The sequence below is a fragment of the Stegodyphus dumicola genome, chromosome 8 (genome assembly GCF_044657685.1).
Source record: "Stegodyphus dumicola isolate Sdum_Otavi_A_Nest chromosome 8, ASM4465768v1".
Taxonomy (NCBI): domain Eukaryota; kingdom Metazoa; phylum Arthropoda; class Arachnida; order Araneae; family Eresidae; genus Stegodyphus; species Stegodyphus dumicola.
Window position 1 is genome coordinate 30,147,967 of NC_140775.1, and position 72,089 is coordinate 30,220,055.

The 72,089-nt window shown below is 35.6% G+C and overlaps 2 protein-coding genes across 2 annotated transcripts in view; both read right to left on the minus strand.

Annotated features, from left to right (window-relative positions):
* Positions 1-10,927: 10,927 nt before the first annotated feature.
* Positions 10,928-19,627, minus strand: LOC118187525 (uncharacterized). Its single transcript, XM_035357766.2, has 3 exons — positions 19,319-19,627; positions 14,720-14,775; positions 10,928-11,230 (listed from the first exon to the last, which is right to left on the minus strand). Exons 1-3 carry the CDS (start codon positions 19,593-19,595, stop codon positions 11,096-11,098), a joined length of 468 nt encoding a protein of 155 aa, XP_035213657.1. The 5' UTR covers positions 19,596-19,627; the 3' UTR covers positions 10,928-11,095.
* Positions 19,628-58,333: 38,706 nt separating this feature from the next.
* The window catches only part of LOC118187523 (uncharacterized), a 19,113-nt gene continuing 5,357 nt past the window's right edge, over positions 58,334-72,089 (minus strand). The window contains exons 2-3 of the mRNA XM_035357764.2: positions 69,999-70,054; positions 58,334-58,661 (exon numbers count right to left, since the gene is read on the minus strand). Of these exons, the coding sequence (XP_035213655.2) occupies positions 58,506-58,661; positions 69,999-70,054 (212 nt within the window). The 3' untranslated portion in view covers positions 58,334-58,505. The remainder of the gene's footprint in view (positions 58,662-69,998; positions 70,055-72,089) is intronic.

A 72,089-nucleotide genomic window follows, 5' to 3' on the forward strand; every position in this document is an offset into this window, starting at 1 on the left:
GCAATGCAATTTTGAATTCCTGTAATACTAGCCAGTTAAACACGAATAATTAATTAGCATTAATAAGAAAATGATTGCATGTTTTACCAATCTAACTTTCTTACTATTTTACTTGAAGCCTATCTTAATACGTTCAACCGTAATCTTACGTGTCTGTTAGTTTTTGTCAGTGAGGTTTATATAAGGGCCAAGTTGGTTAGTTATTTCTGTGCAGCTTCGACTAAATTTTAGTTAGAATTATTTTAATTTCTTATTTTCTATCTTAAGTTAAAGGCCCAAGTGTGGCACATTTATCTCAAATACTTCTACTTTTATCAAACCAGATACAAATGCCACGCTATTATAAAAAAACTTTATCAATGTTTATATTAAAAAAGGTTAATTTATATAATTTTCGTGTTAATAAGTAGCTTTCGGATTAAACATTATGTGACAAGTTTAACAAGCGTTTTTGTAATGAAGTTTTATAATAGTTATCAATGAATATTAAATTTTAGAGATTTTGGCATATGCCAAGGCCAGGAAGTTGAGGTCCAAGGCGTCCAAGGCGTTGAGGTCCAAGGCGAATTCGGGACGTCCAAGGCGTCCCGAATTCCTGGGCCGCATTCTTCCTTTGCATGCCTGTGCAGCCTCAACCCACGGAAGCCGTATTCCGGTTTATTATAATCTGATCACGTAGTCTTCTTAACTACTTCATACTATGCAATGTGTGATAGATACACCAGTACTATGTACTCAACACTATATACCATGAAATGAATTCATAAACCGTGTGCGGCACAGGTTCAGTATAGCCCACCCAGAATTTTAACCAAAAAATATCGCCAAGATATGATGTGGTAACCCATACTATTAGCCAAACGCAATGTAAACAAGAGGATGGAGTTACGGTTACAGCTAATATATTAGTCAGTTACATTTATTCAATTTCAGTACAAATTACCAAGATATCCATTTACTCATAGTTAAACGCACGTGCCAATGTTTTCTTACTTTTCCGGCATAGCTTCTCTGAAAATTTATCTCGTGCTGCATTGCACGAGGAAATACAACATTTTTAAATTAGTATTGTACTAAAATTAACTATCTACACAAAATTCGTAACACTATTTTCGGCGAATGTATTCGCTCAGATATTCGTATTTCGTATGTATTCGTACGTATTCGCTCAGATATTCTGGAGAGTACTATTTTGGAGATCAGATTTTTGCATTTAGTTATGGATTGCTCTAAACCTGCTGTTAGTGATGTTGTAATTAAATATCGAGAGATTTTAAAGGAAAATTTAAGGTGGGAGTTTCCAAACAAGCGTAAAAGTTTGGGAAAACCATACAATTCAAATAGATATTTTATGTATGAATTGACAAGAGAGTATGAACGTTTTAGAGGATTTTCGGTGGATTGTGGATTATTGAAGAATAAAACTTATTGTGAAAAATGTAAGATACCATGCAAAGGTATCTTACATTTGAGAAAGCCAAGCAAAGGTGAAATTTTTCGGCATTGTTTTTAAAATTACATCTTTTAACCTTAATAATTTTCATTAATCATTCCTTAATATTTCTTTCTTTTAAAATCGTGTATAATAGTCGTAAATTTATTTCTATTATCCACGATTTCTGGTGAAATCAAGATGGCCGCCTTTTTTGAAACACGGAGTTTCGTCGAAAATCTGGGTAGCAACCATTTTTCAAAACAACGCATTTCATGTGCTTTGGCGCTGAAACAAATTCGCCAAACTTTAAAGGTGGGCTATACTGAAGCTGTTCCCCGTGTGCTGAAATATGAACTGCACTATGAATGAACTTATAAACTGCGAACCGTGTAACAAAATACCAAACAAACAACAAACTACGTACCATAATCACTCCCCCTACCAACAAAGCTCCAAACTGAAACACAAAAGAAATATGCATATACATATGTAAATAACTTATTGTATTTGTTCATGCAACTGCAAAGTACCCGTGTAAAGCATATCTTATGTCAATATTGTCTGTAAAGCAAATTATGCACTATTAACTAATATGAATGCTGTAATGTAAACAAATGTCTGAGCATGGCATTAGCATGCTCCGTGAGGTCGCACTTCCATAGATGGTTAGTGCAGTGGGGTAATACCAGTTTTGCCCATGGCGATGTTTTAATACCCCCTGTACTTCTTTCTGTCTGTCTGTGACTTCAGAGATCTTCTTTATAAAACTCAAAATTCCATCGTTCCATTGCCCTTCCATGCTTGTCAAGTAGATATGTTGGATACTTCAGTCAAAATTTGTGAGCGAACACAATTTCACTGCTTTTTATCTGGCTTTTACTTCCTACTGTGCAGATGCAGGAGATATACTGTAGAACACGACTTGCATATTTGTTGCACTTTCATTTACATATATATTCTAGTATGAATTTACATACCATACAAATTTCACTCCAGTTAGATATATTCTTCATATTCTTGCAATTTTAATAACATTGCATTTTAAAGATTTTAAAGATTTAAGCAAACGCTGTTGCGTGCGTACGAGTTCGTTATGAATTGAATGCACAAGTCCGATGAAAAATGAACAAAAATTTATTATTATCACAACATACAAAACAAAATACTTAAATTTTCCTCAGATATTCGTAAAGTATTACAATATCTCACAGTAGTTATCTTTTAACCACTCAAACGTTCAACAGAACTTAATTAAAAACAGCTAAAGAAAGCTAATCCTCGAATTCGCTACAGTCAACAAGAGCATTTTTCTAAAAAAACTCTTAAAACAACAGTTCACTAAATAACGAATTGAGAATTTTTCATGCCGCTTATATAAGTTTTTTAAATGCTCGAGAATTTTCTGGTATTTTCTCGAAATCAAAAAGAGATATTTATTTATTAAATGTTAAATGTACGCGCTCTTGTACTGTATTTTTAATATTTCGGCTTAGCTTTCTTTTAATATTCGTCACGCGCTGTACTGAACGGGAAACGAAACAATTTTATTTATAATTCTACGAACATTAACTATTTAAATACCAAATCCGTAACGATATTCTTGCACTTTTAATAACAAGCGATGCATTTTAAAGAACAATCAGATTTTTAATAACAAGCGGTATTCACACAGATTATGAAATTAAGGCGTTCTATATGAAAGAATATGTCTCACGTAATTTCATCTTCTATCCTCAGAAATATTAACTCACTGAATTACATACATTCGTTATAACTATCGATTTGTCATCCTTTCATTTTACATAGAATTTATGCGCCATGTTAAAAGAGAAAAAAAGGATCAAATTGCAATTAACATAAATTAGCTCATGTACAGTATAGGTATACATTTACATAGAATTTAGGTGCTCTGTTAGAAATGAAATAAAAGGATTAAATTTCAAGTAATATAAATTAGCTTCAGCAGCTTATATACAGTTGTAGGCAAGAAATTGTATTACGTGACATTTTAAAATCTTCTCAATTTATTTTAATTTGCACTGCTTTCATTTCAGCCAAGAATTTCTTCTTTCCGATTTAGATGCATAGTATCTTGTAACGCAGGATAAAGCCAAACAAGTTAAGACTGTTTTCTCCGGTTCGGCATATTTTGGGCAACTCTGTGTATAATAATCAAATTAAATTGAATCTTCACTATGAAATTAGCTCCATTTCTGCTCTATGTTGTTAAGGAATATTCTTTGATATCGCCAAGAGATGGCGTTAGGAGTCCATCTATTGGCTTACTTAACCTTTCCCCTTCTGAACACGTGACTTGAAAAAAAAATATTCTTCTTCTTGAAGGTAGAATTTCGATGCACTACGCAATAGAATTCGATTTAGATTTTAGCTGGAACTATTCAGTTCTTGCCTTTTGAGCATTAAATATTCGATTCAGGCATTTTAGCCTACATTGTATATATGTAAATATTAAGTTTAATTAAAATTTAGGGAAAACCCTCCAGGCCATGCATCTCATTTTTGGATTATGAGTGATTCGACTTTGATCTAGAACATTTCGTTACATAATGGTGCATCGGCTCCAGAAAAGAATCTGATTAATTTGAAAATTTGTGTTTTTCGCCTTTTGGATTAGCTTTGTAAGCGAAGTCTTCTCACGGTAAGTCTCCTTTGATAATTTATTAAAATGGAACAGAAGACACTAATTAAGAATCGAGCACATATACGTGCTTCTGTAACTCAAATTATTAAAAATGTAGATGAGTATTTAAAAGAAGAAAATCAAGAAGAGTTAGAAAATTGTTTGGAATTGTTAAATAGTAAAGAAACGGAATTACATGATTTAAATGAAAAAATACAAAATTTGATTAAAGATGAATCAAAATTAGATTCAGATATTAACACTTCTATGGAATATAACGATAAAATAATAATTGCGAAGTCTAAAATCAACCGTTATTTAAGGAAATGCAATACTCAAAATATCAACACGAATTTAAATAATTCATCTACAGAAGTTGAAACCAAAAGACAGATTGAAGGCAATGTGAAATTGCCCAAACTCTCAATTCACAAATTTTCCGGAGACTATAACGATTGGATGAATTTTTGGAATTCATTCAAGGTCACTATTCATGGCAATGTTACACTTGCGAAGATCGAAAAATTTAATTATTTGAGAACTTATTTATGTGGAAATGCAGCATCAGCCATAGAAGGTCTCTCAATCTCAGAGGCTAATTATGACTCTGCTATAGACATTCTTAAAAATAGATTCGGTCAAAGTGATCTTATTATCAATACACACATTTCTAATCTCTTAAATTTAAATCCCGTTCAAAGTTCAAGTGAAGTGACAAAATTACGAAAACTTTATGATACAATGAACGTTCAAGTCAGAAGCCTTTTAGCATTCGGTGTGAAACCAGAAACATATTCCAATTTTGATGAAAATTGTCCCGAACGATATAACTTTAGAATTTCATCGTACAAATACTGAAAATCCTTCAACCTATGATTTAAACAAATTTCCAGACTTTCTCCGATTAGAAATAGAATCGCGAGAAAAGATTAATTCGTTATCCTTTCCACACAAGTCAAAACCGGAAATGAAAGGTATTAACAGATATCCACCGACGCCGAAACATAAACAAACTGTCACCACACATGAATTTATGGCAGCCGCGTCATCAAATGGAAACTGCATTTTTTGTTTTCAAAACCATGACTCAGAGTCCTGTTTATGCCTTACAGTTAATGAGAAGAGAGATATTTTGAAAAAACAAGCGCGTTGTTTTCTTTGTCTGGCCCCTAAACACAAAATCTCACAGTGCCGGCAACGCCAAACTAAAGTTCATAAAATTTGCAAAGGTAAACATTCGGAAGCCATATGTTTTAAATCCAGTTCGATAGTTAAAAATACACCAAGTGATTTAAAGGATAATATATCAATTTCGAAAAATGATACACAAACTAAGGAACAGAAAGAAGAAATTATTTCGGCTGTTTCACATAATGCAAATAACACAATTCTTTTACAGACTTGCACGATAAAAGTTAAAACAGCTAAGGAAAAGGTGTTTGCCAGACTTCTCTTAGATAGTGGAAGTATGAAAATTTTTTGTGCTCGCGAGTTAGCGGACAGATTAAACCTCGAAGTCATAAGAAAAGAAAAATTGACTGTCTACACTTTTGGGAATACTTCTCCCATCCAAAAAAATTATGACGTAGTTAAATTAACTTTAGAACATAGAAGTTCTCCCAATTCTAGAATAGAAGTTGAATTATTAGTAACTGATCATATATCAGGTACAGATATTCCTCCTCCTAAATCAGAAGAAATTAAGCAAAACAGACAATTAAAAAATTTGCTGCTCGCAGATTTTCCCGACTGTAAAAAACCCATTGCCATTCTAATTGGTGCAGATTATTATTACAACATAGTAATGGGACACGTTAAATGCTTAAGCAAAAATCTTGTTGCAGTGGAAACTATTTTCGGCTGGTGCCTACATGGACGAAAAGGTGATGAGGATGTCTCTTTAGCTTTCAATGTAGTTGTAGGGGAAGATTTGATTTCCAAACAAATAACAAAATTTTGGGACTTGGAAAACTCAGGACTTATTGATAAGAGGGAAAACTTCGATTCAACTGAAAATGAAGTCGTCGAATATTTCGAATCAAATATAACACATGAAAATTCTCGCTATAAAGTTAGATTGCCTTGGAAACATGACACATCAAATCTAAATAATAATAGGGAAATCGCCGAACAAAGATTTCATCGACTTAGAAAACGATTTAAAAAAGATCCTAATCTATTTTCCGAATACAGGAACGTATTAAGAGATCAGTTAAAACAAAATATTATCGAACCAGTTTCAGAAATTTCAAATGAAGAGGATGTCGTGTTTTACTTGCCACATAGGGAAGTTATACGCGAGGATTGAGCTACAAGTAAATTACGTATTGTTTATGATGCATCATCGCATGCCCCAGGATCCATTTCTTTAAATGACTGTCTACATGTTGGGCCAAATTTATACCCTGACATATTCGAAATATTGTTAAGATTTCGGTATAATCTAATAGCCTTCACCGCAGATATAAAACAAGCCTTTTTACAGATTCTCATACATGAAAAAGATCGAGACGCAACCAGGTTTCTGTTTTCAAATTTCCCTAATGATGAAACCATTTCTCCTGACATATATAGGTTCACTAGAGTTTTATTCGGAATAAATAGTAGTCCATTTCTATTAGCCGCTACCATTAAACATCATCTGAAAAAATATAATAAAATTTATCCTACAACGGTTAACTTTTTGAATGAGAACGTATATGTAGATGATGTGATTGGAAGCCAACCAACGATCAATGAAGCTACTAGTCTAGAATCGGTCCAAATATTTAAGGAAGCAAGCATGCAGCTTCACAAATGGCATAGTAACTCGAGACAATTACATGAATTGTGGGTAAAAAAGGGTATCGTTCCAGATGAAAATCCTGAAAATTTTAATAAAGAAAATTTCCCATTTAAAGTCTTAGGTATGGCATGGGATAATACAAAGGACTTGCTGTATTTTGATGTTCAGAACTTATTGTCTTTCACATCTAAACCAATAGAAACAAAACGATTTCTTCTACAAGTGTTGGGTCGGATATTCGATCCGATTGGAATTTTAGAACCTTTCACTGTTAGAATAAAGTGCTTAATACAGAAGATTTGGTTGTCACAAATAGATTGGGATGAACCGTTACCTGAAGATTTGTCCTCTGAATGGAGAAAGTGGTGTGAAGAGCTACCTCAAATGGCTGAATTCTCCATCTCTCGTTACCTTTTCATGCACTCGAACATTAATGTCGAAAATCTCGAACTACATTGCTTTTCAGATGCAAGTGTCAAAGCCTATGGTACAGTCGCATATTTACGTTTCACGACAGAAAATAAAGAAATCAAAACGGCCTTTGTCTCTTCTAAAAATAGGGTAGCCCCACTAAAACCCCTTACTTTACCGAGGTTAGAATTAGTGGGGCATTGTTATCAGTTACGTTAGTCAGCAATATTCTGAAAGCACTGAAATTGAGGATTCCGTGCTATTTTTGGACAGACTCAACAATTACTTATTTTTGGATCCAGAAACAACCTGAAGCCTTCAAACCCTTTGTCAGGAATCGTGTCGAAGAAATACAAAAATTGAGTTCACCTCAAAATTGGCATTATTGCCCAGGTGTCGACAACCCTGCAGATCTCGTATCTCGGGGAACGAAGATTTCCAAGTTAATAAATGAGACCATTTGGACGCAAGGTCCCCAATGGCTTCAACTCCCTCACGAACTTTGGCCAAGATTAGATATTAAAGAAACAATAGATGAAAACAAGCTGGAATACCGAAAGGGATCCGGTGATATACATCAACTTGAATGTACAATCGAAAAAAGTGCAGATGATCTTTTCGACATATCAAAATATAGCAAATTAGAGAAGGTGTTAAGAGTCACTGCTTGAACAACACGTTTCATTAGAAAATTAAGAAAAAACTAGCGACATTCAAGGAACTCTCACAGCTGAAGAGTTACAAGAAGCAGAAAATTTCTGGATAAGAGCAGAGCAAAAGAAGTTTTTTGCCGAAGAATATAAATCCCTCAAAGAAGGTAATTCAGTTGGAAAAAATTCTCCTTTGTATAATTTTCTTCCTTACATTGATGAAAAGGAAATCATGAGGTTGAGAGGAAGACTGGAATTTTCTGACTTCTCACTAGATAATAAACATCTAATAATCTTACCTAAAAATTCTCGACTAACGATTCTGATTGTATGCAAAGAACATGAGAAGATAATGCATGGAGGAATTGCTGCAACTTTAGCTAAAGTCATTTCACGCTTCTGGATTCCTAAAGGACGACAGTTAGTCAAAAAAGCATTAAAAGGTTGTATAATTTGCCAAAAATATTTAGCTAAACTAGCAGACCAGATGACAGCACCCTTACCAAAGGATAGAATCCAAGAATCGCCTCCATTTGCAGTCTGTGGAATTGATTTCGCCGGACCAGTTTACGTAAAGACATTCGAAAATCCTATATTGTTTTGTTCGTTTGTGCAGTAACCCGAGTTGTACACTTAGAACTTGTATCAGATATGTCAACAGAATCCTTTTTACTTGCATTTTGCAGATTTTTGAGCAGAAGAGGAAACTGCGTAATCATATACTCTGACAACGCCAAGACCTTTAAGAGGACAAAGAAAGGACTTGAGAATTTTTCAAAAGTTTTAAAAGATGACGAATTCAAGAATTTCATTGCCAAAGAAAGAATCCATTGGAAATTTATAATCGAACGAGCCCCATGGTGGGGAGGGTTTTATGAGAGACTTGTTAGATCTGTTAAAGAATGTTTAAGAAAAATCGTAGGAAAAGCATTGTTGACTTTCGAAGAAATGTCTACACTACTTGCCGAAGTGGAGTCAGTTCTTAATTCACGACCTCTAAGTTACGTTTACAACGACAATGACGAGCCGCAACCATTGACTCCAATGCACTTCTTAAACATTGGACAAACTGATTTGAAGTATCCTTTGACCTTTGCTAGAATCATCGGTAGCGAAACGACAAGAGAAACGCTGTTAAAAAGAAAGCGTTATCAAGAATTGCTGTTAAAACAGTTGTGGTGGAAATGGAAGCAACAATATTTATTAGATCTTAGAACTGCCCATTTCTTGAAGAATCCGCAACTTCAACCAGAACTAAAAGTAGGAGATGTTGTTTTAGTCGAAGGAGATAATAAAAACAAACTCTTATGGAAACTTGGTAGAATCATAAAAATTATTCCTGGACGTGATGGTAAAGTCCGATCATTCGAATTAAAAACTGGTAATGGGATTTTAAAACGTACTGTTCAACATCTATATCCTCTTGAACTTTAGATATTTTGAACTTTAACGATTTAGTTATTTTTTTTTCTTTTTTGTCTATTAATGATTAAATTGAATATCGTTAGTTAAGTTTGTTCAGTTAAGTGGAAAATATTTTAAAATTTAGTTCATTTATTAGTTGTAACATTTATTATTTGATACCTGTATTGGAATTTAAGTGTTTGACTAATTAGTATTTTTTAATATTTTTATAGAATAGTGATTTATGTACTTGATTGTATGTATAACTGAGTTAGATGAACTCTTGTCAGAGTTCAGGTGGGGAGTGTGTTAAGGAATATTCTTTGATATCGCCAAGAGATGGCGTTAGGAGTCCATCTATTGGCTTACTTAACCTTTCCTCTTCTGAACACGTGACTTGAAAAAAATATTCTTCTTCTTGAAGGTAGAATTTCGATGCACTACGCAATAGAATTCGATTTAGATTTTAGCTGGAACTATTCAGTTCTTTCCTTTTGAGCATTAAATATTCGATTCAGGCATTTTAGCCTACATTGTATATATGTAAATATTAAGTTTAATTAAAATTTATGGAAAACCCTCCAGGCCATGCATCTCATTTTTGGATTATGAGTGATTCGACTTTGATCTAGAACATTTCGTTACAATGTAGCTTAGTACTAGCTTAGAGCCTTTACTTTAAATATTAATTTCAAGGTTATTTTCCGTCACCCCCTTTTACTCATAACAACGGGAACAACCGCCGCGGAAAAAAGATCGATTCGCTTAATTTTTTTCCCCCTTCACTTCCGTTTATAATATTTCGATTCTGTACTAAATCAAAATTACGAAGTATAACTTTTTATTATCCGTATGACTTAGATGCTCTTTCGTGTAATGATATGTAAATTACAAATTTGCATATTTTGATTAATATATTACTAATCCGTTTAATTAATTTTGGCGGGAATAACAATGCTAATTATTAAAATATAACTTTAAGCAATGATATTCTGTTTTCGAAGAAGATCAGACTAAAAGTGAATTATTTTTCCAAATTTTAATAATCATATTTGAAGCATAGGGGTTGTCTCAACCAAATCAGCTTTCAACTGCACGTGAAGAAATTTCACAACGAGCACTAATGAAGTTTGACTTGAACTACAGCTTCAAATGAAATGGAGAAATGAAATCCTGTGCGGCAATGACGACACGTGTTACGATCGCAAAATAGGGCGCCTGCCAACGATCTTAAAGGTCCTATTTTAAAGTACTATCACATCAGTATTTGTTTTGAAGATTTCTGTGCTCCAGCTTCCTGGACCTACACATTATGATCTATCGTGTGAACTGGCTTTTATTCCTACGCTTGGAAACGAGTTTCATTACTTTACTCTATAAAATGACGTGTGAATGTGCTAAAGTTCTTCTTCCAGTTTCAAAGTACGTAATGAGATTTAATAAATATTAATTTTTTAAAAAATATTTGATATCATTTTTATAGAAGCAAATGGATAAAAATATGAGACACACACACAAAAAAGTGGACTGCATTTACTTCTGAACATCTGTAATTGTATTGCTGTGTATTGTGTACATAAAATAATTTGAAGAAATACTAGTTTGTAAAAGTTTGCAGCGTTTAATAAAAGTAAGTTATTATTTAATTATATACAAGCATTTTAAAACTATCTTCAGTGCGTTACACAACATGCTACACATTATACTTTCTGCTTTCAATTCACGTATTACGCGTTATTTATCTCAAATTAAGGATTCCTAGAAGTCGTCTATTCATACGTTGTTGCTTCATTTATCGCTGGACATTCTGCGTTCATGAACATGCTCATTTCCTGCATGCATTCTACTGCTAGCTCCTCTTGTACGTTGCAACGGGCTTTCATCATATCATTCCATCTGCAAACCTAAACCAGAACAAATAAAAAAAGTAACAAAATTTAACAAAAAAATTCTCCAAAAAGAAAATCTGAAGAGATTCCAAAAGAAAATCTGAAAGGTTTCAGATTTTAAATTATGTCCAAAGGGGCACTTTTTTAACATTTTGTGTGTTACCGTTATTTATTATATATCATGCTCTTTGCACTTAAAGCATAAAATTCAGTTCAAGAGCAATATCACAAAATAATTTTAAAATGAGCATATCTTTAGAATTTCCGATACACAGTCTCGGGCGCTGGAGATAAAAAATTTTTTTTTTTTTTTTCCTGTACAATGTTACCAATGCTCGCTTTGAAATCATTAAGTTTGTTAATGGAAAATTAGTTAAAGTTTTACAAAATATGAAATCGGTAATAAAATAAATTCCAAATTTCAAATTTGGGCTTCCAGTTGCCCATATTCGCAGAAGGATTACGTTATTCAAAATTGGATGGCTCTAGGTACCGTTGTTTTATCATAATGCGAGAAACATACATACATTTATGCAGATGCTTCATTACTTAATTTCTTTAAATTTAATGCAGGGCGATAATATTTGAGGGCAACAATTTGAAAAGTGAAGCAACGCAAATTGCCAAAACGAAATTCATACTCCCTCTGGACAAATTGCCCCTCTGGACTGAAAAGGAATATTCCGTTGTATTTAGGCATAAACTTCAGTGAAAAGGCTCATCACACATTTTGTTAAAGAGTGTCTCAAATTGGGCTGTATCTACTCCTTGGGCGGATATTGCCCACTTTAAATTTTACAGAGCAAAGACATCAAGGGTTATAAAAGGAAGTTTTTAGGTTTAGAAAGGAAAAAAGATTTATTAGAATAAGATTTATTGTAATAAATATTGTTACTTTTCTTACTATAAGATTAGATATAATTCATGCAACCTCTTCAACATATTACCTAAAGGTAGCATCGTGCTTTGCTTTCTTCTCCTATATAGCATACAAATTTAAAGACAAGAGATCTTAATAATGTATTATAACTTCTGACAAAAGTTTTAAAAAATTAAAAAGAAATTGTTAAGTTATTAAACGTCATGATTTCATACTTCTGTTGAAACACTTTAATTTCATAAGCTATTAGCTTTTGATTAAGATTATCTGTTCTGCAAATAAATGTTAGAATAGTCTTCTTTCTATTGTGATACTAATAATAATGCTATTGTTACATTATGTCTGCACAATTTTAATCACAAAGAAGTTAATACTTATGTTAATTTTTTTTGTATTGGTAATATTTTGCAAATAAATAAAAAAAATTAAATCTGTCACAACATGCTACACATTATAATAATTTATAAATAGATAATAAATAATTTATAAATAGATTAATTCACACAAAACGTGTATGCACATAAGATAAAGAATATGTAAAATATAATCTTAACTTTCCTGTAATAACGCTATAAGTCTATTATTTAATTTGGCTATTTCCATTTCTATCCTAAAAATATCTGAAGTGGACAATACATGATTTTCTTGTACTATTAATTACACAAAGTCTTATTAATATTAAGCTTTTTATTTAATTTAAATTTAAACGAAACATACCGCCTGTGCTTGCCAACCAAACTCCGCCTCTTGCGGCTATTTAAAATAACATAAGTTGAATTTACAATCTGAAAGTATCGTAGCGGGGCACTATATAAATTTAGCCTGATTAATCTGACTCAAAACGTTAACCGCGCGTTTTAACGTCGGCCAGCAAAATGGCTAATGCTGAAAGTTGCTCAAAACTAGGCGGTAAATAAATAACTGCAATGGCAACTGTCACAAGCTTTGTATGTATAATTTTCAAAATCCTCTTCTCAAATTCTCTGCAATCTTATACTAGTGAGGGCTAAAGGAAAAGAGAAGTTATGGTAAAGGTTAAAATCCTAAAATTTAAACATAAAATCATAAAGCTTAAACATAATCCTAAAATCTACACATAATAATTTAATCTTTTTTGCGTAACATCTGTACATACGGACGTAATAAAGGATTTTTATTTCCCAAAATGGATTTTGAAGTGAATTAAGTGAATTCAGAAGAGAGTTTATCATGGCATCTGTACGTACGGACGTACGTATGTATGTCTGTATCTCGCCTAATTCGAAAACGAGTAGCCTCGAAACGTTGAAATTTTGTGCATGGGACTGCTATAACATGCAGTTGTGCGCCTTCCGTTTTGGTTGCAATCCGGTCGTACCAAACGTATATATGTATACATATATACTCACTCTGCTACCCGGCTCGGGGAGCTCAGTTTTTTTTTTATATGTTGGTGAAATGTGGATTTCTTGCCTTAAAAGTGATTGAATTACTTTTTCTTATGTTCCGGATAACGTTTGTATGCCTTTAGTTAATCTACATGCAAGAATTGCAGAATTATCAACAATTTAAAAGTTATTTCAGTGCTACTAAGCCTAATGTAGCCGCCATTTGTGTACATTTGAAACTCTTTAATAGAATAATAAATTAAGTCAGTTTCCGCACCTTCAGTGTTTTTTGCCGATTGAGACGAAAAACAAACTTTCAGTTTTGTGCACCGAAAAATCTGTCTTCGAGCCCGCTGGTCGGATTGCTTGCTTTGGCTTAGAAAATCTAATTTTAATTGTAAAAATTGTTTTTTAAAACTGTTTTAACTGTATTTATTGTTTTATGTTTTTTCTGTACTTTAAAATTTTTAATGCAGATGTTTTCAGTTTTTATGGTTTTTTTGCTTTGCCGCGAAGTGAGAACTGAATTAATTGAATGAGAAGTATATCTCTAATGAAATTCGAGGAAAAAAGATTAAATGAAATGCAGCAAAGAATGTAAATAATTTAATAGGCCGTACAAGAAAGTCATGTGGTGGCCACATCAGATTTTTTTTGTTTGTGCTTGAGGCTACTTTTTCCTTATTTACTGAGCTTTTATTCTGTTATTGTTTGAAAGTATATTTTATCGATTCAATAATCATATTACCTTTTTAGTATAAATATTTATTCAAATTCTATGATTCATTTATCATAAGAGCATCACACATTAGTTAACCTTTTATTACATCTCTTAGCCATGAATTATACGGCAACCTTCAGAAAAGCTAAGTGTAGTTTGTTACATTTCTTCATTTCATTTATTTGATATTTTATAAGCAATTAAATAAAATATTTGTATTGTAAAATTTAATTCACCATTTCAGAGGCTTTTATTTTTTATTCCTTTTACTTTGCACTAGAAGCAAGATTGTTTACCAAAATGTTTTAATTACTTTAATTATTAGCTTATGATTTTGTTGAATTTTTCTTTTGAGATTGAAATTTTGTCTAATGAAGGACAAATATGACAGTCGAACTAAGCAATAATATGGAAGAATGTTAAAATTTAGATTGTTTATAAAATATCGCAATCATAAACCAACAGGTATAAAAATTTATTTTATACTGGCGTACTCGTTTTTGTATACGAGGGGAAAAAACTGCAAAATTTCTTACTTCGTGATCTTCATCGGGACAGTTTTCTGGACCTCCTTCTCCCCTCTCGTGCATAGCTATCAATGAAAAGTATACTATTAAATTATCTTTATTTTTGCAGAAAAAAACTTCAAATTATCTTTTAAATTACTTTCTATTAAGCTAATTCCTTATGACTTATGAATTTTGAAATTATAAATGGTGCAACAATGTATATAAAATGGCTAATGATACAGGATTTTTCCATTTTTAAAATGAATCGATTAGTTGAGGTAATTCATTGAATATTTTGATTTTTAAATTTTTAAATTTCATAAAACTTTCTCTTAATCCTATAAGCCTTTCACTGAAATTTTATTAAAGTGCATCAGTTCACTACTCAGAAGTGCATTAAATTACGACACTTTCAGTCAGAGTTATTCTATTGAAACATTACACAATTTTTTAAATGATATAAAATTTAATAAATTATACATCATTTTAAAAATAATTTCGTATGGAATTCATAATTTATTTTTCTTTTAAAATGACAACATTATTTCAGTAACAAAGAAAGACTTATAAAATGTACAATTAGGTAACTAATGAGAATTTGAAACTGCTTTCTCAAGCCATTATAGCACTTTCTGATGTCTATATTTTGTTTATAATGTAATTATTATTATTTGCTTTAAATTTTTCCTGAATTGAAAACTCTACAGTGCAAACTCATTTCCTTTTACTTTATCGTTCAAATCATGTTTTACGCAAACAACGTAATTATGGATGCTAAAATTATTGCACTGCATGAATGAAGAATCCTTCATTCATGCAGTGCAATGTTTAATTGATTTGTTTTAAATGTTTAATCGTGTTTAATTGATTATATTGCTGTTGAATTAATATAAATTCTGGCACTCATAATTCGACAACTAGTGAATGTATTCATAACATCACTTTAATCAGAAATCTGGAAAATCGCCACGAAAAGAGAAAGCCAATGAATCTAGAAACAAAAGAAGCAACTACGCTACTACGTATTTAACATTTTTAGGTAGCCTGTAAATCAGACGCTCAATAAAAATGTTTTAGAGCTCATAAACCTGTAAAAAAAACCTTTTATTAATAAAAGACAGGGGCTTAAACGGCCATCCTGCAAGATGGACTATGGATTAATGACGCAAGGTTATCTGTATTGACGAAACAAAATTTTGACATTCAATGAAAAAGATGCTGACATATTGACGGTTTTAAACTATGTTGCATTACATCATCTGCAAAATTTTCTACTGTAGTTATTATACTTTATTTTATTTCACGTAGTGTGGGTCGACATCATATTGCAGAAGCAAAACTTAATGCAGCCTAATATATTTCAAGTGCTGGAAAAAGAATTACTTCTTTTAACTTGTGGGGTTTATTTAATTTATTTAACAGTTATTTTACTTTCAATCAGCTTTCCTGTCGAAATTGCTTTCAATTCAAACTTTCTTTCTAAAATGCAAATTGACTAAGGCTTGTATTCAAATGAAGTAGAAAGAAGTTAGTATTTAAGGAAAGGTTTTACAAGGTGAAATCAAAGCATATTATGCCAACTTGAAGGCCACGTTGATATCTTTGATTCTCTAGTGATAAGATTTCTGTGGCTTTGAATCATTCTTGTCATTAAGCTTGTTTCCGCCCACTTTTGAGGCCACCTTGCGCGATAGTTAAACTTTGAAGCCGTTAGCCGTACTTAACTTGATTAATTTTAAAGTTTTTCTTTACCTTTTGAGTTAAGCCAAAATTTTGGTTTTTGTAACCAAGAGTTAGTGCCGACAGTTAAAACTTTATTTGAGGTAATAAAAAGTTCTCTACACCCTTCTCCGGACTTAAAAGGTTTGGTGATTATTCATCTGTTAATCTTCAACGTCGAGTGCATTTTATGATAGCCAAGAAAGTATGACGTTACACTGTCCTCCGAATATTAAATAGAACTATATCACAGGAAACTGAAAGAATGTATATTCAAGGCTAGGACTTTAAAATGTTATTTTCTTCAATATATTGAATGAACTTAGCTCTAAAAAAAAAAAAAAAAAAACCTTGTAAATTCAATATATACTATATTGCAACAGGTGTTCGAAGTAGCTCCACACTAGTAATCGAAGTGCGATGTTCTGAATTTGTAAACATGTTACATAAATATAAATTCATATGATTTATTTATAATTTAATTGCAAATAAAAACAGTTAATACTAAAGCAGTTTTTTATTGTTACGCTTCAGATAAAAAAAAAGATATATTCTCATAGGAACAAAATTGTTTTTGGAAAAGAAATTTAAAGAATTAAAAATTAGCATTAATACACGCTCCGAAAAATTTCAGCTATAACATTTTCCCGTTTAAATTAAATTTCGATTTAATTGAACGTGAAATTAATGTATATGAAAATTTTATGTAAAATGCACGATTAAAGCTCTTTGATTGGAGAGAAATAATGCAATCTGTGCTAAGTACGTGTGTTGTGACTTATCTCATTAATATGAAAGTAACATCAGAACAAGCCCACGAAATTCATTGTGGCAACGGGTGCAAGATTGCGCTTGTCACTGGCAACGGCTTGAGCACCACGCGGGTGACAGTACCATTTTGTTCAGTTCTGCCCCCCAATTTTTGATGGAGTGGGTCGGATCTGGGTCACCCACTCGTCTTCCCCTACCATCAACCTCTCGACAGGACTTTCGGCTCTCCGAATATTTGTAGTGATCCCATGCCGCACAGACCCTCGGTACGGCAGTCAGAGTCACTAACCACTATACCGTTTGGGTGGCGATAAATGTGTAACACAGGGTGTTAGATATATGTTTTAGTAATTAGAATATTACAGTATTCGTTAAATTTATAGCTGGATATATTATAAATTCATTTCTTTTAATTTACGTCAGTTGATTGTGAAATACAAAACTTTAAATTCCAAAGACATGATTTATTGTTTATGAAATTGCTCAGTTTGCTAAACTGCAATAGATTGATAAATTTAAAAAATAAATCAAACCTTGTATTTGGGTTTCTTCTGAAAAGCTATGAGTACCGCTGCGAGGAAACTAAACTAAATGATTTATGTTATGAGTGGCAACACTACTTATCAAAACGCCTCGGTATTAAATGCCTAGTATAAGGCAACAATCTTGGAGTTGCTCATCTAATGATGTACTTTATGACAAAACTAAAATAAATATTTAAATTTTTCAGAACTGAGTTCATTGCTTAAGCATTTTCAAAATAATTACAGATTAGTAAATTTTGAAATCTAAACTATAGGTCTTATGTTTTGTTGAACGACATTACATTGAGAACTGAACAATTTCAATATTACAGGAGAACTAAATTGATCAAATGTTTTGCATAACGGCAATACTCGACAATCTGCTTAGATCATAGAATAACATAACATAATGGTTTAAAAATTTTGAGACTAAGGCCAAAAGATTATAGATTAAAAGATAATAAAGTTGATGCTTATTATGGCATAAAAATTCATAATGTATTATTAGTTTTCATAGGGCAGTTTTGTAATATTTTTAATGGCAAATTTTGCTTATTATTTGCGAAAGACCTTTCCTGAATTGCCTGTGTGTTTCCTTTCGAAAGGTAATAAATGTAACCAGTTTATCTTTATAACCGATAAGCCTTCGTGAAAATCAAATTTCATGCTTAAAGAAAAAGGAATTTTAAATTAACGAATTTTTTTAAATTAAAGAATAAATTATCATCAAAAAGTTAAACATTTCTAACTAAATTAATAACTAATATTCTTTAATTTTGTTTTATAATTATTTTCGCGCAAAAATGTCTTCATTTTATCTGAAAAGAAACTCATATGATTATTTAAACACGGAACATGAAAACGTTCAAAGAATTGTTAGCTACTGAACAAGCATTAAATGTTTCTCATTCTCTCTTCATTTTAAATTTTTGAATGAGAATTTCTTAAAATTATGTTTTTCTTAGTTTTCGGTCGCAATTGGCTAATTTTAATCACGAACAAGCTTAAATCGGCAAATTTAAAATTTTGTAAAATTTTAAAACTTTATAGCGCATAAATTAGTAATTATTTTAGATATAGATTTAGTAAGATAAAAAATATAGATGTTAAAATATTACATATAGATATTATATATTATAATACATACATAAACATTTAAAATGTTTCAAACGTTACTTCTTTCGATAGTATGTTCCTTTTCAGAACCTCGATTTATGAAATAATTTTGAAATAAACTTTACTTTTAAAGTAAAAGAAGACTATAAATGAATAAATGAAAAATATTAAGTGAAAAACTTAATTTCCCAAGGCAGTGTATTGACTAGAAAATCAATAATTGTAATGAAATTAAAGACATCAACTTAATCTTAATTTTCCGACTAGAGAGAATTTCCGACTAGAGAGGCAGTGTATTGACTAGAAAATCAATAATTGTAATGAAATTAAAGACATCAACTTAATCTTAATTTTCCGACTAGAGAGAATTTTAAAAGAAATCAGATGACTTATTTCTTCGCCGTAAGAATAACCTAAATTATATCATTTCTTAAAATAATGTTAAGCTTTATAATTCAATAAATTCAAATTTTTATAATTCATGAAACATTCTTACCATGCATTTCCTCTCGCATAGCTCTACTAAAGTTTTTGCATGCCGGGGGCATGAGACATTCTCCTGGTCCTCCTGGTCCTCCTGGCCCACCTGGTCCTTCTGGTCCACCAGGGGGACCTTCAGGTCCACAGGGTCCACCATGACCACCTCCTGGTGGGCCACCTCGTGGAGGGCCTCGTGGTGGTGGTCCACGATGTCCAGGAGGAGGCCCATGCCGTCTTTGAGACACTGCCATGCTGAAGAGGCATCCAAACAACAGAAATCTTAAGGACATCATAATGAAACGTAACTGTAAACGAAATGAAAGAGTCTTCAGTGTACCATGACTTTTATATGTTTTCACTATGTGCTATGATTAAACATTTAACAATACATGAGCAATAATTTAAAAAAAATCTAATAGTTTTGCTTTGTTATGAACATGAACTTCCTTTTATAAAGGTATGCTAACTATATGTCATGCATCTTGACAATGGCAGTTTTCTCCTTAATACACAAAAAACTTTGTGCCGTGATTTAAAATTTGTTCAGCTGTTCCTAATGAGAATACCGTATTAAGGAAAATCATGCTGCCGCTTTATGCGTTTTGCGCTTTTTTCTTTTATGAAATATATGGCAAAATAGGAAATACAATTTTGATAACTGTTTTCTCATATTTTCCATATTTGCTAGTATTGGTGAATAGAAGATTTAGAGTAATGGAGAATAGAACTGGTCTAAGATCTTATGTTGAATAATTCGGATCTTGCATTATCTTATCATTTCCTCATCAGTTAGTGTTGCTAATGAAGTGATTAAATTTAGGCTGGAATCATGAATTATATTAATATTAGGTAAGACAATTTGGGATATCTAAAGTATCTATCTAAAGTATGTATCTTTAAATAATAAAATGTTATCTATCTTTCTCTCTCTCTCTCTCTCTATATATATATATATATCAAGCAAGGTAGTAATTACAATACTGAATGACCAATTTGGTCTAGAAAACATCTTGCGCAATATGCTGCAAAATAAGTAAATTAGAAATTGTAGTAACCTCGCCTAAAAGTTACTAGGAGCTGTTGCTCCAAAAAGTTCAACACGTTTTAAAAAAATTAATACATATGAAAATCAAACCATTTAACATGTAAAACATTAAAAAACAAAATCAGATAAAAAAAAGTAAGCGAAAAATGGTAAATTAGCCTAACTCGACTTCCAAACTGGCTTTTTAAGGGAAATTTTATTTGTTTGAACGTCGAATCAAGCTAACCCCATTACGCGTTTCGCCGAAACAGACAATTGAAACTTTTTCGCTACAAAATTTTTTAATTTAGACAAAGTGTCTTGGAAAATTTTTTAATAGTCTAAATTCTCTGTTCCAATTTCCCGACGCGTCCGCACAAAATGACACATTAAGGTGTTAAAATATGTAAAAACTATTCCGATACATCTTAAATCTAGACTAAAATAAAAATAAATATCTAAATCAAAATAAAAATGAAAACAAAAATAAATAGCGGTCTGCTATTAGTCCTAGATATACAAAAACATACGGGCTGTGCCTGCAAGCTTAAAGATTTATAATTTTATATATTTTAGAAATCTGTAATGAAAATCTGTAATTAAAATAAAATTAAAAGAAAATTAAGATGAAAACCAACAAAGTGGGTCTTGCTAAAACCAAGAAAAAGTTGTAACAAAAGAAACAAAAAACTGACCTGTGGCGATGCAGATCGTTAAATATATATATATATATATATATATATATATATATAATATAAATATAATAACAGTTACAATTATAATATGTATAATTTATATATTTAAATTTGTTAACGTGACGTTATTTAAATAAGTAATTGTAACATAAAAATATTTATGCAAAAACAATTTTAATGAAAATTGTTATTTCAGATCCGATTTCAAGATCCGGCAAACTGTAGGTATGATTTTTTTAAATCCATAACTTGAACACGCCGTAATTTACTTAGACTGGCTTCCGCAAAGGTATCTTTCATTCTCTTGCATAGAAAAATAGTTTTCCATATTAAGCTGTGTTCTATTGAATCAACACACGCCATAGATAACACAACATTCCAATAGGAATCTGATTTTAAAACGAACTGGCAACCACGTTTAAAATGTTACCACTGTCACTAATTTTCTGTTTAGTATACTCTGACAATTAATCACGGCTAAATGCATCCTTCAAGAGAGTAAATTTGGGGAAAAAATTATCTTCTCAGTTCGAGCTCATTTCTGCTTGAACGGATATATTAACAAAGATAACTGCCATTTTTGATATAAAAATAATCAAAACAAAATCCACGAGAAGCCCTTGCATTCGCAAAAGGTAGCTTTCGTCGGATATCTCGGTTTTTCTTTCAGTCAATTGATTAAAAAATTAGATTTTAAAATTTATTTTCTTAAACTTTAATTATGTATTTTTTATTTGTGTTTATGTGTAACATTCCTAGAAATATCTTATAAGTTGATCACGTGACCTTTCATTTTTTGCAATTGTCAGCTCAAATAATTAATTTTTACTTCCTTATACAAAGTAAAGGTAGAACTGCAATCGCGAAAAATTTCGGATCATATTTCAACGGAAATATTCTTTTTGACCATTCCCTAATCCATATGGATGATTTTTTCCCTGTCGTCAGAAAAAAAAAAAAAGACTGTTTGCAAAACAAATTTTAAAATAGATACAAAATGGATTTTTCGTGACGTCTGTACTTACGTACGTATGTATGCATGTACGTATGTGTATGTATCTCGCAGAACACAGAAAATTCGGTTCAAATTTCGTATATGGGACTGCTATAACACCTAGTGGTATACCTCCTTCTTCATTGCAATCGGCAATATTAAGCGTATATATATGCGTTATTAAAAATAAATAGATATACACGTTTGGTACTACCTATATAGATAGATAGATACTATATACTATGGGAGTTAGCGTCTTTCGTTAGCGCTGTAGGTCGACAATTTGTCGCTCCGTCTTCCAAGTCCTTTTCAGCGGATTACTTCAGTCCACACTGCCAAAAGTAACATCAACGGAAGTGCATTACGTAAGGAACATAACAATACCAAATTTTTGATGCTGTGATCATTAGTTCCTGTTTAATTAATTTTTTCAAATATTCGTAATATCTACCATTCACCGCGGACTTTCATCAGAGCTTAGAAGCCCTTGCTTTCTCGACGTCTAAGTGTCTTACATCAATATACGCACGACATCCTGAGGAATAATTTGGTGCAAGTTTCAAGTGAATCGGTCGATTAGTTAATTAATTACGAGCAAAAGTATGGTTTGCAAACGTTGCAAGCACACTGAATCGTGAGTCATCGCATACCTCAGCGACCGTTGACGACGATTAACAAAAGAAAGCTCCCCTTCCCCAGAGCAACAAAGGAAACTGAGAGTTTTTACTTATCTTCATAACCCTGCTAATTACAATCGTATCTTAATAGTACCAGGACGGAAGTTATTTTCATCGCCTGAATGACACAAGATTCTAAATTTCAAGTTAATTGGACAATTAGTTGAATTTTTACAACTTTTCGCCTAATTTTCGGACTTAGCGACTGTTAACCAAAGAAAGTTGCCTCCCTCGGCAATACAAGGTACTTGAAGATTTTAATTAATTCAATTACTCAACTAATTAGCATCGTACCTTCACAGAGCCATGTCTAAAGTCGATCTCATCGTTTGCGCGACACAAGTTAAAAAAAAAAATTTTAAGAAAATCGGTCATTTATATAGTTTTTTTTTTTTTTAAACTATTTTTAACGAATTTGTGCACTTCAACTAAGTGCCTCATTAATTAGTGCCTGGAGTTTTCTTCGGGTTTTAGTGTTGGGCTTGTGTTGTGCCAGTGTTTCAGCTTTGTGCGATCAACAACAACGCTAATTGGATTCCAATACACAGTGTGTTTCTTCAGCTTACTTGTGTGTTTCCAACTTCTTGTGTGTTCCTTACTGTATTACCATTATACTTAGAAGCACAAAAGAACAGATGAAGTTTTGTGGCCAAGGTATGCGACTATTTACATACATTTAATTACGCTGTCAGCTAGTTTTAATTATCTCAATTTTACCCAGAATCTTGAAATTTCTTCTCAAATTGCCTTAATAGTGATTATGCTTACTTTCATTCAAATTTTAAATCTATGTGTTTATATTACACCTAAGTATTTTTGACAATATAGTTCTTTTGCTGACAACTTTAATTGGTTTATTAGGACACAACTCATCTATCCAGTATTATTAGCTTTATTTCATTACCTTACCATTTATTAAATCATTATAAGAATTTTTTTTATGTAATAATTAGCTTTGTAACTTTTCAGTATAGCAAATTGAATTCCCATAAGCTAGTTCTTGCATAGTTGAAATTACGATCTGACTGGTCCTTGTGTAATTAGCGTTAAGTTTTGCAATTTAGTCTTTTGTATAGCCTACCTGTTTCTGCATAAATAGTGTTTATTTTGATCGGATTACCGGTACAAACGCCATTTTCAAGGATTATGCATACAAATGTAATGTCTAAACCATTGCATTAATTGGCTAACTAATTGTACGAAAATGTGTGTCCTCAATATCAAAGGCCAGGATTTACTGAAACCATTAGCAATTATAATAGTAAGCAATACTTCCTAATTGACTGTATTCTGGTTAATCTCACCATATCTGATTCTTATATATGAATTAATCCATTCCTTGTCCTTCATATTTGATTTATACCGTATCCAGATTATTATTGATTGTTCTTATCGTTATATGATTGATTTAATCTGTATAGCTACATTTAATTGATTGCCCGCAATTTATTGTTCTTCCCTGTATTCCTGTTTCATACCATTCAAACACCCGCAATCGATGAGCACACAACTTACCACATACATTAATCATCTGTAAATCTTTAGTGACTGTCAACTAGTGACTCTGTGACTTAGTGACTTCCAACTATATAACAACTCCTCAGTGTCTGCCATCGTCTCTGTGACTTTGCGAATTAGTGACTACCAACTATATAGCACTTCAACTGGGACTCTTCAGCAAATGCGCGTGCAATAGTGCGTGCGAAACTCTAGTGACTCGACCTCTCAAGCAATTTCCTAGTGTGCTTACCACATTTAGGGACTCTAAGCTTGGTCCTTGCAGCGCACAGTGCAACGGTGCTCCTTCACAAAATGCCAAATACAGATACCTCATACTACGTCAGCAAACTCAATTTGGACGCAATCCTAGACTCCACCTCTCTCTCTCACGAAGATAAAATTTATGCCCTGCACGAGGAGTGCCTCGAAATCTGTACATCTAAACGAACCGGCCGGCACTTACTGCCAACCAACTTAAGAGAAACTTTAGTGCGGTTCCTGCAAGCGCTCAAGACCTTAGCCCTAAGCGGCCCCAATCTAAAGACAACAAAAGATTGCGCGACCAACATGGACCACGTCCCTTCTCCACCAAGGAATACTACGGACTTTGAATTGGCTAGCACCAACCATAACAGCAGGCTCCAACCAGCCTGTCACCCAACCTACGCTCAGGCTCTGACCCACGCATTTCAACCCCCGCCTACTCTGCTCATCTACCCACAAGAACAAGCCACGAGCAATACACTACGACATAAACTCGCAGAAGAATTTCCCCTTTCGCAGATTGGCATCAAGGTGCGCAAGATCCGGCATATACAGAACGGAGGTATCGCTGTTGAGTGTGCCACCCAAGCAGACCTCTCCAAACTCTCCACCACGCTTCAAAGCGACAAAGGCAAACAGCTCGTCTCAACAAAGTTTCCTGTCACAAGATCCCCGCGCATAGCCATACACAATATCCCAACCTCCCTGCAGAAGGAAGAACTCGCGAACATCATAGAATTGGAATTCAGCCTCAACAAAACAGCGTTCAGACTATTACACCATCTTAAAGACAAGAATAATAATGTCAAGTGGATCGCCGAATGCCAACCACCTGCCTTCAGACAAATTATGCAAACTGGCCGCATCTACATCGGATGGCATGCGCACAGGATCACAGAATATTTCAGTACCAAACGCTGTTACAGATGTCAAGAGTTTGGCCACCTACAATTCCCAACGCTACGTACGTCTACTACACCGATGGATCCAAGATTGAAGACGGAGTTGGTAGCGCGTACATTTGCTACCACCAAAATGATGAACATACCAGTTGGAAGGCAGCACTGCGGCACTTCAATAGTGTGTTCCAGGCAGAAGCCTTGGCCATCCTCAACGCCACCAACGGCATACTAAGTAACGGCTACCAGCAAGCATGCATCTGTACAGACAGCCAATCTTCACTCCTGGCGATTCAAAACTTAAGCCACACCTCCCCAATTATCTCCGAAATCCAAAAGCTACTCTCTGTAAACCACCAGCAACGCATTCACCTCACCTGGGTCAAGGCGCATGCTGGTCTAGTTGGAAACGAGGCAGCAGACACCCTAGCCAAAGAAGCCGCCATCAGTTCTGAAGTTCAGCAAATCCGTATCCGTGCACCACCATCGCATCTAAAGAGGCTTCTCAAAGAAGACCTACTCAAAATATGGCAAGAGGAATGGAACGCATGTGACACAGGACGACGGACCTACAATCTCCTACCCAAAGTCTCTCTATCACGCCTCATAGCTATACCCCAACTCACCCGGTTCATAACGGGACATGGCCCCTATCCAGCGTATTATTATAGGCACAACATATCCACTACAGATTCTTGCGTGTGCGGCCAACTTGGATCACCAGACCACTATATCTACTCTTGCCCACTCACAGCAGACAATTACATTAAGCATCCCACTCCTCCTACAGACGCCTTTCAACGGTTCATTATTAAAAACAAACCTGCAATCAATAAAATCTGTAAGGTCATTGACCAGCTCGCCGCTATGGGCCAAGATATACGCGACGCTGCATAATCCCACAACGTCCGCCACTAACAGAAGTCAACATGAACATCACCCTGTGCTGCTAACATGTCACCGCGCTCGGCATGCTCATATACTCAGCAACTTATGCGCTCCACAAACATATATTAGCCGGACCTCTACGTGTCCCCCATATCAATGTCCAGCAATCACATGTTATTCCCATCTTATGGCCCCTCGTCTGTAAACACACCCCCCACAATGTACAGTATATGTGATCAATTAGGCCAAATATGTATCTGACATGTGGTATATGTGTATTATTATTTTTTAAGTGTGTTTTATTTGTCATAAGCCTTCAGTGTTATTCAAGTGTATCCCTCTCCCCCCTTTTTCCTCTGCGTGTGTGTTTTCTGTACATTTTCATGTTTTTGTGTTTTCATACATTTAGTACCTAGCTCTGAGCCCCTCACCTGTAAATCCGTCCCACAAGTCTCATACCTGTAATTATGTAATTAGTCAAGCAATGTTAATAAGTCGCCCCTGTTTGACCATGTAAACTCCTGTACCCTTAATAAGCTCCCGGTGGGGACTCTTGAGGCCACAGGGAGTTGTTGCCATTAGATAGTGGAAGGCGAGGGACACATGCCTGTTTATCTCTGGTAGCCACCAGGCGTCCCCGTCTTCCGTCACCTACCTACCTACTATATACTATGCACCCACCCCTTACCCGGCTTAAAACCCTTCCCCCGGCATCTATTTTCTCATTCGTTGATCGTAGTCATCTACTTCAAATTACAGAAGTGTTTTAAATTTTGAAAATATTCATGTTTTGGCAATGTCAAATTTTAAAAATATTTATTTTGAATAAATAACGAAATCTAACTGCATATATACGTGCAGATAGTCTAACAAGTTTTAATATCAGTTTATTGTTGTTCTAATTAGAATATTTTTAAAATTTATCATTGTAATGCGGAAATCTCTAAAGTTGCTTCGATTGCACGTTACACACGTTACATATCTACTTAAGTTAGTAATAGTTTTAAATGCCTATAATTAATTACGCCATGCAAGAAAATCATGTGATATTCACATCAAATTTCTTAAAATTAGGATAAAAGCAATTTTAGAATAGCGTAAAAACCAGTTTTGCCTGATATGCATTTGTCATCGCCGCCTGGTATTGCTCAGTACAATTGTTTGTTTCTAATCTGGGAAATACTGGTCACTTTTCGAAGAAGTCACTAGAAAAGGGTTCATTATATAATAAATATTTAATTTCAAATGACGTGGCTATAATATCCAATTTATTTAGATTTTAAAAATTTAATATAACTTTTACCGAAACCTTTTTAGTTCAAAGGAGCTTTGTCCCTGAAGTCCAAAGGAACTTTATTTTCATTTTGCGATTTTTTGTCGGAACCCTATAAAGGTTTTCAAATCACTTTTCAAATCGTGTCCACCAAATACTATCGACCTGTATTATATTTGAAGAAATTAAGTAATGAAGAATCTGCATAAATGTATATATGTTTCTCGCATTGTGATAAACCAACGGTACTAGAGCTATTCAATTTCGAATGACGTAATCCTACTGCGAATATGCACATCTGAAAGCCCAAATTTGAAATTTGTTTTATTGGCGATTTCATATTTTGTAAAACTTTAACGAATATTTGATAAACAAACTCAACGATTTAAAAGCGAGCAATGGCAATTCCTCTGTCTGTGATCACACTGTGTGAAACACCAAAGCCACAAATCCAATTTGCCTAAAATCCTTTTGTGATTGTTTCTGTGGTAATATTTTCAATTAGTGTAATTTCCATCCAGCAAGTAAAACTATCAGGGTCAATGTTCCTTCTTACCTTCTTCGGGAACATACAAGGACCTGACTCGGAACAGAGAGCTTACTAAAGCTATGTTCACTAATTGTGGTAAGTAGACAGGATACAGACGAAGGGTATACAAAACCCTTTATTTTTCTCTATATACAATAACTTCCGTACTTCGGAATACACCGACCCGCTACTCGGGGTCTAACGAAAAAGTATAAAAATAAAACTAAACTCTAATTTAACTTTAGAATAATAAACGTGGAAGATTGGCCTTATATTAACAGGAAGGCGTATGTAGTACAGATAACTGAGAACACTACAATACGTTTAAACTTATCAAGAGGATTAAAACCTCTGGCCTGGAAGGCAAACAGCAACTGCGTAACTTCTAAGGTAAGCGGCCTGCTTCGAACTCACTGCTTCCTCTCTCTCGCTTGGCAAAAGGCCACAACTTAAATACTTGGCGTTCGCAAGACAAACTTTGCATAAAAACTTAACGCTTATAATTCTGGCCGGAAGTAGAAAATAAGAAGTGATAGTAAAGATTTAAAATAAAATAAACGTTAGTAAAACTTAAGATCCTTACATACTTCCCGCCAGAGTTCATTAGTTTGAAACTGAGGTCTAAAACGACCTTGTTGAAAACTTTTAACTCTAGAATCTAATGCGAGGCCAATCTTTTACAAACATACTTCGCTAGAAATTTAAAAGAAAGAATTTTTTTTTTTTTTTTTTTTTTTTTTACAATAGCAGCTCCCAGGATATACAACAATTTTTTTTCATCTGTACTGCATCTAAACAGGAGCTTTTATTCAATTCTGGTTCCGGAAAACTAGTTTAATGAAATGTTACACAATGAAATGGCAAGTAACATATACAATTATACTTCTCTTAACATTCTTATTTCATTCATGACTATTTTAATTATCTCTCCCCGTGCTCTCTGACATGTGTTGTAAAAGAACACCAAACACGAATGTGTTTCTGTCTACGTGTTCCACACTTCCTCCTACAATCAAAACATTAACGTGTTAAAATTCAACATAACAAGACCTTTTAACACACCCTAATTTCAACTCTAAACCCTGAGGTACTATTCTGAAAGTGTCTAACTCTAAAGTGTAGCGTCAGAGAGCCTAACTACATCATTCAACCTTTAACACATATTCATCATGGTTTAATCTGTTTACAGTCACACGAATAAAAAAAAATTTTAACATTACTTTCACTTTTACCATATCACGGTATTTCTTAACATTTAAAATAACAGTTCACATTGTATATAAGAACATATTAACATGCCGTTAATTTTACACATTTGAAAACATATATTAGTAGTACATTGTTAACTTCTATTCTTTTCAAAGCAAGTGCCAATTCGTTCTACATTGAAATAATACACTTCAAAAAAGTCTTTCAGACTAAAACTTCTTTCTTGCTAGAATGTTATAAATAAAATTTATACAATAACTTTTTACAATATTTAAGTTTTTACACAACGCTATTATACATCAACTTTTAATTTTACGCGCGAGTAATTGAAAAACATAATACCAAAATCGGTAAGAACTCATTTCTCGCCCTTTTGGCGATAAAGGTAGACCTCGCATGAGGTAAAACTTCTTGAATTCTGCCACTTGCAGTAAGAATGAAAGATTAACTTAAGTTTGCAAAGTAACATAAAATTTTACTTATCTTTGTGATATTCGGACATCCTTTTATGGGCCCAGTCTTTAAAGGTATTGCAGATAGTAGTTTGATTTATCCTCCTTCTTGTACGGGCTCGCCCTTCAGTGCTTTCCTCTGGAAGCTTCCTTTTTTCACCAGTTCGGCCACCCTTGAATACCTTCTTTTTCTCCTCTGCTTGTGGTCTTGGCCGTTTGATGGCAGCTGGTCTTGGCGAAACCGGGAAACTTCTGTCGTGTTCCTGCTTGGACCTCGTTGTTGGCCGTTCAAATTTTCCTTGTAACTTTTCCTCCGCCGCTGATGGCGCTTCCGCAGTTCGGCTGCATTTACTGCGGAGAGTCCTGTCGGATGAGTCGATCTTCCGTTTTAGAGCCGGGTTATAGTTGCCGTCATTTCTCCTGGTTCTCTTCACATACGTCGTCCTTCTCCCTTCTTCATTCTGGAGGTGATCGTGAACTCTCTTTTCTGGACAGTGGAACGGCTTCTTTTTCTTGCTACCTTCAATTTTTCCGCGGGGCAATTTTCTTTTCACTTACTCCTGCCTCTTATTGGCTTGCCCTTGTACTTGTCGTTTTTCCACCTCTGGAGCTTGTGCCTGCGGTGTCTGCCGTGCCGGATCCTGCAAAAGATCTGAAAATATTTGCATTTTATTACGATCGAAGTAGGGCTTGATTTGACCAATGTTTGCGGAACAGGTTTCACCATTTCTGGCTTTTAACACTACTACAGCGTGAGTTATTTTTTCTATAACATATGGTCCTTCAAATCGTGGAAAAAATTTGGCAGTTTTATCTTCTGGTGCTGAAGAAAGTTAATGCTTAATTTTTAAAACTTCATCCCCTACTTTATAAGTTACTCCCCGTCGTTTCAAATCATAATAGAGCTTCTGTTTTCTTTGTGCTACTTCCGTATTCTTTTTTGCTTCTTTTATTAGTTTTTCTATATCACCCATTTTAAATTCTGGGGCTCTTTGTTGCACATAAAATAATTTATCTAACGGCGTTATAATCTTTCTGCCTAAAAATAACTCAGCAGGAGTTTTGCCCGTTGTATTATGTTTTGCGATCCTAAGGGCGAAAGCAAATTCATTGACATAGTTATCCCAGCTTTTACGAAAATTTTTAACATAACTACGGATAATTTTCACTATATTTCTATTGACCCGTTCCGCTATATTTGATTGCGGCCGATACCGGACCATTTTTAAATGAAGTATGCCCAGTTTTTGGCACATGTCTTCAAATATATTACTTACAAAATGAGGACCATTATCCGATATAACTTTTAGGGGCGCCCCGTATTTTAAAATATTTATTTAAAATAGAATCAGTAACTAATTTCGCGGAGGCTCGTTTTAAGGGAACGATTTCGGTCCATTTACTAAAATGATCAACCATAACAAGGAGATAGCGACTTTTATTTAACTGACTTTTTGGGAAAGGGCCCAATAAATCGATGCCAATTATTTCATTTGGAAATTCGGATTTAATACTATTTAGAAACCCGGCCGGGCGGAAATTAATATAATTAACTGCTTGACATGTTGGGCAGGACTGGACATACGCCCTTGTTAACTTTTGCAGTTCAGGAAAGTAGACTGCCTCGCGTACGCGTTGGATAGTTTTTCGAATACCAGCATGAGAAGCTAAAGCGCTGTCATGGAGCTCCTGCAGGATATTTAATCTAAGACTAGCTGGGATAACAGGTCGAAATTCGTTGTTGGAATTCGTAGTTTTTGTATAAAATAATAGACCATCTATTAGTTCGTAATGGGCCGCCCTATTTCTTATCGCCACAATATCTTGGTGGCTAAAATTTTCAGGATCGTTCAAATACTCATAAATGCTTCCAAACTCAGGATCCTTACCCAGTTCAGTTATTACAGTTTCTCGGGAATTTATTGTACATGCTGTGAGCATTGCCAACTTTACGGTATTCCCTTGTTCATCTATTTTAATTCTTGATAGGGCATCTGCTACGATATTTTCCTTACCGGGGGTATGCTTGATTACCAGATTATATTCTTCCAGCTTGAGAGCCCATCTTATTAACCTTGGGGATAAATTTTTCCCTGAGTACAATCTAGTTACCGCCGCATGATCAGAGTACACTGTTATCGGCGCCTTTCCAAAATAGACTGGGAACTTTTGCACTGCTAACAGAACTGCAAGTGCCTCTCTCTGGGTCGCGGAATAGTTTCTTTGTGTTTCATTTAAAGTTCGGCTAAAAAATGCCACGGGCTGCTGATTTTGCGAAAGTACCGCTCCTACCGCATAATCCGAAGCATCCGCTGAAATTTCTAAATTCTCATCCTTTTCAGGAAATTTCAACACAGGGGCTTGCGTTAATGCTTGTTTTAATTTTTCGAAAGCACTATTGGCTTCGGCCGTCCACGAGAATCTTGCCTTTTTCCTTTTTACTTTTAACAATGGCTCAGCAATAGCTGCAAATTCTTTTATAAAGGACCTATAATATGAACAAAGTCCTAGAAAAGAAGAGAGCTTCTTTGCCGTGTTTGGAGTCGGATACTTTTGTACAGCGATTATTTTTGATTCATCTGCCTCGATCCCTTTTTGAGATATTTTGTAACCTAAATATTTTAATTCAGGAGCTGCAAATTTGCACTTTTCGACATTAACTTTTAGACCGGCCTCATTTTATAAAGAAAACACCTGTCTTAAATCCTGTACATGTTGGTCGAGATTATCACTAGTAATAATGATATCGTCTAAATAGATAAATGTGGACTTTCCAAGAAGAGGTCTTTACACAATGTCCATGCATCGCTGAAATGTTGCCGGGGCCCCTGAAAGGCCAAACGGCATACGCAAAAATGCATAAGTGCCAGACTTGGTTATAAAAGCAGTCTTAGGCACGTCCTCAGGCCTCACCCCTATTTGAAAATAACCAGTCGTTAAGTCTAAAGTCGTCGTAAATTTGTTTGATTTTATGTTCCTTAGAATTTCTTCTATAATCGGTAACGGATATACCGGATATTTAGTTATGGAGTTTAATTTACGGTAATCAATAGCGAATCTCCATCTTTTTGGATGCGTCAAAGGATAGTCATTATTTTTCTTACATAAAACCACCGGGCTAGCATAACTACTTGAGATGGGCGTTATGATCTTTTTACGTAGCATATCGGTAATATGCCATTCTATAATTTTTTCCTTATTCTTATCATACCGGTATGGTTTTTGACGAACTGGCATTACATCTCCGGTGTCAATACTATTGTTAGTAACCTGAGTAAATCCTGGAATATCACTAAATAACGAAGCAAATTCACTTACCACTTGTCGGATTCTTCGTTGCTCGTCATTAGGCAGGTGGTCAAGTTTTAACATCGGCGGTTGAGCGTTTTCTGCACGAACTGGTTTCATTGTCAACTTAAGGGACGCTTCATTAAAATCCAGCGTAGCTTGTGCTTCTGAAAGAAAATCTATTCCTAAAATAATATGTGCTTGCAGATTCTTTACTTTAAAAAACATCACCTTTACTTGTTCGTCCTTGATACGGATATACAAAGGTACTTTACCTACGCACTTACATTTTTCTCCTTGCGCCGCTAACACTGTGGTATTATCCGCATTATATATGCGGTATTTGCGAAAATACTTCCTAAAAAACTCTTCTGCCACACAGGAACACTGCGCGCCGGTATCCAGGAGTGCGGTGGCTGGGATATTATTCACCAACACTTCAATCTTCGGAAGAGTCAAATTTTTCACCATTACTGTATTTAACTTGTAGGAAGAGGGGTTTTCGTGGCCTTCGGATTTCCGCACCCTCTCGTCAGCAGAAATCCGTTTTAGTTTAAATTATTTTTCCTTTCCGTGCTTTCCTTCTTTTTCCACTGGCCTTGAGACTTATTTCCTGGGTTGCTATTGAACTGTCGACGTTCGCCGGCTGTTTTTGAATGCTCAGGTTTCCTTGCCCACTGATTCGCTTTGCTTCCGTAGCCGTGTGCTTGAGTTCTGTAGTCTTGGCGCACCAAATTGGTTTCGCTGTTGATATTGGCGTCTTCTTTCGACGTCCGCCGTTCTTCTACTTTCAAACTGGATTGCTAGCTCAAATAACTTTTCTAGTCTAGTCGGATTTCTTAATTCAATAAAGTCTTGCACTTGGGGCAGTAACCTCGGCAAAATCACTTGAATTATTTCAGGATCCGGACGGTTTCCATACAAGAGCTTGAAAACGTGAATTTTTCTTAAAATAAAGCTCGAGAGGTTTTCGATTCTTTGTTGATATATACTGAAAAGTTCCGTTTCTAATTTCGCACGATCGCTTACAACAGGGAAGGCTTTTAGTAGGGCAGTCTTGAAATTTTCGTAAGTATAGGTGAGACTTCCTGCTTGACCCAAGAGACTTCTGCCTATACATTTGAACCAGTTAAGCGCTTGGCCCCTCAAAGCGCTGGTAGCTAAGGTAACGTTTTGAAACTCATGCACGGGGTAGAGCATGAAGTGGTCATCCAATTTTTCCAAAAAACTGGTTACCGGTGAGTTTCCCTTAAATGTTGCTTCTGGTTTCTTCGAAGCGCGCATGGTCTGGATGATGTAACCAAATCCTTCCAGGGCGGCAGCTGGCATTTCTGGATTCTGAGCCGTTTCTGCAGGCAGCACAGGTTCTTCTTGAAACTCGGCCATGGTTATTCTTCTTCGTTGGGCGCCACTATCAGGGTCAATGTTCCTTCTTACCTTCTTCGGGAACATACAAGGACCTGACTCGGAACAGAGAGCTTACTAAAGCTATGTTCACTAATTGTGGTAAGTAGACAGGATACAGACGAAGGGTATACAAAACCCTTTATTTTTCTCTATATACAATAACTTCCGTACTTCGGAATACACCGACCCGCTACTCGGGGTCTAACGAAAGAGTATAAAAATAAAACTAAACTCTAATTTAACTTTAGAATAATAAACGTGGAAGATTGGCCTTATATTAACAGGAAGGCGTTTGTAGTACAGATAACTGAGAACACTACAATATGTTTAAACTTATCAAGAGGATTAAAACCTCTGGCGTGGAAGGCAAACAGCAACTGCGTAACTTCTAAGGTAAGCGGCCTGCTTCGAACTCACTGCTTCCTCTCTCTCGCTTGGCAAAAGGCCACAACTTAAATACTTGGCGTTCGCCAGACAAACTTTGCATAAAAATCTTAACGCTTATAATTCTGGCCGGAAGTAGAAAATAAGAAGTGATAGTAAAGATTTAAAATAAAATAAACGTTAGTAAAACTTAAGATCCTTACAAAACTATCAGGTTCAATGTTCCGTCTTACTTTCTTTAGGAACATGCAAGGACCTGACTCGGAACAGAGAGCTTACTAAAGCTATGTTCAATAACTGTGGGAAGTAGACAGGATACAGAAGAAGGGTATACAAAACCCTTTATTTTTCTCTCTTTACAATAATTTCCGTACTTCGGAATACAAAGACCCACTACTTGTGGTCTAAACGTAAGAATATATAAAATATAACTAAACTCTTAACTTTGAAATAATAAACGTGGAAGATTGGCCTTAAATTAACAGGAAGCCGTATGTAGTACAGAGAACTGTTAACACTACAATACGTTTAAAAATTATCAAGAGGATTAAACCTCTGGCCTGGAAGGCAACCAGCAACTGAGTAAAACTTCTAAGGTAAGCGGCCTGCTTCGATTAACTACTTCCTCTCTCTCTCGCTTGGCAAAAAGCCACAACTTAAGTACTTGGCGTTCGCCAGACAAATTTTGCATAAATAAGTTAACGCTTATAATTCTGGCCGGAAGTAGAAAATAAGAAGTGATAGTAAAGATTTAAAATAAAATAAACTTTAGTAAAACTTAAGATCCTTACATACTTCCCGCCAGAGTTAATTAGTTTGAAACTGAGGTCTAAAACGACCTTGTTGAAAATTTTTAGCTCTAGAATCTAACGCGAGGCCAATCTTTTACAAACATTTCTGACTAGAAACTAGAAATTTAAAAAAAAGAAATTTGTTTTTACAATAGCAGCTCCAAGGACACGCAATTTTTCATCTGTACTGCATCTAAACAGGAGCTTTTATTCAAATCTGGTTCCTTCCAGAGATCTGGAAGGAAAACTAGTTTAATGAAATGTTACACAATGAAATGGCAAGTAACATGCATATTTATATTTCTCTTAACATTCTTAATTTCATTCATGACTATTTTAATTATCTCTCCCCGTGCTCTCTGATATGTGTTGTAAAAGAACACCAAACACGAATGTGTTTATGTATACGTGTTCAACACTTCCTCCTACAATCAAAACACTAACGTGTTAAAATTCAACATACCAAGTCCTCGTAACACACCCTAACTTCAACTCTAAACCCTGAGGTACTATTCTGAAAGTGTCTAACTCTGAAGTGTAGCGTCAGAGAGCCTAACTGCATTCATTCAACCTTTAACACATATTCACCATAATTTAGTCTTTTTACAGTCACACGAATAATAATAAAAAAAATTTAACATTACTTTCACTTTTACCATATCACGGTATTTCTTAACATTTAAAATAACAGTTCACATTGTATATAAGAACATATTAACATGCCGTTAATTTTACGCATTTTAAACATACATTAGTAGTACATTGTTAACTTCTATTCTTTTCTAAGCAAGTGCATATTCTTCTACATTGAAATACTACATTTCAAAAAGTCTTTCAGACTAAAACTTCTTTCTTGCCAGAACGTTTTAAATAAAATTTATACAATAACTTTTACAATATTTAAGTCTTTACACATTGCTATTATACATCAACTTTAGTTTTACGCGCGAGTAATTGAAAAACATAATACCAAAATCGGTAACAACTCATTTCTCGCCTTTTTGGCGATAAAGGTAGACCTCTCATGAGGTAAAACTTCTTGAAATCTGCCACTTGCAGTAAGAATGAAAGATTAACTTAAGTTTGCAAAGTAACATAAAATGTTACTTATCTTTGTGATATTCGGACATTCTTTTCTGAGCCCAGTCCTGGAAGGTAGCACAGATTCTCGTTTGATTTATCCACCTTCTTGTGCGGGCTCGCCCTTCAGTGCCTTCCTCTAGAAGCTTTCTTTTATCTAAAGTTCGGTCACCCTTGAATACCTTCTTTTTCGCCTCTGCCTGTGGTCTTGGCCGTTTGATGGCAGCTGGTCTTGGCGGAACCGGGAGACTTCTTTCGCGTTCCTCCTTGGACCTCGTCGCTGGCCGTTCACATTTTCCTTGTAACTTTTCCTCCGCCGCTGGTGGCCTCCCGCAGTTCGGCGACATTTGCTGCGGAGAGTCCTGTCGGATGAGTAGATCTTCCGTTTTAGAGCCGGGTTATAGTTGCCGTCATTTCTCCTGGCTCTCTTTGCATACGTCGTCCTTCTCCCTTCTTCATTCTGGGGGTGTTCGTGAGCTCTCTTTTCTGGACGGTGGAACGGCTTCTTTTTCTTGTTACCTACAATTTTCCCGCGGGGAAACTTTCTTTTCACTTGCTCCTCTTCTTAATGGCTTGCCCTTGTACTTGTCGTTGTTCCAACTCTGGAGCTTGTGCCTGCCGTGTCTGCCGTGCCGGATCCTGCAAAAGATCTGTAAATATTTGCATTTTATTACGATCATAGTAGGGTTTGATTTGATCAATGTTTGCGGAGCAGGTTTCACCATTCTTGGCTTTTAACACTACTACAGCATGAGTTATTTTTTCTATAACATATGGTCCTTAAAATCGTGGAAAAAATTTGGCAGTTTTATCTTCTCGTGCTGAAGAAAGTTAATGCTTAATTTTTAAAACTTCATCCCCTACTTTATAAGTTACTCCCTGTCGTTTCAAGTCATAATACAGCTTTTGTTTTCTCTGTGCTACTTCAGTATTCTTTTTTGCTTCTTTGATTAGTTTTTCTATATCACCCATTTTAAATTCTGGGGCTCTTTGTTGCACATAAAGTAATTTATCTAACGGCGTTATAATCTTTCTGCCTAAAAATAACTCAGCAGGTGTTTTGTCCGTTGCATCATGTTTTGCGGTCCTAAGGGCGAAAGCAAATTCATTGACATAGTTATCCCAGCTTTTATGAAAATTTTTAACATAACTACGGATAATTTTCACTATATTTCTATTGACCCATTCCGCTATATTTGATTGCGGCCGATACGGGACCATTTTTAAATGACGTATGCCCAGTTTTTGGCACATGTCTTCAAATACATTACTTACAAATTGAGGACCATTATCCGATATAACTTTTATTGGCGCCCCGTATTCTAAAATATATTTATTTAAAATAGAATCAGTAACTAATTTCGCGGAGGCTCGTTTTAAGGGAACAATTTCGGTCCACTTACTAAAATGATCAACCATAACAAGAAAAGAGCGACTTTTATTTAACTGACTTTTTGGGAAAGGGCCCAATAAATCGATGCCAATTATTTCATTTGGAAATTCGGATTTAATACTATTTAGAAACCCGGCCGGGCGGAAATTAATATAATTAACTGCTTGACATGTTGGGTAGGACTGGACATACGCCCTTGTTAACTTTTGCAGTTCAGGAAAATAGACTGCCTCGCGTACGCGTTGGATAGTTTTTCGAATACCAGCATGAGAAGCTAAAGGGCTGTCATGGAGCTCCTGCAGGATATTTAATCTAAGACTAGCTGGGATAACAGGTCGAAATTCGTTGTTGGAATTCGTAGTTTTTGTATAAAATAATAGACCATCTATTAGTTCGTAATGGGCAGCCCTATTTCTTATCGCCACAATATCTTGGTGGCTAAAATTTTCAGGATCCTTTAAATACTCATAAATGCTTCCAAACTCAGGATCCTTACCCAGTTCGGTTATTACAGTTTCTCGGGAATTTATTGTACATGCTGTGAGCATTGCCACCTTTACAGTATTACCTTCTTCATCTATTTTAATTCTGGATAGGGCATCTGCTACGATATTTTCCTTTCCGGGGGTATGCTTGATTACCAGATTATATTCTTGTAGCTTGAGTGCCCATCTTATTAACCTTGGGGTTAAATTTTCCCCTGAGTACAATCTAGTTACCGCCGCATGATCAGAGTACACTGTTATTGGTGCCTTTCCAAAATAGACTCGGAACTTTTGCACTGCTAACAGAACTGCAAGTGCCTCTCTCTGGGTCGCGGAATAGTTTCTTTGTGTTTCATTTAAAGTTCGGCTAAAAAATGCCACGGGCTGCTGATTTTGCGAAAGTACCGCTCCTACCGCATAATCCAAAGCATCCGCTGAAATTTCTAAATTCTCATCCTTTTCAGGAAATTTCAACACAGGGGCTTGCGTTAATGCTTGTTTTAATTTTTCGAAAGCACTATTGGCTTCGGCCGTCCACGAGAATCTTGCCTTTTTCCTTTTTAATTTTAACAATGGTTCAGCAATATCTGCAAAATCTTTTATAAAGGACCTATAATATGCACAAAGTCCTAGAAAAGAAGAGAGCTTCTTCGCCGTGTTTGGAGTCGGATACTTTTGTACAGCGATTATTTTTGATTCATCTGTCTCGATTCCTTTCTGAGTTTTTTTGTAACCTAAATATTTTAATTCAGGGGCTGCAAATTTGCACTTTTCGACATTAACTGTTAGACCGGCCTCATTTAATAAAGAAAACACCTGTCTTAAATCCTGTACATGTTGGTCGAGATTATCACTAGTAATAATGATATCGTCTATATAGATAAATGTGGACTTTCCAAGAACAGGCCTTAACACAATGTCCATACATCGCTGAAATATTGCCGGTGCCCCTGAAAGGCCAAACGGCATACGTAGGAATGCATAAGTGCCAGACTTGGTTATAAAAGCAGTCTTAGGCACGTCCTCAGGCCTAAGCCCTATTTGAAAATAACCAGTCGTTAAGTCTAAAGTCGTCATATATTTGGTGGATGTTATGTTCCTTAGAATTTCTTCAATAATAGGTAACGGATATAACGGATATTTAGTTATGGAGTTTAATTTACGGTAGTCAATTGCGAATCTCCACCTTTTTGGATGCGTCAAAGGATAGTCATTATTTTTCTTACATAAAACCACCGGGCTAGCATAACTACTTGAGATGGGCGTTATGATCTTTTTACGTAGCATATCGGTGATATGCCATTGTATAATTTTTTCGTTATTCTTATCATACCGGTATGCTTTGTGGCGAACTGGCATTGAATCTCCGGTGTCAATACTATGGTTAGTAACCTGAGTAAATCCTGGAATATCACTAAATAACGAAGGTGGTCAAGGTTTAACATCGGCGGTTCAGCCTTTTCTTCTCGAACTGGTTTCATTGTCAGCTGAAGGGACGCTTTATTAAAATCTAGCGTTGCTTGTGCCTCTGAAAGAAAATCTATTCCTAAAATAATATGTGCTTGCAGATTCTTTACTGTGAAAAACATAACCTTTACTTGTTCGTCCTTGATACGGACATACAGCGGTAATTTACCTATACACTTACATCTTTCTCCTTGCGCAGCTAACACTGTCGTATTATCCGAATTATATATACGATATTTACGAAAATACTTCCTGAAAAAATCTTCTGCCACACAGGAACACTGCGCGCCGGTATCCAGGAGTGCGGTGGCTGGGATATTATTCACCAACACTTCAATCTTCGGAAGAGTCAAATTTTTCACCATTACTGTATTTAACTTGAAGGAAGAGGGGTTTTCGTGGCCTTCGGATTTCCGCACCCTCCCGTCAGCAGAAATCCGTTTTAGTTTAAATTATTTTTCATTTCCGTGCTTTCCTTCTTTCTCCACTGGCCTTGAGACTTTTTTCCTGGATTGCTATTGAACTGTCGACGTTCGCCGTCTGTTTTTGAATGCTCGGGTTTCCCTGCCCACTGATTCGCTTTGACACCGTAGCCGTGTGCTTGAGTTCTGTAGTCTTGGCGCACCAAATTGGTTTCGCTGTTGATATTGGCGTCTTCTTTCAATGTCCGCCGTTCTTCTACTTTCAAACTGGATTGCTAGCTCAAATAACTTTTCCAGTCTAGTCGGATTTCTTAATTCAATAAAGTCTTGCACTTGAGGCAGTAGCCTCGGCAAAATCATTTGAATTATCTCAGGATCCGGAAGGTTCCCATACAAGAGTTTGAAGACGTGAATTTTTCTTAAAATAAAGCTTGAGAGATTTTCGATTCTTTGCTGATATATACTGAAAAGTTCCGTTTCTAATTTCGCACGATCCCTTACAACAGGGAAGGCTTTTAGTAGGGCAGTCTTGAAATTTTCGTAAGTATAGGTGGGACTTCCTGCTTGACCCATGAGACTTCTGCCTATACATTTGAACCAATTAAGCGCTTGGCCCCTCAAAGCGCTGGTAGCTAAGGTAACTTTTTGAAATTCGTGCACGGGGTAAAGCATGAAGTGGTCATCCAATTTTTCCAAAAAACTGTTTACCGGTGAGTTTCCATTAAATGTTGCTTCTGGTTTCATCGAAGCGCGCATGGTCTGGACGATGTAACCAAATCCTTCCAGGGCGGCAGCTGGCATTTCTGGATTCTGAGCCGCTTCTGCAGGCAGCACAGGTTCTTCTTGAAACTCGGCCATGGTTATTCTTCTTCGTTGGGCGCCACTATCAGGTTCAATGTTCCGTCTTACTTTCTTTGGGAACATGTAAGGACTTGACTCGGAACAGAGAGCTTACTAAAGCTATGTTCAATAACTGTGGGAAGTAGACAGGATACACAAGAAGGGTATACAAAACCCTTTTTTTTTCTCTCTTTACAATAACTTCCGTACTTCGGAATACAAAGACCCACTACTTGTGGTCTAAACATAAGAATATAAAAAATATAACTAAACTCTTAACTTTGAAATAATAAGCGTGGAAGATTGGCCTTAAATTAACAGGAAGCCGTATGTAGTACAGAGAACTGTTAACACTACAATACGTTTAAAAATTATCAAGAGGATTAAACCTCTGGCCTGGAAGGCAACCAGCAACGGAGTAAAACTTCTAAGGTAAGCGGCCTGCTTCGATTAACTCCTTCCTCTCTCTCGCTTGGCAAAACGCCACAACTTAAGTACTTGGCGTTCGCCAGACAAATTTTGCATGAATAAGTTAACGCTTATAATTCTGGCCGGAAGTAGAAAATAAGAAGTGATAGTAAAGATTTAAAATAAAATAAACCTTAGTAAAACTTAAAATCCTTACAAAACAACAAATGCATGTTAAGCAATATTTATTACCATTTGATGTTGGGTATTGCCCAATAATATCGATATGGATAATGTTAAATCTTTTGTCAGGTTTTTCGAATGAGTTGAGTTTCGAATGTGTGTGCCGAAAACTTTTTTTTTTTTGGCAACTAATGCAAGTTTATGCCCATTCTCTATCATCTTTTTTAATATTCTTCAACATGAGTCTTGATGTTACTTATTTCACTCGTGATTTGATGAGAAAGATAATTTAAGTCATGTATTTTGTGCAAAATATTCGATCGAAATGGTTTAGGTATGAATGGTCGACTATTTAAGTTCCAACTTCACACTATATTATTTTTTAGAATTTAGTGGATATTGTTTGAATTTTTAAACTTTTGCTACTACGAGTATTTAGTGATTCTTTTAGTTCTTCACTATTGATTTGTTCCACTTTTGTCATAGTCAATGTTTGAAACTGATTTAATTCTAGACATCGAGTTAACAACAATATTATCTTTCCCAGTTATGGATTTTATATTTGCTGAAAAGTGAGAAATGTACTGGAGATGCCTTCATTGTCTTGGAGATGCTTTACCTTTTTTCTGTTTATATGCAAATTTAATTGGCTTGTGATCTGTGAATATCGTTTATTCTCGTCATTCTAGCATATGTTTAAATTTGATGAAAAGAGAGGTACTTAAAATTTCACGGTCATAGGTGCTGTAAGCCTTCTGAGTGTCATTTAACTTTTACGAAGTAGAATGCTACTGATTTCCAGTCTCCGACTTCATGTTGTGGAGTAGATCAAACTGTGGAGTTAGAGGATTCTATACATAAAGCTAGCAGCACTGGCTAAGTCTTCTTTGCATTTTTCAAATGACGTCTTTGCTTCTTCTGTACATGGAACTTTTCTTCGATCTTTTTTGTTGAAAATTTTAAAATTCATTGAAGGGAGCTTGGATTCATTGAAATCTTTATCTTTAAGTGTCTTCTATAAATGTTAATCATTCCCAAAAATTTACGAAGTTCGAGAATAGTTTCAGGAAAGTTATTATTTGTTATAGCTTGTAGTACTTTTCTGAAAGAGGTTTTCAGACGGTTAGTATGTTATGAAATATCCCAAAAATTCTAATTTGTTCTCTACCATTGCTGATTTCGATTGGTTCATGCGTAGACCATATTGTTGAACTCTATTAAATATAGAGTGTCTATAAATGAATGGTACAATTTTAAAAAATAATAATAAGTCTATGTATTACTTTATATGGGCAAACCTTAAAACATAAGCAGCAGCAACTGTCCAAGGTTTTGATGCATTAATCACAATCCAGCACTCTTGGTCACACGACACACATCTACACAATAATCAAATTCTTCCTATACTCGGTGTAGCATTTCTGCCATGACGGTCTGCAGTGCAGGCTTTATCTGGCAACAAACTTCCTCAAGCGGGGGTACACCAACTCAGTCTTAAAGAAAAAACCCAAGAGAAAGAAATTGAACGGAATGGCAAGGGAAGAAGGTTGCTGTCTGTTGTTGCAGCACGTCCAATCCAGTGTTGGTGAACAACATGATTAAGAAGCTCTCGTATATTCCTGTGAAAATGAGATGGAGCACCGTCCAGTTGAAAAATGTAATCATCATAATTGTTGTTCAGCTAGGGCAGTTAAGAACCAGATTTCCAAGATGTGTAGAAATTAGTCATCGATCACAGTTTCTTGCCCGAGAGAAAATGTGGCGTGCACTTTATCGCGGGACACTGCACAGAAAACGCGCATGAAATTTACACTGCACCGAAACCACAGATCTGCACACCTCAAAACGGAGCACGCAAACAGCCTTTTCCTTATGCGGCGCCATCTTGGGAACTTCCACTGCTGCTGCGCAGTAAGCAAGACAAACAAACAGCAGGTAGCGCTGTTGGACTGTTGCTAATTGTCCAGTCCAGTCCAATCGGACTGTTGCCATTTCTTATGGTGTAGATGCCACTTCTTATGGTTCTTACGGTGCCAAACTTGAACTATTACCAATTCTTACCGTGTAGGTTTTAAATTGGTTTAGGTAACGAATCGATATATTATTCATTTCTAAAACCACACCATTCATTTATAAATACCCTGTACCCTTGAAACTGGTAAGATGTTATTCTGTTCCTCAATTTCCGACGCTGTTAAGATGTAATCCAAATATGGCAAAGTAAAATCTAGTCCACTGAAAACTCTATTAAAATGTGGACGGACATTTATTCAGCCAAAACTCATTAAGTTAAATTCAATTATTTTATTATCGTTGTTTTTGTTTATCTTCTTCTGCTATTGGAATCTGGTAATAGGCTTCAAGTAAACAAATTTTAGAAAATATCTTTTTGCTTTTTAAAATATGATAGAAGTTTTCCATTCTGCGTAAAGGGTAGTAATCTGGTACTGTGATATCATTTAATCGGCGATGATCTCCGCAGGATCACAAAGTGCTGTCTGTTTATTTTATGTGGCTAAATAAAGTGGAATTGCCCATGATAATTTTAAACGTTTTATAATATCGTTTTCAAGCATAAAGCTGAGGCTATTCCTAATCTTTTAGGATCTAACAGTTTTGCTTTTGAATAAACTGTTTTGCCATTAGTAATTATATAATGTTCAAATTGTTTTTCGTTTTAGAAGTTAGTAAATCAGCTTTTTGTTATTTCCAGAAATTGTGCCAAAATGTTAGAAAATTTATTACCTTATATACCCGCGTATAAGTCGAGATATTTTAGACAAAAAAAAAAAAAAAAAAAAAAAAAAAAAAAAAAAAAAAAAAAAGACTTCAAAGTGTGTGTGTGTGGGGGGTCGACTTACACGCGGGGCCATAAAAAATTAAAATAATCGGAAGTTCAAAAATTTCTTTATATAAATGCAGTTGTTTTCTTCCCGCACTCAAATTGGACGACTTATCAAATAAGTCACTTACTTGAAGTAATTTCATGATTTAAATTATGTGACGAACTAATCACATAGTTTCATACTTTAACTAGACTAAGTTTCGATTAAACCAAAGAATTTTTGGCCCCCGAATAACCTATCAATATCGAGCAATAAAAACGTTTCGCCAACACGCCAAGAAAAGAGAAATGCAGATAGTTTTTACGTACGTATAAATCTTTATAAGCAGTAAGCTACGTCCGTTGATCATTTTTAAAAGAAAAACTTTACCGAAAAACGTTATGTTTCCATTAGGTGTGCTGGTTCGCGCCCATGAAAAGGGATGGATGGATGCTGACGGAGCAGTCGATTGGCTTAAAAATGTGTGGGATAAAAGACCGGGAGCAGCTTTCAAAAAACCTTCTCTTTCAGTATACGATTCTTTCCGTGGACACTTTTTTGAAAAAGTGACAAAACACCTAAAAACGACTGTGGCCGTAATTTCGGGAGGATTGACATTCGTCATTCACGCCCTTCAAAGTAAATGTTAGAAAATATTGGGCAGAGTGGATTAGTTCCGCTCAATTAACATTTACAAAGGGAGGCAACATTAAAAAGCCCTATATTACATTAATTGTTCAGTGGGTTAAAGATGCTTGGAACGAAATACCCTCTGAAATGATTATAAAATCATTTAAAAAATGTTGTATTAGCAACGAACTAGACGGCACGGAAGATGATACTGTTTTTGAAAGTGAAAATGACGACGAAGGCTCTAGTAGTGATTCTAACAATACAGAGCCAATGACGACAGAAGAGTTCTATGAAATGTTTGGCGAATCTGACCATGAATCGGACGTTGAAGGATTTTGATTTTGTTTATTTACCAAGGTATTTTTAATCGTATATTTACTTTTTTTCTCAGATTATTTTGAATAAATGTATTACTTAAAAAATGTTTTCGAAGTTTCTCGATCGATTTCGGAAGTGGGGGATCGACTTATACGCAGGTTTCTTATTTTCTACGAATTTTTTATGTCGAAGTGGGTGGGTCGACTTATATGCGGTATCGACTTTATGCAGGTATATACGGTACTTTTTCTTTAAGATGATAAGGTGTTTTCGCCCTCTTTTTAGCATGTCTTTGTTGTGTAATGTAGCACACTCGGACTGTATTCAAGAGGTCCAGGTTCAAGTTCCGGCAAGGCATTGAGGACTTTTTTTTCAGTTTCCCTACATTGAAAAATTCTAAATTACTTTACAGTGGCGTCAGAACTAAAAGGTGATGGATAGTAATTCGTCACAACCACGATTTGGCGACTGGGTCCGCTAGTCTCCAATCGACCTTTAAAAGGTGGAGTCTATAAGGTATTTTCTCCCTCCTTCCAGCATGGCGTAATGTTAGCACAGTCGAGACGTATTCGAGAAGTGCAGGTACGAGTCACGGCCAGGGCATTGTTCATTTTTCACGCCTCCAGTTTCAAAATAACCTAATGACTCTACAAAGTTCTTACATTTTATTCACCGGATGACGATGAAATTTCACCAATAATGCTGAAATTAGTTATACCATCAATCAGTATTTTATTTTTAACATCAAGCAATGAATTAAATCTGTTAAGAAAATCTGCATACAAAATGCCTTTACGAATATTATCTATGATAAACGACCATTATAAATCAAGGTGAAATCGCAAATCAAAAGCTGAAATTTTGTGTCCGAAACATGAAATTTCATTACCTTTTGCAGCATAAGAGTTTGAATTCGCCACTTACTTTGTCATTAACCGTAGCTGGAATTAAAATTACACCCGCAGCACTCTCGACCAAAAATTTTATACTCGTTTTTATGTAAATTACAGAAAGTCTCTAAATGCATTCACGGCAATTCTTTAAATCTTCAGCAGCAGAACCGGCTGCTACTTCTGATTCTGACGCGTGGGCAAGTTTTCTTAGTTTTTCCAGTTACATGGTGGCATACAATTTTCCGGAAAACATCTTGGTCCGAAAGTAAGTAAAGTGGTAATAACACAGTTTACCATCCAGGTTGTAACATTTCCGACTTTTGTTTCTGCCTCTAAACCAGGGGTTCTCAACCGGTGGTACGCAAGAGAAAAATAGGTGATATGCAAATAAGCAAAGTATTTTTAACTATTACATTCGAAAATTAAAACCCCAGCATCCTGATTGAGCCTTTTTCTCTAACACTCGTAAATTTATGCGATCTGAGCTTTGTTCAAGAGTGGCGGTGGTAGTAAAACTTTGTAGTGGTGGTACTAAAGTTTTTCATAATTTTGTTTAGATGGTACGCGTTAGTCAAAAAATTGAGAACCGCTGCTGTAGACCATGCTTCGTTATTTCATCCTGTACTGCGACTTCTTTCATTTATTTGGTGAGGGAAATGGAGCCCTTCAATCTGCCATTCCAACGAAAATATCTTCTCCAATAACTGGGAAATCGTATTTGGTGACTCTCTTGATTTCTGAACTAAGTTAAATGAGCCTCTATACTTCAGTTTGTGAATGCATGTCAAAACTCTCATCAGCTATAATCACCAATTTATCAATATCTTCATCACTAACCACCAGTATATGTTTACTAGGATGCGGCAGTTTTCCAATCCATAATGTTTTTCATACCAAGTTAGAAGTATCATTGGTTGCCAAGGGTTCCATTTCTCGCAACAGATGGCTTGTCGCCAGCTTTAGAGCCAGTGAAAAGACGTTTCATTCTTTTTATCCTAAAGGAGCGTTAGCTCAGAAGGACTAATAGTCTCGAAACGGCATTCTGCGTTGAATCACTGTAAAAGACTAAATCACTGTTCAAATTGTTGCCATCAATTATCGCCCTTTATTATTTTTAAAGAAATTAAGTAAAGGAATGTTTCGCGCGCTGTAAAAAAACGACGGTACTACAGCCATTAAATTTGGATTAACGTAATCCTCTACACGAACATGGGCCCCTGGCAGCCCGAGTTGTGAGTTTCGAATTCGTTTTATGTCGTATTTCAGATTTTTTTAAGCTTTAACGGATTTTGATTAACAAATTCAATGATCTGAAAGTGTTGTGAAACTGATTAGCTGTATCTAACAAATATTAAAAACAAATCTCTTCATTTTGATGTACGAGACACAGATGGCGTTGGCTGTCATTGAAGTAGGAAGAAAAAAAGGGTTTTCCCCTTTCGACCTCGTGACGTGAACTGATTAAGTGTGTAATAACTTTCGGGGCCAGAAAAATTTCCCGACAGTTGTTAAAAAATGTATATATTTTGTAGTATAGAGAGAATATAATTAAATAAATCAACATATTAGAGTTTTTATTACAGATTCAACATCACACTACCCAGGTAAGTGAGCAAGTTTTGTCTTTAGTTTTTCTGGATTGCTCGGTATCTGGGATGAGTGAAGGAAGTATTTTTATTTTAATGATATTTAATGATAAGACTATGTTTTAGTAATAACAAAAAGTGGCGTCCGCGACAGGACTCTAAGAAATAAACTTTAAAAAAAATTATTTTAATGGTTATAGATAGTTTTTGATGTATTAAAGTATAATTAAGTTTAAATTCGAAACTATTTTTTGTAAAGCAGTTTGTTTTATTTTGAAAGTTAACTATGGAAGCTTTAAAGGCTCTGAAACTTAAACGGGCAGGTTTACGCACTTCTTTTGCAAAAACTGCTAATATTTTAAAAACAGAATTAGTAAAAGAAGATTTTTCTGTAGATTTAGTACGAGATAAACTTACTAAACTACAAAATGTATATTCAGATATAAAAAATGTAGATGATAAAATTCTTGATTTGTTAGCTGAAGACGGGAAAATTTTAGAGGATGATGTTACTAAAGAAATCGAAAGTCGCGAGGTGTATTCTGATGATTTCATAACACTAACTCGGCAAATTAATGAAAAATTGCAATTTTCAGATGAAATCAATTTAGAAACAAGACCAAATGATGGTGCTGGTATTTGTTGTAGTAAGATTAAACAGTATAGACTTCCGAAAATCGAACTTAAGAAGTTTGATGGGGAATTGATAAATTGGTTACCGTTTTGGTCGTAGTTTGAAAAAATTCACACTGACCCTGATTTATATGAAAGTGACAAATTTTCCTATTTGATTCAGTGTATGAAGCCCGGATCACGTGCTAAAGAATTCATTGAAAGCTATCCGGTGACTTCGGAAAATTATGATAAAGCTGTTTTAGCTTTGAAGGAACGTTTTGGGAAACCTGAATTATTAGTAGAAGTGTATGTTAGGGAACTAATTAAATTAATTGTTTCTAATGTGAAGGCAGATCAAAAGGATAAATTACCTCTTGATAAACTGTATGATAAAATTGAAGCTCAGTTGAGAGCCTTAGAGTCTTTAGGTCTTAAATCGAGCGAAAACACATCGTGGTTATTTCCGATGGTGGAATCGTGTCTCACAGAGGATGTTTCAAAGGCGTGGCAAAGGAGTTCGCTCTTTAACCAGCGTGAAGGAACTGATCTTTCTCGCCTTACCAACTTAATGAAATTTTTAAAGTCTGAAGTGGAGGGTGAGGAGAGATTAAAATTGGCGCGTAATGGACTCGATGGTGTTAGTCGTAAAGAAGGATATCATGTTAAAGCAAAGAGGGAAACAAAAGGTAAATTTAAATTTAAGAAACAGGGAAATGTTCCCACTGCCACAGGTTTTCTTACAACCAGAGAACATGCATGTATTTTTTTGTGGTAAAATGCATGATAGTAAAAATTGTTACTATGCGCGTTCATTATCTCTTGATGAAAGGATTTCTAAAGTTAAGGAGAAAAAATGCTGTTTAAAATGCTTGGAACCAAATCATATGGCAAAGTTCTGTAAACAGTTTGTTAGGTGTTTTGCTTGTGGTAAATCACACTCAGTTATTTTGTGTCCGGACATTAATAATGAAACTGAACTTCCTACAGAAAAATCAGAAATAGACAACATACATACGGCTACAGCCAGGCAAACTTGTACCGCTGACGTAGCTTTAATGACTTTACGCGTAAGAGTAGCTGGTGTCAAAAAGCATAAAGATGTTAGAGTACTCTTAGATTGTGGTTCCCAGAAATCGTATATTTTGAAATCATTAGCCACTGAATTGGGGTTACCAATTATTTCCAAAGAAAATGTTGCTCTTACTTTATTTGGAGGTGCCAGAACAGAGGCAAAGATGCATAACAAATATTTGGTAAAATTATGTTCAGCCAGTCCGCGTAAGTATTCAGATCTAGAATTTGAATTTTTAGATCAAGACATAATATGTGGGGATATACCTCGGGTACCCAAGAGTCCAATATTAAAAGAATTACAACGAAACAACATTTGGTTGTCGGATCTGGGAGCAGATTGTCCAAAAATAGAAATGCTCATCGGTAGTGATATTTATGGAAAAATTCTCACGGGATCAGTAAAACAATTAAAAGGAGGACTAACAGCAGTTTGTGGTGTATCGGAGGAATTTGTTAATCACAAAGATAAAGATGCTTCCATTTTGTGTGCGAGTTTAGTGGATCACGACTTTAAAATCTCCGATCTTTGGAGTTTAGAAACGATCGGAATATTAGATGCTCACCAGAATTCAACTAACGCTGCTGAGGAAGAAATTGCCCACGAACAATTTTTAAACGCTCTTTCCAGAAACGAAGATGATCGTTATTGTGTCGGATTACCTTGGTTAGTATATAACGCAGAATTGCCATCAAATCGTCATGTAGCAGAAAAAGATTGTTCAGTGTCACCCGAAAACTCAAGTCTTTACATAAATATGAAGAATATGACAGAATTTTTAATGAATGGATGGAGGAGGATGTAATTGAAATAGTACCAGACAATGAACTGAATTATAAAGGGCACTACTTACCGCATCACCCAGTATTTAAACCAGACAGTGTCTCAACTAAGATAAGACCTGTTTTTGACGCATCATGCAAAGTTAATAGATCGCCCTCCCTTAATGATTATTTAGTAAAAGGACCAAATTTAATAGAAGAAATCCCTTCAATTTTGTTAAGATTTAGAGAAAAATGCATTGGCGTAACCTCTGATATCCGGCGTGCATTTTTACAGATTGAATTACGGAAAGAAGATAGGGACTTTTTAAGATTTTTATGGTGGGAGAAAGATAATGTACTGAAGGTTTTCCGCCATACGAGGGTAGTTTTTGGAGTAAAGTCTAGCCCTTTTCTATTAGGAGCGGTTATTTCAGTTCATTTGGCACAAGTACCAAAGGAACAAAGTTCTATTGCTCAGAAATTAAATAAATCCTTTTATATTGATAATTGTGTGACTTCTGTTGATAACGAAAAGGAGCTTGTGAATTTTGTGAAATCTTCTACTGAAATATTAGCTGAAGCAAAAATGGACTTACGTATGTGGACCTATGGCCCAGTAGAAAAAGATGTGGAACTAACCCAAAGTACTTTGTGCACTGAGTCCACAATGGAGAATTCTGTACCAGTTTTAGGAATTATGTGGGACAGAATAGAAGATAACCTTTATATTGAAATTAAGACTGTATTGGTTTCGGATAATTTGTCTAAAAGAGAGGTTTTGTCAGTAACGCAGACAATGTTTGATCCTTTGGGTTTCTTGACACCTGTTTTATTGCCTGCAAAGTTACTGCTACAGGAAATTTGGGCGATAAAAGCAGACTGGGATACTCCATTACCAGATAGTATCAAAAGTAAATTTTCGAGGTGGTATAATAAATTACAAATTTTGAATAAGTTGAGAATACCGCGACGTATAGGTTTTGGAGATAGAAGTTCCTGGACACTTCATGTATTTTGTGATGCTAGCCAGCGTGCTTATGCCACGGTAATATTTTTGAGATGCGAAACTAAAGAAGAAACATTAGTCAGTTTTGTAATGGCTAAGTCAAGAGTCGCACCCTTAAAAGAACTTACTATTCCCCGTCTAGAACTTATGGCCTGTCTTTTGGGCGTGCGTCTTTCCAAATATGTGACAGAAGCTCTTACATTGGATGACATCCCGAAATATTTTTGGACCGATTCCACCACGGCCATATCTTGGATTCAAAGAAACGATGCGTGGGGGACTTTTGTGGGCAATCGCGTGAAGGAAATTTGCGCTTTCACTAAAGCAAATCAGTGGTCATATGTACAGGGTCATTCTAACCCAGCTGATTTACCTTCTCGTGGTGGTTCCCCTCTTCAGTTTTTCGAATTAAATTGGTGGAGAGGGCCTGTTTGGCTCAAAGACCCTAGAGATAGCTGGCCAAAATTAGAGGTTAAGCCAAATGAAACTTTAGTTTTTTCAGAGAGCAGGAAAGGCATAAATTTAAATGTAAATCTTAGTATAACTACAAAAGTGGATAAAGTTAAGTGGTGTGAGAAGTTCTCTAAATTTTCAAAAATGTTAAGAGTTTTAGGTTGGATAAAGAGATTTATCAAAAATTGTCAAAAGAAAATTGTAAATAAAGAGCCTTTTCTGTCTGCTTCCGAGATAAAGGAATCTAAAATTATACTTCTTTCACTTGTTCAGGGGGAGAGTTTTCCAGAGACTGGAGACTCCATCAATGGTCTTTTGACCGTACGAGATCAGAGTGGCTTAAGAAGAGTAAAAACGAAAATCACCGAACGAGATGATTCTTATGCATTCCGGTACCCGATTTTATTACCTTCTAAGCATTATATTGTTGACTGTTTAATTAGAGATTACCATTTAAAGCATTCTCATGCCGGCGTACAAGCATTAACTGTTATAATTAGAGAAGAATTCTGGATCATTGGTGCAAGACGCCGAATTAGATCGGTGGTGAAACAGTGCGTCCGTTGTAAACGATTTTCAGCAAAACCTCCAACTACTGCACCCATTCAATTACCATTAGACAGAGTTCGAGATGCTTTCGCATTTGAAGTTACCGGCATAGATTTATGTGGCCCTCTGATTCTCAAAAATAAAAACAAAACCTGGGTAGTACTGTTTACGTGTGCTGTATATAGATGTGTACATTTGGAACTAGTGACATCCGTAAGCACCGAATGCTTCATTCAAGCGTTTCGTCGGTTCATAGCCAGAAGAGGTCGGCCATCTACAGTTTATTCAGACAACGGCACAAATTACATCTGCATTGCTGAAAAAGGTTGACTGGGTAAAGGTAATTGCTCAGGAAACTTTGCATCCCATCATTTGGAAGTTCATTCCGCCCACTGCTGCTTGGTGGGGCGGATGGTGGGAGCGTCTAATCCGCACAGCCAAGAATTTGATTGTGAGAGTCTTAGGACAAGCTGCAGTCAATTACGAAGAGTTACTCACCGTCATCTGTGATGTGGAAGCCGTAATAAACTGTCGACCACTAACTTATGTGTCAAATGACTCTGAGGATCTTCTACCATTAACGCCTTCCATGTTCTTACAGGACATTAAGGTTTCAGGTGCAGCAGATTTGGATGCTTTAGATCGAAATAAACTCTTGGCTCGTCAGCGTTTCTGCCAGGAACTTCGAGAACAATTTCGTAGCCGTTTCCGCAAGGAGTACCTTGGACAGTTAGTACAAAAGCATGGACAGACGGACTGTGAATTAAAAGTTGGAGACATCGTGCTAATAGGTTGTGAGAACCTTAAAAGAGTGAACTGGCCAATTGCTCGTGTCCAAGAACTTTGTACAAGCAAAGATGGACGTGTAAGAGTTGTAAAAGTGAAAACTAGAAATGGCATACTGATTCGTCCTGTACGTAAACTGTACCCTCTAGAAGTGTGTTCCTGTACTAAGGATACCATTATTTGATTTTTGATTTTCCTTCTGAAAATCAAAAAGGTGGGAGTGTTGTGAAACTGATTAGCTGTATCTAACAAATATTAAAAACAAATCTCTTCATTTTGATGTACGAGACACAGATGGCGTTGGCTGTCATTGAAGTAGGAAGAAAAAAAGGGTTTTCCCCTTTCGACCTCGTGACGTGAACTGATTAAGTGTGTAATAACTTTCGGGGCCAGAAAAATTTCCCGACAATTGTTAAAAAATGTATATATTTTGTAGTATAGAGAGAATATAATTAAATAAATCAACATATTTGAGTTTTTATTACAGATTCAACATCACATTACCCAGGTAAGTGAGCAAGTTTTGTCTTTAGTTTTTCTGGATTGCTCGGTATCTGGGATGAGTGAAGGAAGTATTTTTATTTTAATGATATTTATTGATAAGACTATGTTTTAGTAATAACAGAAAGCGAGCAATGGCAACACTGAACAGGAAAAAAAATTATCTCCAGCGCGCGAGGCTGTCTATCGAAAACCGTTTTTAAATATTTTTGTGATATTGCTTTTGAATTGAATTTAATGTCACTTAAGCACGAAGAACATGATATTTAATAAATAAAGTAACACACAAAACGTTACAAAACGCTTCTTTGGGTGTAATATACAATCTGAAAGCTTTCAGATTTTTTTATTTTGTTTTCACTTTCTTTGAATACATTTAATAAATGCTCTTTTCCAATGAATATTTCTCTTCAGCCCTGTCGGTTATTATGTTCCAAATTGTGTCTGTGTATTTAGGCTCAATTTGTGAGACAGTGTAGTTAACTTGGTATCTCCATTAGTTATCCCATTATTTTAAATTGTGCTTATATTTGATAAAACCAAATTTCTGGCTTATCTGTCCAGGAAAGGAGGAATTTTTATACTTACCCTTCGTGGTTCCCGTAGAATTAGCAGCACTTAATTGGGTTTCTGTCTTCTCATTATTTAACATAATATTTACCGTCACCAACTCCGGTCACCAAAAGAATGTATCGTAAAGCATTATTTTTCTGTTTAAGCAAAATTTCCTTCTAAAATTATTTATTATAAGGCATTTATCTTTTTAAAACATTATTATTCTAATGTAACTTTTTGTTGTCATTCACAATCTATATAAAGTTTGAGAAACAAAGATTATGTATAGTTTATACAGGTTACAAACTCTTTCAGAGGAGAATGAACTGGATTGCCGCGGGAAGCATGAAGGTGGACAAGGTGATGGTTTTGGGCCGCAGTAATTGGTGAAATCTTTGAGAACACTGATTGTTCTTGACTACATCAATCGCAAAAATTTCGGTATTCGAGGACAAAATTTACGGAATTGTTCAAGTATTTCATCTGAACGATATGTAATCCAAAGGAAAGCATTTCATTCACTCATCAGGATGACATTTTCTAGTGATATATTAAAAAACATAAAAGCGAGCTTGAAGATCTTCCATGACCTGCAAAACCTTCTGATCTCCGCACCATATGGCATGAGATGTACGCTAGAAGACACAGCTAAAAATTCTTCTTAAATCCTCATGAAGTAATATAGCCATAATTTTCCAAGAATCATGGGTAAAAGAACTTTTAATGGTAGTATAAATAATACATCGGTCACTTCTACGATCATTTTCTGCAATATTGGTCTCTAAAAGAAGGCCTACGCTGTATGAATAAAATATTACATACAGTATATATATATATCAGATTAACTATCAACCACTGTATTTGTTCTTTCCAGCAACATATGTAATCCTGTATCAGCTTCGTAGAGGAGGTTTAGCTCTGCTTCCTTTGTTTTTCCTACTAATTTAACAGACATCGAAATTTTTAATCGTTTCAAAGACTGACATTCTCATAATTATTTGTTAAAAGACACTCGTTTTCTGTAAAAGAAGGATCTACGAAATGGTGTTCATACGAAAGCCTGAACGTACAAATTTGCTTCTTCCTAATTTATGATGAGTACTGTTTACAGTCTATATCTATATGCCTGTTATAACGCCTGTACCAATTTTTAACAATAAGTAAAGTGGAGTATATCATTTACAAAATATGGTTTCCTATAAAGTTGAACGTATCGCTTTTTCTTAGTCGTTATAACAACTGTGTATATGATGTTTACTATACGGAGTTTACTATACTGTTACACATCTGTCTGGTTTTATCCTAAGTAAACCTAGATTTAAATAGATATTATATGCTTCCTTTAGCTGTTAAAACTTTTCCGATTTTCTTCACTGCCAGCAAAAAAAAAAAAAAAAAAAAAAAAAAAAAACGGTTACTTTGCAAAGAACATTCTGTTGCAGGTTATATCTAATTATGCATGTTGACATTTGTTGTGAAGATAATACTAACTGTTGAGCTAAACTAGATTTAGTATAATGACTCATAGCTATGCGCGACAGATATTTAACTTCTTGTTTGTTTATGCGTCAAGGGCGCTATGACTCGTTGAGTCAGTAAATATCCCAGATAAACTTCGACTTCAGGGTATCCAGTCCGAAACCTGTGAACTAGATGTTGCCGTCAAAGACATTCGATGCAGCTAACGCTGTATGACTGAAAATGATCCAAAAGATGATGGCATGTGATGTTGATCTTCATGAATGTTGGATAATTGAATAATTTTAAAAAATTCTCATTTTTTGCTTCAATAAAATGACCATGCATCTTTAAAACGAAAGGAAATTAATAAATGATATTTTTTCAAGAATGAGGTTCCAAATCAAATTGAAATTGCTATAGTCTCATATTAAGGCAGACAACTTAATTCCCTCGGGGCATCTCCGTGGCGGCTTTGATTACGATTTTAGCAGACTCTGAGAAGAGAATTTAAAATTAAAAAAAACGCCAGGATGTTTCTTTCTAGAAGAATATTTGTGAATAATTTTCTTTCTCCATATGAAACAAATAAAAAAAGCGTAATGAGAATACTAATTCCAAATGAATTTCTTGGGTACATTCATTTCTATTTAATGGTTTACAAGAGTCTTCTTGTTTTGTTTTAAAGCATTTTTTAATTTTGTTAAAACTTCCTCAATATGTTTCTCTGAAAACTGCAAGAAGTGTGTCGGAAAGCTTAAAATTATTATTTACGATTTGTTAATTGAATATGGTACATTCCTTTATTGGAGACAAAAGGACTTATATCATAGCAGATCCTGTATAAAAAGTAAAGGTCTGGCGAACGTATGATTTACAACAGAATTTACATTGATTATTATAAAATTAAAGCATTCTGCATGAAAGAATAGTCTCACGTAGTTTGATTTTTCACCATCAGAAGTACTAAAGTATTATTAATTTATTGAATTATGTTTATTCGTTATAACTACCGATTTTTCGTCTTTTTATTTTACGTAGAATTTAAAGGCCGTTTTAGAAGAAAAATAAAAGCATTAAATTGCAATTAATATAAATTAACTGTAGCGGAGTATATACAGTTGAATGTAAGAAACTGAATCGCGTGTCATTTTTAAGGCTTCTGAGTTCATTTTTATTTATCAGTGCTTTCATTTTTAGCCGAGAATTTCTTCTTTGCGCCTTAGATGTATAGTATCTGGTGGCCCAAGATAAAACGAAGCCTAAATAAGTGAAGTACCTCATGTCAGGCTACTCTATATATAATAATCTGCACTAGAAATTTAATTGAATATTCGCTTGAATTTAGCTCAGTTTCTGCTAACTGCTTGTATGTACCTCAGTGCTGCTCAGTCTGATACTTTAAATAGGAACTTCTGAGTTATTTTCCGCTATCAGATTTAAGTCATATAACCTCTGGAACAACAACTACGGAAGAAAGATCGAGCGGCGTAATTTGTTTTTCCCACTGCATTTCCGTTTCGCATATTTCGATTCTGTATTAAAGCAAAATTACGCAGTATAACACTTAATATTCGTTGAACCCATATATATTTATTCGTGTAGATATTATGTAAATTACAAATTTACATATTTTATTTAATATGTTTCTAATGCGTGCTTTCTAATACGTAATATAAGTTTTGAGAAATGATTCTGTTTTTAATCAGATTAAATTAAAAATGAATTCTTTTTGTAGAATTCTAATAATCAGTTTTGAAACATAGGTTGTCTGAACCAATTCAGCTTTCAACTGCAACCGAATGAATGTGTGTGTATGATTATGGCAAAGCCTCGAGGGCTATCTGCCTAAGGGGAGGGATGCCTTCGTGGAGGACTTTCTAAGGGAAACTGGCTCGCATACACGTTACGTATGGGGAAAACCACGAAAACGCCCATGCAGCCAGCCCGTTCGCGGGATTCGAACCTCGGACCGAACTACCAGTGTTCAGCGACTTTACCGCTCGGCCGCTGGTGGGCCCCAACTGCAACCGAAGAAATCTGACAAAAAGAGCGCTAATGGCGGTCGGCTTGAACTACAGCTCCAAATGAAGTGGAGAAAATAGGTGTTGTGCGGGGACATTACAAAAGGGAAAAGCGGCCGGGCAACGATCTTGAAGCTCCTATTTTAAAGTAACAGATCACAATATCAGCATTTACTTTGAGCTCAGGCTACCTAGACTTGTACATTATGATCCATCGGGTAAACTGACTTTTGCTCCTACGTTTGGAAATATTAATTTTCATTATATTACTAAATAATGGGTTGCTTGGCTTTATTAAAACCCTTCTTCCAATTTAAAAGTATCTACTGAGATTTTATGCATATTAAGTTTTGTTAGCATTCATGGCTTCTTTTTTATTATTAACTTTTGATTTGTTTAAGCTATTCAGCTAGTAGTAAAAAAACAGTTGTGAGACACAAGAAACATAAACTGCATTTACTTCTAAAGATTGGTAATTATATTGCAGTGTATATAAAAAGATTTTAAACATTAATCTCTTGTGAATGCTTACAGCGTTTATCAAAGTTATACAAAGTGCTTCACATTATCCTTCCTGGCTCCTATATATGTATTTTACTTTGATCTTCTCAGATTATGGATTCCTAGATGTCGTCGACTGAGGGGTTGTCGATTCAGCTACCGTTGGACATTCTCCATTCATAAACATGTTCACTTCCTTCAAGCATTCTGCTGTTACTTTCTCTTTTACGTTGCAACGTGCTTTCATCATGTCGTTCCATCTGCAAGCCTAAAAGGGAGCAAATAAAATGCAACAAAATTTAACAAAACAGAAAATTCAGTTGTATTTAGGTATAAAATTCAGTGAAAAGTCATCGCACATTTTGTTAAACAGTTTCTGAAAGGTGGCGATATCTGCTCCTTGGGCGGATAATGCCAATTTTAAATTTTGCAGAGTATAAGGTATTTAGCATTGTAGAGACATTAGTTATATCGAAGCAGGAGAAGTGAAAAATGAGCAACGTCTTCGCCGGGAATCGAACCACTGACCTCCGGAATAAGCGCCCAGAGTGCTGACCACTACACTACAAAGGCATGAAAAGAAGGCGGGAGAAATACCTTACATACCCCCTTTTAAAGAGCGACTGGGCTTTTTAGAAGACCCAATCACCAAATCCTGGGTATGGAGAATCATCATCCACCACCCTCTTTAGTTCGGGTGCCACTTTAGAGACATTAGGTTACTTCGAAGCAGAAGAAGTGAAAAATCAGCAACGCCTTTGCCGGGAATCGAACCACGGACTGGTGGTATTTCAGAGCTGACCAGAGAAGTCAGCACGCTTCTTAGTGGCATGCTAAGAAGGCTGAAGTAATACCTTATAGGGTATAACAAGAGGACTTTAGATTTAGATGGGCAAAAATAGTGGCAAGTATTTTACAATATGATTAGATATCATTCATGCAAAATCTTCAACATATTACCTGAATATAGCAGCTTGTTTTGCTTTCTTCTCCTAAAGTGTATACATATTTATAGACAACAGATCATAAAAATGTACTCTAACTTTTGATAAAAGTTTTTTAACATAAACAAGAACCCACCTACAAGTTGTTGAACATTGTGACTTAGGACATCTGCTAGGATCATACACTATTAAGTTTTGATCAAGATTATCAGCTCTGTTAAAGGAATGTTAAAATAGTCTTCTTTCTGTTGTGATGCTAACAAAAATGTTATTAAAAGCCTATGAATGTAAAGTTTTAATTACAAAAGAATTAAAATTTATGTTACAAATATTCGATATCGGTAAGTTTTTGCAAAAAAGCATAAAAATGATAAATAAACCCTATATTTAATATATAATTTATAAACTGTTTAAGTCACACAAAAGGTATATAAGTAAGATAAAGAACATGTAATGTATAATCGTAACTGTCCTATCGAAAGATCAGGAATACGTGAAATACGATCTTAACTTTCCTGTAATAACTCTTTAAGTGCGCTATTTAATATCGTTACTTACATTTCTATCCTAAAAACAGCTGAGGTGGACACCATATGACTTTCTTTTTATACGGTTCTTATACAGCCTTTTCAGTTACACACATTTTTTGCTTCACTTCACTTACACGCATTTTCTCGAACTATAGTAACTTGAATAATCGATTCCTCGAGGCAAATTTAAAATGATACCAAAAATAACAAATTTTTAAAATAAATATCCCGGTCAATTTTTGTTTCATGGGGGCAGAGGACTGGCCGATGCCGGCATAGGCAAGTGCCCGCCATTGGGGGGAAAAATGTTCTTCAGACCGTAAAAGAATGACAAGTGAGTTATACCTCGTCTAATGCGAATGTAACAAAGTCACATTATGGTTTTAAATGCAGAGATCGCTCAGCAGAGCCAGGAGCAGGTCGTGTTTCTGCAGCTCCGTGTTTTTTCTCCGTAGTAGCGGAAATTTCTATTTTCAGGTTCTGAAACAAACTGCATAAACTGCAAACAGTTAAATTGTAGTAATTTTCTAATTCTTAGTGCTATTTACATGTTTACTTTGTGTTATGAGTAAATATTTAAGTATACCAGATTGTAATTTCCTGTGAACCAGACAAACTATCACACAGTATCACACAGTGTACAATTGGAGTCTCCACGTTGGCATAAATAAGATAATACGTGTAATTACACAAGGTATTTAAGTGCCGTTCTCTTTACAAAGTTATTATAGTGTTGAGTGAAACAGTGTTCTTTACAGTGAAAGTGTTTAATGTACTGTGTGTGTGCTAATTCAGTGATTAAACGTCAATTTACAAGCGTTATTTAGAGTCACATCCAGTGTTACAACGTGAGCTGATAGTGCATAACCATCAGTCTTCAGTTCACGATAAGTGTGTGCTATAGCTCAACGATTGAAGCTTCGATAGTGCTTATATGTGCAAATTGTGTTAACAACAGTGCTAATAAGTGAATTAATCGTGCCCAGCCCCTAGTTAAAGCGTCGGTAAAGTATAGTGCGTGATTTAGTTCAGTGTTCAAGCAACACTGTACTAAGATACAGTGCATCACAAGTGTAAATACGTGCAAATTGTTCCTCCAATATCAATTTCAGTGTCTTTAAGTGAATGAATAGTGCATGGCCACTACAGCTAGAAATATAGTGTTTGTTGCAGTGACCAAGCAACGCTAGGCTTTGTTTCAGTGAAGTTAGTTTTCTCTTCAGTGATTTAAAGTGCGACACTAGTGTCATAGCTAGTGTGAATAGTATCGTACAGTGTTTTTAAGTGCATACAACGCTGAAATAAGCGTATTTTAGTGTACACATCAGTTAGAGTGATTTCAATAGTGCATTATACGTGTTACCCAGCGACTCCCATAGTGTCAATTTAAAGGATCACGCTTCTACTTGTGACATGACCCGCCAGTCCAAGCTCCCAGAGGAAGCCAGTAATTCAACACAGCTTAATTCAGCAGAATTGCTAGAGTCCGATCGGACAACACCAGAAAAGATCGCTGCACTAGCCAACGAGATCCGGAATATCACCGATACAAGCCGAGGAGGTAGATACCTTCTCCCTCAAGATTTAAGGAATAGACTGAAGGACGCATTATCTGTGTTCCAAGGCCTTGCCTTAGAGGGTCCAGAGTATCGCCCCAAACCGCCAGCAATAGAGGCAGGTACCCATACCTCTACTTTTGTTTGCTGTGGTACAATGCATACTCCCTCTCCATCTGTGCAACAGCCCGCCTGTGAGCAGGCCCCTCCGCAAACAGTAAAGAGTACACCGCAAAGCTTTGCAGAGGCCGTGCGCAAGAACAGTAAGCCGAGTCTCGTGATTAAACCAAAGACCAAAAGGCCAACAGACGATTTGCGGAGAGCTCTACAAGACAAGGTCCCTTTGGACAAAATCCCCGTAGCAGTACGGAGAATACAGCCCGCCCCGCAAGGAGGTCTGGAAGTCTATTGTGATACTCCCGAAGAAGTTGAAAAGTTAAAGGACCATCTTCAAAAAGCAGACATCGATATAGATATACAGAGGAAACAGCGACGTCGACCAAGAATAGCAGTACATAATGTCGGGGAGCATACCAAGCCAGAGGAGCTCATCTCTGAGCTCAGCACGACAGCAGGAATCTCCGACCTGCATTTCAAGATTCTCTTCCGTCTGCGTGAGCGACGCCCACAGAGGGTCAAATGGATCATCGAGTGCTCCACAGAAGGATTTGCTGCAGCAATCAAGACAAAGCGCATATTCACGGCATGGCAGGCGCATGGCATCTCCGAGTTCCTTGGAGTACGAAGATGCTATCGCTGTCAACAGTTTGGACACAGCCAGGACGTGTGCAGGTCCTCCAAGATCGTCTGCGGTTTCTGCTCCGGCGCTCACACAACCAGAGACTGCACTGGAGACCAACCATCATGCATTAATTGCGGAGACGCAAATTACAGGTTGGGTACCAGATACAATTTCCACCACCCTGCCTATGCAGCAGAATGCGCAATTTATCAATGGGCAGTTGACAACGTCCGTAGCGCAACGGAATACTGAAGAGAAAGTGTCTGTGAACACCCATACAGAAGCAAGTACGTCACAGCCTTCAGTTACTTCTGCACCTCATACCAGTAATAGTCTAACCCAGCCACCTCAGCAACTGGACGCTGCACTGACAACGGACATTAATACGGACACGATCCCAGTTCAAACACCAATAAGGTGCCTTCAGATTAATCTGCAACATGCCAAAGAAGCCACGGCACAAGCTGCCGCATATGCCGCAACCGAAGGGATTGATCTAATATTTGCCCAAGAACCATACTGCTTGAAGGGAAAAGCGGTAGGCTATCTCTACAATGGACAGTGTACCAAAAAGAAGATGTTAACGATTCACCCCGTGCAATACTAATCAACTGCAACCCAGCGTGGACACCGGTTATCATCACCACAGAAAGAGACTTCGTGGCTATTCTTCTTGAGATGCACAACATAACGGTTCTCTTGGTCTCACTATACTCCCCTCCGACAGCTAATATAGATACAACTATCCAGCGAATGCAGCAACTACTTCAGCGGTACAGGTCCCATAACATCTTATGTGCTGGGGATTTCAACGCCCACAGTTCCACATGGGGATATCCCAGCACTGATCCTAAAGGTCGGATGCTAGAAGATTTCTTTTTTAGTCAAAATATGAGCGTACTTAATCATCATGATGCTGCACCCACCTTCGATCGCATCCATTCACAGGGATGGCCCGACCTTACAGTAGCAACATTGCAAATTGCGCAAAAGATTCAGGATTGGACGGTCGTGGAAGGCTTAAGCCTTTCAGACCACAATTATATTAGATTTTCTATCGCCAGTGAGACAGCCACCTCGATAATCAAGAGGTATAACTTGCCAGGTAATAATGTAAGGACATTTGCTGCAGCCATTAAATCCCAATTGCCCACTTCGCAGAGTTGATCGAACAAGCAACTACCACCGAAGCCTTACAAGTTATCACGAGTGACATAATGTCACCCATAAGAGCAGTTTATAATGAATTGTTGCCAACCAGAACAACCAAAAAGATCTCTAATCTAAACTGGTGGAGCAGTCATCTCAGAGAACAATAGCAGAAATTTCGCGCCCTTAGACGCCGTCTTAAGCAGGAGCGGCGTCACAATATTTCTTCTAACACGCTCATCACCTTTCAACAGGAAAGAGCAAAATATAAGAAAATGATCCTACAGGCCAAACTGGAAAGCTGTAGAAATATTTGCACGGAAAATACCGAAATACATGGCATACACCACAAGATTGCCACATGTAAGCTTTTCAAACCCGCCTCCTTCCATCTGCTACCTGTCCCAGAGATCTCCAATAAACTCACAGAGACCATGCTTGCAGAAATCGTGAAGGCGGTCTTCGCCACAGACGACCCCTCCGAAGACACGCAAGCACATAGAATAATCCGATATGATACCTCGGACATTGATACTGCAGAAGATGCTTGTTTCACAAAACAAGAAATATTGCACGTCTTAAAGTGCCTACCGCAAAAGAAAGCACCTGGGCCGGACGGAGTAGACTATCGTATAATTAAACTCATTGTGCGTTCGAATATCAATCTATTTCGACAGCTATTCAACAAGCTACTAAGTACCGCACGTTCCCCAGGTGCTTCAAGATAGGCCAAGTAATTCTATTCGTTAAAAAGAACAAGGATCCGAGAAGAGCGGATGCCTACAGACCAATATGCTTACTATCAGCGCTTGGTAAGACATTTGAAAAGTTGCTAGTGAACAGGCTCCGACATCACTTGCACTCAGTAATTACCTGAGCGAGGATCAATATGGGTTCCGTACAGGCAGATCCACCGTCCATGCTTTCATGAAGGTTAAAGAATGTCTCCTACAAAACAGATTGTCCGGTCATCACACCGCGTTCATCTCAGTCGATCTCAAAAGTGCCTTTGACACGTTGTGGTGGCCGGCAATCCTACGGGCACTAAGGAACTCACGCTGTCTACGGAATATCTATCGGACACTGGAGAACTATCTCGCAGAACGAAAACTAATTCTGCAGCATAATAGTGGCATACTACAAAATAATCAAACAAGGGGATGTCCGCAGGGTTCCTGCGCGGGACCCTTCCTATGGAACTTAACCTACAATAGTATACTTACACAGCCGTGGCCAAGTCACACGAAAATAGTTGCATATGCCGATGACACGGCACTAATAGTACAAGGCCCCACTAGAGAGCAATTGCAGAGAAACTGCCAAGAATCCTGCGACCTCTTTCAGGAGCGATGTGCAACGCTGAAATTGAAGATTGCCGAAGAAAAATCCCAAGTTTTATTGATTCCAAAAAAGGGAGGCTCCCTAACGCGACAACCACGCATCACGCTCAATGGGAAACGACTTGCAATCAAGCGAGAACTCAAATACTTGGGAATAATATTTGATGACAAACTGAATTGGATAGCGCATGTGCTCTCCCTAAAACAGCGCACAGCAAGCATCGCTCAGCAGCTCAAGATGATGAAAGGATATCGCTGGGGTCTCAACCCCCATATCCTCTATAACACCGTCACTGAGAAGATCGTGACGTATGGAGCAGCTGTCTGGGCCTTACCGATGCAGAGCAGAAAAGTAAAGTATTTGCAAAGCATCCAACGGCCGTTTTTATTAAATATCACGAGAACATTCAGAAATTCCCCGACCAATGCACTGGCAGTCCTGGCTGGCATACTACCCTTGTCCATTAGTGTCGAGAAGGAAGCTACGTACCAGATAGTCAAGCAACTCGGCCAAACAACGCAATTTGGGGAAGAGGTGTTTACTGCAGATAACCTCGAAAGAGCAGTCATCAGCCTTGACAGGCACCCGTCTTTGCAAGGACGGGGTGTTAATGTCAACCTAAAGCAGACCACAAGATCCACGAACATAGATGTTACCTATTATACGGATGGATCTAAAATAGACGACAGTGTGGGCTGTGCATATGCAGCACTTAAACAGGGTAGAATAGTAAGTCAATGGAAGGGTCATCTGGAAGCGCACAATAGTGTCTTCCAAAGCGAGGCCACAGCTATAAGCTATGCACTGCAAGCGATAATTCAGCAGAGGCTATACAATAGTTACATAATAACAGACAGCCTGTCTACGTTATGCGCCATCCTTAACCCCACCCACAGTTGTCCAATAATAGCAGCTATTCAGGAATACCTCCGTGCTCATAAAGAATTAAAAATTAATCTAGAATGGACGAAAGCCCATATCGGGAATCATGGTAATGAGATTGCAGATCGGCTTGCAAAAGAAGCAGCCCATAACGTCGAAGCAGTCCCAGTACAAATCCCATGGCCGGTTTCTCATTTAAAACGGAATCTGCGCGCCACAGCTCTAGCACTCTGGCAGGCTGCGTGGGACAACGAAGACACAGGCCGCCGAGCGCATACATTTCTGCCTAAAGTAGATAGGGAACTACTGGTTGCACGGGCCACAAATGGTGTATTACATCACAGGGCATGGGCCCTTTCCAGTATATTTTGAGAGATTTGGAGTCTCCAATTCGGATCAATGCTGCTGCGGCGATCTGGGCACAGCAGAACACTACGTTCATGAATGTCCTCTCACGGAGGGAATGCACATTCCGTTCCCGCAGACGAACAGGGAGGCATTCAACAGATTTATGGTCAAGCAGCGACACCAGACCAACAAAATTACTCATATACTTGATAAGCTAATGGACATGGGTCCAGACTTATGCCATGTGTAAATATAACTGGTCAGTATGTCAGCAAATTTCAATGTAAATCAGTAACTTTCAAGCATAAGTAATCTAGGTATGTCTGCGATGTGTGTATATAGTGTGGGCAAGCGTGTCCTAATGTATGTTATTATTATTATTATTATTATTATTATTATTGTGCTAAGTGTATATACTAGTCTTATTATTCCAAAGCAAATTAAGGTAATGTCATGTAGGTATTTAGAAAGTATATGTATGTAACAGTGCTGGATTGCATGTCAGCAAATATGTATTAACAGAAGCATGTAAATAACTACTAATGTATATCTGCCCTTGTTTAGCCATGTACAATGCTATTCTTGAAGATTCAAAATCACTGGACCCGGGCACTTTGGACGGGTGTCTACCCGGTGGCATTTGGTTCGCGGAACTGCCAACCGGATGGTCCAGGCGTTGGGTTTGGGCGCCTTGTGCAAGCCTCCCATGTGGCCTCTCTGGCTTTACTCTGTATAAGAGCGGACGTGGCCCTATATGCTAATTAACTTAATAGTAAAGGGGTGGTGGCCACGTCCTCCGTCACTATCACTATCACTATGGTTTTAAATAACCTTTTTGTTCAGCGCGAATTTAAACAAAAGACATCCCCTGAGTCTAATAATAATACTTCTCTTGCGTGTATTTAAAATAACATAAGTTGAATTTACAGTTTAAAAGTGCCATAGCTGGAGACGATATAAATTTGGTATAACAAAATGGTTAATTCCGGAATATTAACAGGCAGAGTTTGGGAGTAGAAAAGTAGCTGCAAGCGTCACAGTTTAAAGGTCTGCATGTAAAATATTCAAAATCCTTGACTCAAATAATTTGCAGTCTTATTTGCATGATGAGAGCTAACGCAAAGGAGAAATTGTAGTAAAGGTTTTAATCATAAAATTTAGTTAATTGACATACATTACTTTACACACTTGTAAGGTTCCATTGTGCTAATTTAAACAGTTATTATGATTTAGAGCTTTATTGTCACTTACCAGAACTCACCTACCAGAATGTAAATGTAGTATGAGTATTTAAGCTGAATTTACAGTTTAAAAGTGCCATAGCTGGAGACGATATAAATTTGGTATAACATACATTACTTTACACACTTGTAAGGTTCCATTGTGCTAATTTAAACAGTTATTATGATTTAGAGCTTTATTGTCACTTTCCCTACCAGAATGTAAATGTAGTATGAGTATTTAAGTTGAATTTACAGTTTAAAAGTGCCATAGCTGGAGACGATATAAATTTGGTATAACAAAATGGTTAATTCCGGAATATTAACAGGCAGAGTTTGGGAGTAGAAAAGTAGCTGCAAGCGTCACAGTTTAAAGGTCTGCATGTAAAATATTCAAAATCCTTGACTCAAATAATTTGCAGTCTTATTTGCATGATGAGAGCTAACGCAAAGGAGAAATTGTAGTAAAGGTTTTAATCATAAAATTTAGTTAATTGACATACATTACTTTACACACTTGTAAGGTTCCATTGTGCTAATTTAAACAGTTATTATGATTTAGAGCTTTATTGTCACTTTCCCTACCAGAATGTAAATGTAGTATGAGTATTTAAGCTGAGTTTTTTGGACTGTAAGACAGGGCTTGTCTCTGCCTTTCCAGGCCATGTTAATAGGTTTCTCTAGCTCAGAAAGATATTATTCTTCGGCTTTGGATTACAATTGCTGACATTTAAATTGTTACGCCGGTGAAGAGTTTGAGCCAACTTAGCGTTAAATGAATTGGTAGCTTTTGGCAATAAATTTTAAATCTTAAAATTCGCTATTACTTTAAGTTACATCTTCGCAAGTGGTTGGTTGATTTTGTTAATAGAACACAAGATATTTATGCTCCAGTTCTTATTCGATAAAAGATTTGTTAAACTTTAAGATATAAAAGTTCTTTTCAGACACAACGATAATTCGCTATACATTTGCACGGAGTTTGGACTTAGTTTATGCTACCAAAGAACATCGAATTCTATACGCTTAATGCAGTTATTTACCAGCAACAAGAAATTTTATAACAACTTGCTGCTCGTTAGCAATATGTAACGCTTTATTAGAAAGGTTTTTCATTTATTATATTTAAATTATTTCCGCAATTTCTTGAATATTTTAACATAGATTTTATACTATTTTATGATCCGACTAATCATATAATGAAATAAATGCAGCTAAATTTCAAATAATTCTGTAAAAATTTTTATAAATAGAATTTTTGAGCTGTTGTCATAAATTGCAGCTATAGGCTCACTGGTTCGTAACCGAAATCACATTTAGATTTTTAAGTTTTTATATGTTTCCTATTCCCCTGGTGTAATAATTAATATAAACCTTCTTTTCTTTTCAGTTTTATTATTGTATTTTTCTGTTTGTTCGTTATTTACGTTTTCGTTATTTACTGAGCTTTTATTTTGTTATTATTTGGAAGTATATTTTATATCATAAATCATAAATCCTATTACCTTTTTACTTTACAAAGTATTGTAATCACGAAAAATTTCAGGTAGCATATTTAAACGAAAATATTCATTTCAACCGATCTCGAATCCATTTGAACGATGCTTTTGCGTGACATCTGCGCGTACGGAGAAAATAAAGAATTCTTTTTTCTAAAACGGATTGTAAAATAGATTCAAAACTGATTCGAAGGAGATTTTTTCGTGACGTCTGTACGTACGTACGTGCGCATGCATGTATTTTTAATCAGGCATAAATCAAGAAAAAATAGACTCGTTGAACTTTAGTATATGAGACTGCTATAACATGTAGTTGTGCACCACCCTTTTGTCTGCATTTGGCTGTAACAACCGTATGTACATACATATTATACATATCTAGATAGATAGACTCATTCATTTACCTGGAACGATGAGTTAAATTTATTTATTCTTATATGTTGTTAAATTGTGTATTTTTTGCTTTAAAGTTGAATGAATTATGCTGTTCTTATGTTCCTGTTAATGTTTGTATGACTTCAGTTAATCTGCATGCAATAATTATAGAATTATGAATAATTTAAAATTTTTTTTAAGTGGTGAGTTAAGCCTAACGAACCGCCATTTTTTACGCTTGAAACTGTTTATAGAAAAGTGAATCAAGTCACTTGGTGCACCAACTAATGTGTCTTTTTGCCTAGTTGGACCAAAAGCTAACTTTCAATTTTGTTCACTTTAATTCTAAAAACTGCTTTTTTTAATGTTTTTAACTGTTTTTTCTTTGCCGCAAAGTGAGAATAAATTAATTGAATGAGAAATATATCTCTACTGAAAAACGAGAAATTAAGTTTAAATCAAATGCAGCAAAAAAAGCGTATAATTTAATAGGCCGCACAAGGAAGCCATTTTGTGTCCACATAAGTTTTTTTAATGTATATTTTCATTCAAATTCTATTATTCATTTATCAAATAACATCACACATTAGTTAATTTTCTACTTTATCTCCTATCCATAAAATATGCGACAACTTGTAGAAAAGCTAAGGTGTATTTTGTTACTTTCCTTTATTTCACTTTTTATTTCATATTTTATATGCATTTGCATTGTCAAATTACCTGCAAAATTTAGAGGGTTTTAGATTTTTTCCTTTTATTTCTCACAGCACCGAACTTGTTTAATTGAGAGTTTTAATTGCATTATTTATTATTTTACTATTTTGTTGAATTTTTCTTTTTAGGTTTAAATTTCTTAACGGCGGTCCTATTAAGCTATAATTTGTAAGAATGTTAAGATTTAATAGGGTTATAATAATTTTGTAAACATCGCAATCGTAAAACAGCAAGTCTAAAAATTTATTTTACGCTGGCTTATACTCGTTTTTGTACACGAGGGAAAATACTGTAAAATTGCTTACTTCATGATTTTCATCCGGACAGTTTTCTGGACCTCCTTCTCCCCTTTCGTGCATAGCTATCAAGGAGAAGTATACTATTAAAATTATGCTTATTTTTTTCATAAAAAGCACTTGAAATGATCTTTTAAATTTCTTTATATTACTCTAAATTTTATGACCCTTGCAATTTTAAATTATAAAACATACAACACTTTTCAGACCACTCTATGATGAAATGGCTAATGATACAGGATTTTTCCATACTTGACATAAATCGATTATTTTAGCTAATTCATTGAATATTTCTATTTTTACTTTTCAAAATTTCATAAAAGTTTTGTTTAATCATGTACGCCTTTCACTGAAATGTGATTAAAATACATCACTGCACAGATGTGCATTAACTTACGGCATTTTCAACTACAGTTATTCTACTGAAAGATAAAACACACGTCCTACAAAATTTCTGCAACATGTCTTTAAAACATGTATTCTGGGCATATAATCACAATTTCAAAATTAATTTCAATTCCCACTTAGTAAATTACACATCATTTTAAAAATAATTTTACACAGAATTCAAAACTTATTTTTGTTTTAAAATAACAGCATTATTTGAACAATTGGGAAAGATTTATTTGAAAAATTTTGGACAATTTGAACATTATTTGAATAATTACTTATAAAATGAATAATTAATAATAAAAAATTGAAACTGCTTTTTCAAGCCACTATAGCACTTTATGTTGTACATATTCTGTTTATAATGTAATTATTATTATTTACTTTAAAAGTTTTTGTATTGAGAACTCAATAGGGCAAACTCAATTTTTTTTTTTACTTTATTGTTTAAAAAATATGCGCAAACAACGTAGTTATGGACGTTAAAATTATTGCACTGCATTAATTAAGAATTATCTTGCTGTGGAATTAATGTGAACTCCGGCAACTAGTAAATGCATTCATAACTTCAATTTAATCAGAATTCTGAAAGATCGCCACAAAACGAAAAATCAAGGAAAGTTAGGTTACGAAAAGATGGAAGTCTAGTTCGTTTCTCTTTCGTTTTGATGTTGAATATGGGTTTGCTCGCTATGAAATCTTGAAGCATAAGAAGAAGATGAGCTGTTTAGTTAATATTGTCAGGTAGCCTGTAAATCGGAAGCTCAACGATAATGTTTTATCAGCCCATAATATTCGAAAAATTCTTTTATTAATAAAAGGCAACGGCTTAAGCTATCACAATGGGCATAACCTAATGCAGGATGGACTATGGATTAATGATGGAAGGTTAGCTGGAGTGGTGAAAAGACGTTAAATGCTCAATAAAAGAGAGACATTTTCACGACGCTTTCATAACGATAGTTTTAAATTCTATTGTATTGCAACATCTGTAAAACTTCCTACTGTGGTTATGATACGCTATTTAGATGCTGTGTATTGAGTCGACATCGTGCTGCAGAAACAAAATTGAATGCAGACCAATATATTAAAGTGCTTGAAAGGAAACTGTTTCCTTCAGCTATTAACATGTTTGAAAACAATTTTTACATCTTCAAGAGGATATGTACCAAGCCATCCAATACGAACGGTTGAAGCATGAGATTCTTTCAAATCAGTTCAGAAAACGAGATTGACCTGCCCTTTCATCAGATCTCAATCCATTCGAATGCTTCCTTTAACTATTGACATATTTCAAAACAATTTTTACATCTCTCAGAGAATAATATACAAAGCCATCTAATGCGAACGATTGATGTTGGAGTTTCTTTCAAATGAATTCAAAAAATGCAATTCACCTGCCGCTTCATCAGATCGCAATTCATCTGAAAATACCTGAAAGATACTGGAACAGAAAGCGAGAGAAAGAATCGTAGAATTAACCAAAGCTGTAATTTCATGCTAATATCATCTAATTCAAGAAATTTTCCTCGACAAGCTAGTGAGTATTTTGCCCAAGCCAAGTGCCGTAATTCAAAACTAAGGTTTTTTCATTTAAATATTATAACCTAAATAACTTAAAACGTGTTTAAAGTTCATTGATTAATGTAAAATGTTTTATATTTTTTAGTTTTGCCTAATTTCTTTCATAATTAGGGTTTTGATTTGAAA

Excerpts from the sequence above, each read along its gene's own strand:
- LOC118187525 (XM_035357766.2), bottom strand. The coding sequence starts at position 19,595 with ATGATGTCCTTAAGATTTCTGTTGTTTGGATGCCTCTTCAGCATGGCA. Across the intron at positions 14,776-19,318 it reads TATGCGAGAGGAAATGCATG|CTATGCACGAGAGGGGAGAA; the intron begins GTAAGAATGTTT and ends TTTCATTGATAG. Across the intron at positions 11,231-14,719 it reads GTCCCGATGAAGATCACGAA|GTTTGCAGATGGAATGATAT; the intron begins GTAAGAAATTTT and ends GTTCTGGTTTAG.